Source organism: Mustelus asterias, chromosome 18 (assembly GCF_964213995.1).
Source record: "Mustelus asterias chromosome 18, sMusAst1.hap1.1, whole genome shotgun sequence".
Lineage (NCBI taxonomy): Eukaryota > Metazoa > Chordata > Chondrichthyes > Carcharhiniformes > Triakidae > Mustelus > Mustelus asterias.
Window position 1 is genome coordinate 36,384,994 of NC_135818.1, and position 72,089 is coordinate 36,457,082.

Sequence of the window (72,089 nt, forward strand, 5' to 3'; positions counted from 1 at the left end):
GACTGTCAGGTTTTTAGTTCCTGTGATTATAACGTTGACACGATCTTCCAAAGGGAATTCCTCTCATTCTGTGCAATGTTCAGATTAAAAAATGATGACAAACGGTGCAAGGCTGCTCCAGAGGCAGGGGTGCCTGAATCTCGCCCTGCCTTTCCCCGGGGGAGTGGGGGGGGGATGGAGAAGGGACGTGACGTGTCTGCCCTGGGGGTGGGGGGGGGGGCGGGGTGCTGGGGGGGGGGGGGGGGGGGGGGGGGGGGGGGGGGGGGGGGGGGGGGGGAGGGGGTGGGGGTGCGGGGTGGGGGGGGGGGATCCCTCCTCCGGTGGGGAGGTGGAATCGGCCGCAGGCTGGCAGCGCCCCCCTCACCCCCCCTCACTCCCCCCCCAAGGGAAAGGCAGATACGTCACTCCCCTTCTCCGTACACCCCCCGCCCCCAAGGGAAAGGCAGACACATCACCCCCTTCTACATCCCCCCCCCCTGCCCCCAGGGAAAGGCCAGGAACGTGCAGGAGGCTGTGGACGGACTGCAGATCGGAAGGATGGTGGAGGGAGACCAGCGATCAAGGTAGGTCGGGGGTGTGCCTCCCAGGGGGGTCTGATCCCGGGGCGGGGGGGCGGGGGGGGGGGGGGGGTGGGCAGGGGGCCGGGCCGCCGGTGGGGCCTGCCTCCCAGGGGATTCCGATCAGGGGGGGGGGGGGTGGGGGGGCGGGTGGGGGTTGGGGGCGCTGCCGAGATGGTTCGCGGGGGGGGGTCTGCGAAGGATGGTCGGGGGTGATTGGCTTCAGCGGTTCCCCCGCTGAATACGAGTCCATTTCGGACTTTTATCCAGCAGGTCGCTTAAAGCGCGGATTGGGCTGAACGGTGGTAAAGTGGAAATGTCTGGTAAAGCTGGGCGGGAGGTTCATTAAGTCGATTTAAATACATGCAAATGCATTTAAATTATCGTGCCGGCCGATTCGGGCGCGCGCCGGAGCCGCGCCCAGATCGGCCGTTGGTAAAGGCACAATCTGCTCAGAATCGGGTGCAGATCGCGTTTTAGGCCCGACGCCCAACTTTACTGCGATTTCACGCTCGTTAAGTTTTGGTAAAATCGGGCCCATAGTTGTAATGGAACAGCTTGTCTTGGGTCATGGCCAATTTTGAAACCTCAGTCTTCAGTACTGCAGCTGGGATCTTGTCAGGATCCATAACTTTGTTGTATTCAGTGCCTTCAGCTGTTTCTTTATCTAATGGTGCGAACCAAATTGTCTGAAGATTGGCATCTCTGTATCTAAGGACCTCAGGAGGAGGGCAAGATGATTTACCCACTCCCCACACCTGGCTGAAGATGATTGCAAATGTTTCTCTCTTCACTTTTGTGCTGATGTATTGGGTTCCCCCATTATGAAGGATGGGGGCTATTTGTGAAATTTTCTCCTTCAGTGACCTAATTTCTGAAGCAGCTGGTTCCTGAGTGAGTTGAACGTTCTTCAGTCTCGGAGGGAGGGAGGGAAGAGAAGAATTTTCCACCACTATTTACAACTGAATGTGATGTGGCAGGACAAACATGATCCATTGAATCTGGGATGGTTTAGCCATGTTTACCGCACAGTGTTTCCTGTGTATAGCATACAAGATAGCTTCACCAGACTGACATCTCATTGTTGCATATGCCTGACGCTGCCCTGTATGCTCTCCTACAATCTTCACTGACTAGAATGCTGCTGCTACTGCTGCTCCTCATTCCCCACAACACCTCACAGATAATCTAGCTCTCTGTGTGGCCCTCTGACTCCATCATACCACAGCCACTCCCACTACACACAGCTTTGTCTGCAGAACCGTGCAAACCGTCAAAAAGGAGTTCAGCCTCTGGGGATGGAGGGACACAGATTCAGAGTGGGAAAGAAGATAGAGGGAGAGAGACACAGTCATGTCATAGAGTCATAGGGGGCAATTCTCCCATCCTGCTGTGCTGCTTTTGTAGAGGAGAGGGCTGGGGTACTCTAGCGGAGGCTGTTTCGCGGGGTCTCCGCTGGGCGCCAAGGCCTTTGCACCTCTCAGGCAGCTGGATTTCTGGCACCATCAGCTCTGCGCCAGAAATCGACGTGGAGCTGCATAATTTATTTAGAGTTTTAATATATTTGAATATCAGTAATGGACCCGAGAATGAAGTTTAGTATTGCTCCCCACTTGCGGGGAGCTGGAGACCCGACCCTACTGGATTGAAGGGGAGGCAATCAAGGCCTCCCAGAGGGTCAGCACTGGGGTGGGCACCCCCTGGGCATTGCCACCTTGGCTGTGCCAGCTTGGGCCCCCTAACACTTCCCAAGGGGTAAAGTGTCAATGCCCAGGGGACACATTGGCACTGTCCTTTGGGCATCGTCAAGGGGTGGGGCCTAGTGGGGGCAGGGCCTGATGGGAGGCAGTTTGTGGGGGTGGGGGTGTTCCGCTGCAACTCTACACTTTGGGCTGAGTGACAGAGGGAAGGAGGCCAGCTATTGGGGCTGGCCATCGGGCGGAGGATGGGGGCAACCTGCCTGGGGGTGAAATTGGGGAGGAGGGATCGGGAAATTGGGGCTGCGGTGAATGGTGGGGGGTGGTGGTCCATTTGGGGGGGCCAGCGATTGGGTCGTGACGTGGGGGGGTGTCACACGGTCGGTGATGCGAGGGTTGCAGGGCTGGCCAGCAATCAGGAGGTCAGCAGGCGCAGGTCACTGCACATGCGCTGATCTCGGCACGGAGCATGCGCAATGGGCCACTCAGCGCTATGCTGTAGGCCCTGAGTGGGAATAGGCCCCGGCCCCAGCTTTTTGAACTGATTCATGCTTGTGTACTGCTGAGTGAGGGAGATTCATTTTGAAACTCCTGCTGAAAAAAACAGCGTGATTTACTCCAGTTTTTAAGCAAATTCGACACTTCCAATTTTTTGGGGAGAATCACCCCCCCCCCCCCATACAATTATACAGCACAGAAAGAGGCCTTTCGGCACATCCAGTTTGTGCTGGCCATCAAGCATCTATCTATTCTAATCCCATTTTCCGGCGCCAGTGGCTAGATGGGTGGAGAACTGGCTTGGTCACAGAAGACAGAGGGTGGTAGTGGAAGGGTCTTTTTCCGGCTGGAGGCCTGTGACTAGTGGTGTTCCGCAGGGCTCTGTATTGGGACCTCTGCTGTTTGTGATTTATATAAACGATCTGGAAGAAGGTGTAACTGGGGTGATCAGTAAGTTTGCGGACGACATGAAAATGGCTGGACTTGCAGATAGTGAGGAACATTGTCAGAGGCTACAGAAGGATATAGATAGGCTGGAAATTTGGGCAAAGAAATGGCAGATGGAGTTCAATCCAGATAAATGCGAAGTGATGCATTTTGGTAGAACTAATGTAGGGGGGAGCTATACGATAAATGGCAGAACCATAAAGGGTGTAGATACGCAGAGGGACCTCGGTGTGCAAGTCCACAGATCCTTGAAGGTGACGTCACAGGTGGAGAAAGTAGTGAATAAGGCATATGGCATGCTTGCCTTTATAGGACGGGGCATAGAGTATAAAAGTTGGGGTCTGATGTTGCAGATGTATAGAACATTGGTTCGGCCGCATTTGGAATACCGCGCCCAGTTCTGGTCGCCACACTACCAGAAGGACGTGGAGGCTTTAGAGAGAGTGCAGAGGAGGTTTACCAGGATGTTGCCTGGTATGGAAGGGCTTAGTTATGGGGAGAGATTGGGTAAACTGGGGTTGTTCTCACTGGTAAGGCGGAGGATGAGGGGTGACCTAATAGTGGTGTATAAAATTATGAAAGGCATAGATAGGGTGAACGGTGGGAAGCTTTTTCCCAGGTCGGTGGTGATGTTCACGAGGGGTCATAGAACAAAAGAACAAAGAACAGTACAGCACAGGAAACAGGCCCTTCGGCCCTCCAAGCCTGTGCCGCTCATTGGTCCAACTAGACCAATCGTTTGTATCCCTCCATTCCCAGGCTGCTCATGTGACTATCCAGGTAAGTCTTAAACGATGTCAGCGTGCCTGCCTCCACCACCCTACTTGGCAGCGCATTCCAGGCCCCCACCACCCTCTGTGTAAAAAACGTCCCTCTGATATCTGAGTTATACTTCGCCCCTCTCAGCTTGAGCCCGTGACCCCTCGTGATCGTCACCTCCGACCTGGGAAAAAGCTTCCCACTGTTCACCCTATCTATACCCTTCATAATCTTGTACACCTCTATTAGATCTCCCCTCATTCTCCGTCTTTCCAAGGAGAACAACCCCAGTCTACCCAATCTCTCCTCATAACTAAGACCCTCCATACCAGGCAACATCCTGGTAAACCTTCTCTGCACTCTCTCTAACGCCTCCACGTCCTTCTGGTAGTGCGGCGACCAGAACTGGACGCAGTACTCCAAATGTGGCCTAACCAGCGTTCTATACAGCTGCATCATCAGACTCCAGCTTTTATACTCTATACCCCGTCCTATAAAGGCAAGCATACCATATGCCTTCTTCACCACCTTCTCCACCTGTGTTGCCACCTTCAAGGATTTGTGGACTTGCACACCGAGGTCCCTCTGTGTTTCTATACTCCTGATGACTCTGCCATTTATTGTATAACTCCTCCCGACATTATTTCTTCCAAAGTGCATCACTTCGCATTTATCCGGATTAAACTCCATCTGCCACCTCTCCGCCCAATTTTCCAGCCTATCTATATCCTGCTGTATTGCCCGACAATGCTCTTCGCTATCCGCAATTCCAGTTCAAGGTGAGGGGGGGGAAGGTTTAACACGGATATCAGAAGGACGTATTTTACACAGAGGGTGGTAGGGGCCTGGAATGCGCTGCTGGGCAAGATGGTGGAGGCGGACACACTGGGAACGTTTAAGACTTATCTAGATAGCCACATGAATGGAATGGGAATGGAGGGATACAAAAGAATGGTCTAGTTTGGACCAGGGAGCGACGCGGGCTTGGAGGGCCGAAGGGCCTGTTCCTGTGCTGTATTGTTCTTTGTTCACTTGGCCTGTAGCCTTGTATGCTATGGCATTTCAAGTACTCATCTAAATGCTTCTCAAATGTGAGGGTTCTCACCCCTACCACCCTTTCAGGCAGTGAGTTCCAGATCCCCACCGCCTGTGGGTGAAAAGGCTTTTCCTCAAATCCCCTCTAAATCTCATACCCCTTACCTTAAATCTATGTCCCTGGTCATTGGCTCCTCTACTAAGGGCAAAGTTCCTTCTTAGCTATCCTATCTATGTCCCTCATAATCTTGTACACCTCGATCAGGTCCCCTTCAGCCTTCTCTGCTCCAAGGAAAACAACACCAGTCGAACCAGTCTCTCTTCATAGCTGAAATACTCCAGCCCAGGTAACACCTTGGTGAATTTCCTATGTACCTTCTCTAATGCAATCACATTTTTTAAATAATGTGGCAACCAGAATTGCACACAGTACTCCAGCTGTGGCCCAAGAAGCATTTTATACAGCTCCATTATAGCTTCTCTGCTCTCATACTCTATGGGGGCGATTCTCCCAGCCTGCTACAGAATGTGGGAGATTTATAGAGTCATAGGGCCCGATTTTACTCTCACGTTGCACCCGTTTTCGGGCACAAAAACTTGGTGAAGTCGGGCGTGAGGCGAGTAGTGCGATCTGTGCCCGCTCCCCCTTTACCAAGGCCAGAAAATGGCAGTGATCGGGACTGTGCCCGAAACGGGCACAACGGACATTTAAATGCATTTGTATGCATTTAAATTGACTTAATGGGCTGCACGCCCAACCTTACCGGCACTTCCCCCTTTACCATCACGTTCGCCCATCCTGATTTGACACAAAACAGACATGCTCTAAAAGTCTGATTCAGGCACTCTAGCTAGTGAGGAGGTAAGTGACGAGCGTCCGACGGCTCTCTGTCTGAGATTGATAGGGGAGGGGAAGGTGGGGGAGGGGCCCGCGATCGGTCTGGGTGGCAGAGGGTGTGGTGGATAAGTAATGTTGTGGGGCTGGAGCAATACTTGTGGGGCCAGGGGGAGGCCTGAGAACGGGATCTGAAACACTCCCAGTTTCAAGTCTGCCCAGCACTTCGAATCAAACTGGTAAAATGGGGCCCATAGAGTCATAGAGGTTGGCAGCATGGAAACAGGCCCTTCAGCCCAACTTGTCCGTGCTGCCCAATTTTTACCACTAAGCTAATCCCAATTGCCCCTGTTTGGCCCATATCTCTCTAACCCATCTTACCCATGTAACTATCTAAATATTTTTTAAATGACAAAATTGTACCCGCCTCTACTACTACCTCTGGCAGCTTGTTCCAGACACTCACCACCCTGTGTGTGAAAAAATTGATCTTCTGGACCCTTTTGTATCCCCCCCCCCCCCCCCCCCCCCAACTTAAACCTATGCCCTCTGGTTTTAGACTCCCCTACCTTTGGGAAAAGATGTTGACTATCTCCCTTATCTATGTCCCTCATTATTTTATAGACCTCTATAAGATCATCCCTAAGCCTCCTGTGCCCCAGGACAAAAAGTCCCAATCTATCCAGCCTCTCCTTATAACTTAAATCACCAAGTCCTGGTAGCACCCTAGTAAATCTTTTTTGCACTCTTTCTAGTTTAATAATATCCTTTCTATAATAGGGTGATCAGAACTGTACACAGTATTCCAAGTGTGGCCTTACCAATGTCTTGTACAACTTCAGCAAGTTGTCCGAATTCCTGTATTCATTGTTCTGACCAATGAAACCAAGCATGCCGAATGCCTTCTTCACCACCCTGTCCACGTGTGACTTCATTTTCAAGGAGCAATGAACCTGTACCCTTAGACTCTCCCCAACGCCCTAGCATTTGTTGAATAATTCCTGCTCTGGTTCAATCTACCAAGATGCATCATCTCGCATTTATCTAAATTAAACTCCATCTGTCATTCATCAGCCCACTGGCCCAATTGATCAAGATCCCAATGCAATCCTAAATAACGTTCTTCACTGTCCAGTATGCCACCAATCTTGGTGTCTTTTGCAAATGTACTAACCATGCCTCCTATATTCTCATCCAAATCATTAATATAAATGACAAATAACAGTGGACCCAGCACCGATCCCTGAGGCACACCGCTGGTCACAGGCTTCCCAGATTGAAAAACAACCCTTCCAAAACCATCTTCTGTCATCAAGCCAATTTTATATCCAATTGGCTACCTCACCCTGGATTCTGTGAAATTTAACTTCATGCAATAACCTACCATGGGGTACCTTGTCAAAGGCCTTGCTAAACTCCATGTAGACAATGTCGACTGCACTGCCCTCATCTACCTTCTTGGTTACTCTTTCAAAAAACTCAATCAAATTTGAGAGACATGATTTTCCACTCATAAAGCCATGCTGACTGTCTCTAATCAGTCTTTGCCTCTCTAAATGCCTGTAGATCCTGTCTCTCAAAATACCTTCTAACAACTTACCCACTACAGACGTTAGGCTCACTGGCCTGTAGTTCCCAGGCTTTTCCCTGCAGCCCTTTTTAAACAAAGACACAACATTTGCCACCTTCCAATCTTCAGGCACCTCACCTGTGGCTGTTGATGATTCAAATATCTCTGCTAGGGGACCCGCAATTTCCTCCCTAGCCTTCCACAACATCCTGGGATACACTTCATCAGGTCCTGGGGATTATCTACCTTGATGCACTTTAAGATTTCCAGCATCTCCTTCTCTGTAATATGTACACTCCTCAATACATCACTATTTATTTCCCCAAGTTCCCTAACATCCATGCCTTTCTCAACAATAAATACTGATAAGAAATATTCATTTAGGATCTTACCCATCTCTTGTTGATCAGTATATAGATGGCCTTGTTGATCCTTAAGAGGCCTACTCTCTCCCTAGTTACTCTTTTGCCCTTTATCTTCAATATACTCATTTTGAAGAGCCCAATTTTAAAAAGCAGCAGGATTTACTCCTATTTTTACATAAATTCGGCATTTAGAATTCTTTTTGGAGAATCGTGGCCTATGCCTCTGCTAATAACGACAGATGTTATTAGCAGATATGAGCAGCACGGTGGTACAGTGGTTAGCAATGCTGCCTCACAATACCGAGGACCCGGGTTCGATTCCCAGCTTGGGCCACTGTCTGTGCGGAGTCTGCACGTGCCTGCGTGGCTTTCCTCCGGGTGCTCCGGTTTCCTCCCACAGTCTGAAAAGACATGCTGGTTCGGTGCATTGGCCATGCTAAGTTCTCCCTCAGTGTACCCGAACAGGTGCCAGAGTGTGGTGACTAGGGGACTTTCACAGTAACTTCATTGCAGTGTTGATGTAAGCCTACTTGTGACACTAATAAATAACCTATTGAAAATTAAACTATGTGAAGCCAGAAAGCAAGGGCCACATACCTTCCTAACACCTTATCAATCTGTCCTGCTGCCTTCAGGGATCTTTGGATATGCACTCTTTGTTCCTCTGTGGGAAAGGAGAGCGAGATAGAAACAGAATGGGAAAGGAGAGCGAATGAGGAAATGGGAAAGGAAAGAGAAAGACACAGATGTGAGCGAGAGGGATAGAGAAGAAAAGGAAAGCAAGCAAAAAGTTGAGCTGAGTCTAAAAGTCCAAAGATGTGCAGGTTAGGTGGAATGGCCATACTGAATTGCCCCTTAGTATCCCTAGATGCATCAATTAAGGGGATTAGCAGGGTAAATGTGTGGATTAATGGAATAGGACCCAGGGTGGGCCTGGGTTAAGTGCTCTTTTGGAGAGTCATTGCAGGCTCGGTGGGATGAATGGGATGAATGGCCTCCTGCACTGTACGGATTCTATAGTTCTAAGAATGAGACCATAAGACCATAAGACATAGGAGCAGAATTAGGCCACTCGGCCCAACGAGTCTGCTCCGCCATTCAATCATGGCTGATATTTTTCTCATCCCCATTCTCCTGCCTTTTTCCCGTAACCTCTGACCCCCTTATTAATCAAGAACCTGTCTATCTCTGTCTTAAAGACACTCAATGATTGGGCCTCCACAGCCTTCTGCGGCAAAAGATTAACCACTCTCTGGCTGAAGAAATTCCTCCTCACTTCTGTTTTAAAAGATCGTCCCTTTAGCCTGAGGTTGTGCCCTCTGGTTCTAGTTTTTCCTACTAGTGGAAACATCCTCTCCATGTCCACTCTATCCAGGCCTCGCAGTATCCTGTAAATTTCAATAAGATCCCCCCTCATGCTTCTAAACTCCAACGAATACAGACCCAGAGTCCTCAACCGTTCCTCATACGACAAGCTCTTCATTCCGGGATCATTCTTGTGAACCTCCTCTGGACCCTTTCCAAGGCCAGCACATCCTTCCTTAGATATGGGGCCCAAACTGCTCACAATACTCCAAATGGGGTCCTTATACAGCCTCAGAACTACATCCCTGCTCTTGTATTTTAGCCCTCTCGACATGAATGCTAACATTGCATTTGCCTTCCTAACTGCCGACTGAACCTGCATGTTAACCTTAAGAGAATCTTGAACAATGACTCCCAAGTCCCTTTGTGTTTCTGATTTCCTAAGCATTTTAACATTTAGAAAATAGTCTACGCCTCCATTCCTCCTTCCAAAGTGCATAACCTCACACTTTTCCACATTGTATTCCATCTGCCACTTCTTTGTCCACTCTTCTCGCCTGTCCAAGTACTTCTGCAGACCCCTGCTTCCTCAATACTACCTGTCCCTCTACATATCTTTGTATCATCTGCAAACTTAGCAACAGTGCCTTCAGTTCCTTCCTCCAAATCGTTAATGTATATTTTAAAAAGTTGTGGTCCCAGCACTGACCCCTGAGGCGCACCACTAGTCATTGGCTGCCATCCTGAAAAAGATCTCCTTGTCCCCACTCTCTGCTTTCTGACAATCAGCCATTCCTCTATCCATGCCAGGATCTTAGCTTAACACCATGGGCACTTCACTTATTTAACAGTCTCCTATGCGGCACCTTGTCAAAGGCCTTCTGGAAATCTAAATAAATTTCAGGAGAACTGTAGGTAAGACACAGGCAGAAGGTGTGCTATTCATAGCTGACCAGGTTCTGGTCTCTATTCCACCTTCCTGTCCATGCCCCATAAGCTTTGACATCCTTGTCTATCAAAAAATCCATCTAGCTGAGCCTTGAATAAATTCATTCCCTTCTGGGGAAGAGAATTCCACATACTAATGACCTACTGAGAGAATTTTTTTTATCTCAGTCTTTAAAGGGAGACCTCTTATTCTTAGACTGTGTCCCCTAGTTCTAGTCTCCCACACAAATGGAAACATCCTCCTGGTATCTACCTTACAAGTCCCTTCAGGATCTTTTATGTTTCAATAAAATCACCTCTCATTCTTCTAAATCTAATGTGTGTAGGCCCAATCTGTTCTTTTTTCTTAAGATAAGCCCTTCATCCCAAGAATGAGTTGAGTGAACTTTCTCTAAACTGCTTCCAACACAATTTTATATTTTCAAAAATATGAAGACCAAAACATGGTATTCGAGATGTGGTCTCACCCGAGCCCTGTACAGCTGCAATGTATTCCATTCCCCTTCGTAATCACTTGCTGTAGCTGCATACTTAGCTTTTGTGAATCATTTACCAAGATACGCAGATCCATCTTGCCTCAGTGTTTTGCAACTTCTCCCCATTTAAGTAGCATAGTGCTTTTCTATTCTTCCTGCCAAAGTGGGCAAGTTCACATTTTCCCATGCCTATATCACTTGAAGCAGCCATCAGTACAACTCACACAAGGATTAGTGAATTTGAGAAGGTTAGTCATTGATCAAAAGAAAAGAAGGAAAAGGCTGACATTTTATTACCTCAAGTTGTCCAAAAGTGCTTTACAGCAAATTAAGTGTTCTTTGAAATGTAGCCAACACTGACGATGAACAGTCAATTTGTGCGCATCAAGGCCCTCAGAGGTGACATAGGTTGAGAGCTTCATGCTCAATCAATCATTGTCAGCATGGTTTTATGAAGGGTAAATCATGTTTGACAAACTTGCTTGAGGATTTGACCAGCAAGGTGGATAATGGGGAACCTATGGACGTGATATAAGTGGACTTCCAGAAGTTGTTTGACAAGGTTCCACATAAAAGACTGATCCAGAAGGTGATATCGCAGGGGATTGGAGGTAGAGTACTAGATTGGATTGAGGATTAGCTGACTGACAGAAAGCAGAGGATCAAGATAAATGGGTCCTTTTCTGGCTGGCGAAATGTAACTAGCAGAGTGCCACAGGAATCAGTCTTCTGACTTCAACTGTTCACAATCTGTATAAATTATCTGTAAGCAGGGACAGAGTGTAATGTAGCAAAATTTCCAGATGATTCTAAACAGGTGGGAAAGCAAGCAATGAAGAGGATATAAAGATTTTACAGATGGATATAGATAGGTTAGGAGAATGGGCCAAAATTTGACAGATAGAGTTTCATGTGGACAAGTGTGAGGTTATCCATTTTGGCCAAAAAAATAGAAAGGCAAATTATTTAAATGGAAAGCAGATTCAAAATGCATCTGGCAAAGGGATTTGAGTGACTTTTTTCATGAATCGCAGAGAATCAGTATGCAGGCACAGCATATAATCAGAAAGGCAAATGGAATGTTAGCATTTATTGCAAAACGACTGGAGTCGTTGAGAAGTGTTGTTGCAGTTGTATAGGGTGTTGGTGAGACCACATCTGGAGTATTGTGTCCAGTTTTGGTCTCCTTATTTGAGGAAGGATGTGGTGGCATTGGAGGCAGTTCAGAGGAGGTTCACCAGATTGATTTGATTTATTATTGTCACATGTAATAGTATATAGCGGAAAGTATTGTTTGTTGTGCGCTATACAGACAAAGCATATCATACATACAGAAGGAAAGAAGAGAGTGCAGAATGTAGTATTACAATTATAGCGAGGGTGTAGAGAAAGATCAATTTAAAACGAGATAGGTCCATTCAAAAGTCTGATGGCAGCAAGGAAGAAGCTGTTCTTCAGTCAGTTGATATGTGTCCCCAGACTTTTGTATCTTTTTCCCGATGGAAGAAGGTGGAAGAGAGTATGTCCGGGATGCGTAGGGCCCTTGATTATGTTGGCTGCTTTTCCAAGGCAGCAGGAAGTGTAGACAGAGACCATGGATGGAAGGCTGGTTTGTGTGATGGACTGGGGTTTGTTCATGACCCTTTGTAGTTTATTGTAGTCTTGGACAAAGCAGGAGCCATACCAAGCAGTGATATAACCAGAAAGATTGCATCTGTAAAAGTCGGTGAGAATCGGAGTGGACATGCCAAATTTCCTTAGCCTCCTGAGAAAGTAGAGGTGTTGGTGAGCTTTCATAACTACAGCATCTGCATGGAGGGACCAGGACAGGTTGTGGTGATCTGGCCACCTAAAAACTTGAAGCTCTCAATCATTTCCACTTCATCCCCATTTTGATATAGACAGGGGCATGTCCTCCACTCTGCTTCCTGAAGTCGATGACTCTCTCCTTCGTTTTGTTGACGTTGAGGGGGAGATTATTGTCATCGCACCAGTTCACCAGATTCTCTATCTCATTCCTGTATCCTGTCTCATCATTTGAGATCTGGTCCACTACGGTGGTGCCATCAGCAAACTTGAAAATCGAGTTGGAGGGGAATTTGGCCACACAGTCATTATGTGTATAAGGAGTATTGTATTATACGGCTGAGGACACAGCCTTGTGGGGCACCAGTGTTGAGGATGATCATTGTTGCCTATTCTTACTGATTGTGGTCTCTGGGTTAGGAAGTCTAGGGTCCAGTCGCAGAGGGCGAAGCCGAGCCCCAGATCATGGAGTTTGGAGATAAGTTTTGTAGGAATAGTGAAGTTGAAGGCTGTAGTCAATAAATAATCTGACATATGTGTCTTTGTTGTCTAGGTGTTCCAGGGTTGAGTGTAGGGCCAGTGAGATGGCGTCTGCTGTGGACCTGTTGCGGTGGTAGGCAAACTGTAGTGGATCCAAGCAATCTGGGAGGCTGGAATTGATTTGTGCCATGACTAATCTTTCAAAGCACTTCACAATGATGGATGTCAGAACCACCGGATGAGACACCAGGCACGCTGCCTAGCTTTTCTTTGGTACTGGGATGCTGGTCATCTTCTTGAAGCAGATAGGGACCTCAGACTGGTGTAAAGAGAGGTTAAATGTTGTCTAAAATTTGATTCTGGGGATGAAACAGTTGACATATGAGGAGAGATTAAAAGGTTTGGGATCATACTTGCTGGAGTTTAAAAGGATGAGAGGGGATCTGATCAAGTTATATAAAATACTAAAAAGAACTGATAAAGTAAATGTAGACCAAATGTTTCCTCTTATACGGCAATCTAGAACAAGAGGTCACAGGTATAGGTGGTAGAGGCAGTAGATTTAAAACTGAGATGAGGAGGAAAAACTTCTCACAGAGGGTGGTGAATTTGTGGAACTTGCTACGCCGCAACGCGGTGGAGTCTGAGTCGTTGAATGGTTTCAAGAAGGAGATAGATATATTTCTGATTTTAATAATGGGTTAAAGGAATATGAAAAACAGGTAGGGAGGTGGATTTGAGACCAGGAAGAGATCAACCATGATCTGATTGAATGGCAGAGCTGAAGGGCTGAATTGCCTACTTCTGCTCCTAATTCCTATGTTCCTATATTCATGGGTCACATGCTTATAGATGTGGTGACCTCACAGCTTAAAAGAGAGCGGTTACGGGTGACTATCAGACAGTCAAAAAGGAACAGGCAGGTAGAAAATAAGTTCCTCAGTACACCCCACTTTTCAACTAATATTAAATTCTGAATACTGACAAGAGTGAAGGTTTACCTGGGGAGTACAGTGAGAACCAAGTTCATGGCACCATAGGTGGCTCAGCTGTACCAGGCAGAGGTGGGGGTGAGGGCAACCAGTAAGTCTGGAAGAGCAATCTTAATAGTTTTGCTCGTGCTATTGGGCAATATTTCAACTCACTTGGCAGTGGTGTGGGAGCCAGATTATAACATCAGAGAGGAATACCAAGGTTCACAGTACATTGGGAGAGAGCAGTAGGATAGGGTACATTAATTTAGTAGGTGCGAGTCAGAGTAAGGGGGAAGTAATAAAGTCTAAATCAGGATTACAATGCGTTTATATGATTGTATGAAGTATGATTAATAAGATTGATGAGTTACAGGTGCAGATCACCATGTGCAACTATGATGTTGTGGCTGTTACAGAGACCTGGCTCAAAGAAAGGCAGGAGTGAGTATTAAATATTCCTGGTTACAAGATGTTCAGGAAAGTAAGGAAAGAAGAAAATGTGGAAGGGTGACAGTATTGATTAATGAGAACCATCGAATCCTACAGTGTAGAAGGAGGCCATTCAGCCCATTGACCACAATCCAACCCAGGCCCTATTCTCACAACCCCATGCATTTACCCTAGCTAGTCCCCCTGACACTAAACGGCAATTTAGCATGGCCAATCCACCTAACCCGCACATCTTTGGACTGTGGGGGGAAACCAGAGTACCCAGAGGAAACCCATGCAGACACGGGGAGAATGTGCAAACTCCACACAGACAACAACCCAGGCCAGGAATTGAACCCGGGTCCCTGGTGCTGTGAGGCAGCAATGCTGACCACTGTGCCACTGCGCCACCCCTGTGCCACCGCACCGCCTGAGATACCTGAGAAAGAGAATGTTCCAGAGGGGTCTGTATGTAAAGAGTTAATGTGGGGCTGCCCACGCAGTGATGTAAGAGAACACATGACCTGAACCTTGGGTTCAATGTAGCATTGAACAGAGCTGTGTGTAGAAGCAAGCCAAGAGATGGCTCCCAGCTTAAAACTTTACTGTACCTATATATATATAGTTTCTAGTGGTTAAAGAATATTTACTGTCAAGCCACCTGAGACTATGAATACGTTACTAAGACATACTGATATACACCCAACAGCTTACAACATGGTGGCAGTGAATGGAACAACTCAGAATCTCATAGAGGCTGCAGAAGAAAATTAAAATCATGAAAAACTGAAGGAAAAACCAAAGAAGCATTCTGACCTGAAGAAAAGCTCAAGAAGTGAAGATGCAGAAGAAAAGCACGAGAGAAAAGTTCCAAAGAAAGGTTTGGAAGCTGAAGGCAGAAATTAAATTCAGCACTGCAGCAGAGGACTTCATTGAATCTTGTGGAAGTCCAGTTTCAATACCCAGAGTATGCAGAGGTGGCAGATCTATCAGAGGTGAGCTAAAAATGTAAAATTCCTGGCTAGCAGAAGTCCAAAACAAAAGTGAAATAATGGGAAAAAATCTGAAATTGCCATTTAAATTGCAGTTCAAGAAACCCGCTTCCTAATATAGCACCTGAACATGTGATGGCTAAACTTGCTCTGAAGAGAAAAAAATAATTAAAAATTAATCGCGTGGGGCCATGTGATATAAGTGCAGGAACGACTGTGTCTCTCGGGGATTTGGCACTACTCATTTTTTATTCATTTCATTTATCCTGATGCACAACCCACATGTACCTAATATTGGAGTGTAAACTCCATACTATGTCCTTGAAAGATGTTTGGTTAAATTTTGGGACAGTAGCGTTGAATAAAGTCAGAAAAATCCTTGATTGAAAGAAGCTGTCAGAAGCAGCTGGGGTGGAGCGAATCCCTCAGGATGGCAATTTGGTCAGTGAGCAGTCTCTCGACCCAGCCACGTCAATGGCATTGCAGATGATGACTGCCAATACGATTAAGGTTATAGATGAAAAATTCGACTTTTTAGCACAGAATTTCAGTGCTCATATTGTTGAACTGCAGTGTGCGGATAAGAAACTTGATGAAGCAGAAGAAAGAATCCTTAATATCGAGAATGCAGGTTCCTCAATTGAGATCTGCTTTCAATCCTCGGAAAATCAGCTACATGGTATGTCAGATATCCTGTATCGACCTGGAGAGCCGGGGCCAGAGGAGGAGTGTCCGTGTGATTGGCTTTCCACAAGGAGCTGGGGGCAAGCTCCCAGCTAAAATTTTTGGAAACTGGCTATCATATTTTCTCAAACTCAACACGAAAGCTGGGTGTGGCTTACAAGATTGTTATGTTTTGGCACTGTTTCTTTAACTTAAGATAAAATGAAGGGGGTAATGTAACATGTTCTAAAGCCTGCCTGACAACAGATTGGGGGTGAGGTGGCTGTTAAAGAATAAACCCGGGTTTTTTTGTTGAAAAGATGTAAGCTATTCACACATGGGGCGGGATTTTACAACCTCGCTTGGGTAAGATCATAAAATCCTGCCCGAGGCCAACAGAGATTTTTGTTCTGCGAGCCTCACCTGCCCCGATTCAGGTGGTAGTAAAATTTTGGCCTTGGAGTCAATGGCATCAGCATCTATGTTTACAATTGTTAGATTGTTGGTCCCCCAATGTCCCAAGGTGTTGAGAATGTCAAGTTGCAAACAATTATACTTTGAGCTGTCTTATTTATTTCCAAGGTAGAGTAGAGTTGGTGTCTAAAGAACAGCTAATCAGCATTTCTACCTGCATACAAGGCCCATGTGATTCACCTGCCATGAAGATGGGCTTTGAGAGAGGGGGTGAGTTTTAAGGACACCATTGTGAAATCGGGTTAAAGGTTTTCCTAACAAACATTCCAGAATCTCATAGAGAAGAATCGTTCAGGATCCAGGATAGAGAAAGAAGTTTGAGACCGAAGATCTTTATAGTTCACCATGCAGAAATGTGGGTGAGAGCTCGTGTTTGGATTGAAAAGTCCAAATTTGTCAGGATTTCAAATAAAGTTGGAATATTTGCCTAGCATGCACCAGAGGAAGAATTGCCAGGAAAAACCCTCATCAGGAAAGAGTTCCGGGGTTAAAAGTTACCAGGCCAGGAAAGGAATGCAAGTAAACCCTCAAGAGCTAATAATCACTTTGAACTGGGTCTTGGAAAACAAATGTCTACTTAAGGGACAATATAAAGTGTACCTGTGAAGTAGGTTTCTGGTTTGTGGTAAAAGTAAAAGGGGAAGGTTCTGTCATTTAAAGTATAGATGGGAATTTTCTGCCTCCGTTTTCAGGGGGTGGAAATGGTGGTGGGAGCGGAGAATCGAGCAGGAGACCCAAAATGGCCTTTACAATAGCGAGATTTCCCCCTGCTTGATTGTTCCTGCCCCCTATCAATGATGTAATGGGGATTCCAAATTCCATCTGCATAGTAGATATTTTGCCCAACCCCTTAACATAGAAATCATAGAAACCCTACAGTACAGAAAGAGGCCATTCGGCCCATCAAGTCTGCACCAACCACAAACCCACCCAAGCCCTACCCCCATATCCCTACATATTTACCCACTAATCCCTCTAACCTACACATCTCAGGGCACTAAAGGCAATTTTTAGCATGGCCAATCAACCTAACCCGCACATCTTTGGACTGTGGGAGGAAACCGGAGCACCCGGAGGAAACCCACACAGACACGAGGAGAATGTGCAAACTCCATGCAGAGAGTGACCCAAGCCGGGAATCAAACCCAGCTCCCTGGAGCTGTGAAGCAGCAGTGCTAACCACTGTGCTACCGTGCCGCCAACATCATGTCAGCAATGCTCACATCGTATGAAATAATAATTTCCTAGAATTTTTCTCATAGATATATAAAGAATTAAATAAATTTTACAGTAGGGAAATGGATCATTTGACCTAACGGATCATTTGACCTAACTGATCCAAGCCAATTCTTAAGCCTCCTTTCAGCTTACTTCATAGGAGAATAAGAAAACCTGGCCGGTGATGAGGCAGGGGCGGGAAGGGGTCAGTGCTGTTGGGTCATCGATTTTTAATTGTCACCAAAAGAGTGAAGAGAGTGTCTAGGAGAAATTTATTGGAAGCTGGAATGTTTGACTGCATGTTGCAGTTAAAGCAGAAGATCATTGTGTTCCTTTGCTTCAAATACTTAACCAGTTTTCCACAAAGTAAGATGCAGGATTATGCGGAGAAAACAAGGCAGTGGGATTAGTTTTGGATTACTCTCATAAAGTCTTGTGCCAGATTCAATGGGTTAAATGTCCTCTTCCTGTGTTGTAAACAGTAATGGTTCTGTGGCTTCTTCCCTCTCCAGAATCGGATGTAAAATTGACAGGAAATTCTCAGTTTTCCTGCTTGTGACAAAACTGAATGTGACTTAGCTGCCGTGATGGGCTTGGAGTTACTCTTAATAACTCTTAAAAACTTTAAAACTCTGAAATTCTCCACATGATGGAAACCAACCAGCACAAATGGTTTGTACTGATCACGATAAACAAACACTAAAAATATAACCCACAGTGTGAGCTGGTTTCGAAAATTATTTGATTAATACACAAACGTGATCACTATGAAACAGCTTCTACTGTGAATATATTGGAGGAGTCATTACACCCATTGCTGATTACATTTTCACCACAAATGAATACGTTAAAATATTGGGAAAATGTGTTTATGCAGGGTCCAACTGCAGACTCTTATGTTCAGACAAGAGTTTTGATTTGTCATTTTTGTTTTCTTTAAATCAGAAATAATTGCACTCAATCACAATAATGTCTGCTTCCATTGTAATACATGGTGGCTGCAAATCTCTTTGAAACATCTTGGTGGCAAGTTAAAGGTTAATAAACGTTCACAATGCATGATTCAGGGACCTAGTATGGCCACTTGTGACAATTTTAAACCTCACTTTGGTCCAGCACTGCCAGATCCGAGTTTTAGATTCCATACAATAGGAAAAACAAAAGCTATTAGTACTTACTCTTTTCCATAATTTACTCGAAAGCTGACAGGGCCACATGCTGCTTAATGGCACATCTACTTTCTCATGGTGCCAATATAATCGTTGTTTATACTGCGGCTGCTGGGAGTGCCTAGTAATCATTAGTTTCATCTCTTAGACAGTGGTGTTCATGGTTGTAAAGGTCATTACACCTGCCCCTTTATTTGATAAAGGGCATATTCTCCAAGTGCAATGTGCAAAAACATGGAAAGTCTGCAAAATGGAATCAATATCTTTGGCAATGCATAGTGACATATGCTTTGAATTTATCATTCAGTTCCATGTGGCATATTTGTTCTAATATATTGTAACATCTGGTTAGTTTACTTGTATTGTTAAACAGCATTAATCGCTGTAGTGGTAAAACTGGTTGGTCGGTTATTTAATTCAGTTTGTTTAATTCTAGGCCCTGGTTGTGTCATTACCACTGACCAACAATTGTTTTCGAGGGTTCCCAAATGTTCTACCTAAAAACTGAGATTGCAACTTTGATTAAACACTTGCTTTACTGATCTGATGTATGTATGCACCTTTGGATATTTAACATATACCAATCTCCGGCAGATTGACACTCTTGATGGACATACCAGTGTTGAAATTGCAAAGTCCCTGTCTCGCCCATCCCTCCTTACTCGGGCATGGTGAGACAGGAGCAGAGAGGGCCGTGCAGGACAGGGAGGGGGGTTATCACTGGCATGACTGGTTAAAATGGTGAGTTTGGATTCACAATGCATTCTTTAATTTATCAAAAAATAGACCAGGAAGGGCCTTCTGCTCCAGGCAGCAATAGGCTGACTGTACATTCAAAACTGGCAACCCGATTCTATTAGTGTCCCAGTGCACTTTTAACTCAGAAAAACGGAGAGGCTGCACATAGCCAAACCTAATATGCACCAAGAGAGAGGCCAGAGGAATTCAGGGTAAGTGTATTTATTGACCTGTTCTGAACAATTCTTGTGGGATAGGAAAAGTTGGAGTGTTGAGAGAGTAGTTAAAGCGTATAGCATCTTAGGCTTTATTAATAGGGGCATTGAGTACAAGAGTAAGGAGGTCATGTTGAATTTGTATAATACACTAATAAAGCCTCATCTGCCATAGCACATCCAGTTCTGGGTGTCATATTTGAGGAAGGATGTGAAGGCATTGGAGAGAGTGCAGAGGAGATTCACAAGAATGATTCCAGGGATAAGTAATTGTAGCTGAGAGGATAGATTGCTGAGACTGGAACTGTTGTCATTAGAGAAAAGACTGAGAGGAGACTTTATGAAGGTATCCAAGATCGTGAGGAGTATGAACAGGGTAAATATCTCCACTCACGAGCATATAAAGAATTAGAAGGCACAGATTCAAAATAATCGGCAAAAGAAGTACAAGTGAAGCAAGGAGTGTGGTCAGAGTGTGGAATGAACCTCCTGAGAGAGCTGTGGAGGCAGGTTCAATCAAGTTATTCAAAAGGGAATTGGATTGCTATCTGAAAAGAAAGAATGTGCAAGGTTACGTGTGACTAGGTAGAATGCTCTTTCAGAGAGCCAGTATAGACTTGATGGGCTGAATGGCCTCCTCCTGCACTATAAATATTCTGCAATTCTGTGGCTTGTCTGAGCCCCACAAAGTGTCCTTGAGTCTCCCAAACTCCAGCCTTGCCTTTCCTTCCCAGGAGCAGGCATTCCACCTCAACCTTCATCATCTACCACTCCCAAATCCCCAAACCCCCTTTCTGAGTTTGCACGATCACAAACTGTCTGGTACGGGGCATGAAGCCGCTTTTTAGACCCACACTCTATTTTCTGGGATTGGTGCAATTTGCGTCAGGCATGGCGAGGTTGGAAAATCGTCCCCATGTGTTCAGAACAAATCGTAAAATGAATTGATAAAAGACCATGGAGAGATTTACTATTGTTCCAGAAATCAAAACCTTGACATATTGTTGAAAGCAGCCACTGTTTTTTATCATTAAGAAAACTGCGGTCCTACTATGTCTGACAAAAGGTTTTAAGCGAACATGTTACAGCACATTATGCCTGCTTCCCATGGGTGTAAACTAAATTGATGTACTCAGCTTGCCAAGTTTTTGAAAAAGACAACTCATTTCACACCTAAGAAGCAATACGATCTGCTGTTTCTGAACCTTGTAGCTAATTTCTTCCACTATGAATATATTGCCGTTGTTGTAAAAAGCAATTTAATAAAACAGCCTAAAGCAGTCCTAACAATATGTGGTGAGAAAGATAACGTCTAATTGACAAACATTCCCCAAGCCAAATAGAAATTTCATTTTGAATTAATCATTATAAAATCAGTAGCATTTTGACAAGGAGTGCAGGTAAGTAAAGAAAAAAAACAGAAAATGATTGAATACAATATTTATCCCATGAGTGGGAGAATATAACTTGAGTGACAATTGTTAAGGAGTAGTACAGGACTCCTTCAGGAGTAGTCTACATGTTACATTTAAATAATTTCAACCATGGATTCAATATTCATGATTTCAGCCCATTTCTAATCTCTCATTCCAGTCTAAGGGATCTCCTCCCATTACTGTACCCACTGGAAACCCCTTAGTTTATATCCTTCCAATTTGGTATCCACCCTGCTCATGGCACTAAGACTGCCCTGCCCGAAACAAAGTCACAGGTAACATCCTCTGTGATTGCAATGTGTTGTGCCTGTGATGGTGATGAGTTGGTCCAACTTGAGCTCCCTACAGCTGACCACCATCCTTCTCTGCTACTTCTCATTCATTGTCCAGCTCCATAGATCTTCTTTCAAATACTCCCACATAAACATGTCCCAAAACAATGCTTCATCTCCAAAAATTGCTTCAATTCCCAATTCCATGCCATGATTCTTAGGCTAAGATTCTCTGACCTCATTCACCCCGCCACCACTGCCAGCGAGAACGGAGAATTTGGCACTCAGCCAAAACTCCATTCACTGCGGCAGAACTGGAGAATCCCAGCCGTGGGCGAGGTCAGAGGATTCCGACCTTAGAATCTCTAAGAATCTATCATTGACCTCTCAGTGGCAATTTTCAGACATAGACAAGCTTCCATATATATGTTGATGACATCCAGGTGTGCAATGGCTTGTGGTCTGTACATATAGTGAATGTATAACCATAAAGGTACTGATGAAATTGTTTCACAGCAAAGATGATGGCTAGATCTTCCTTGTCTAGCTGCAAAAATCCCTTCACAGCTATTGTCAGCTTGTGTGATGCAAATGGTGGTAGGGGCTATCCCTGAGGACCATGTGGTTGGGCTGGACGCAATGGAGGGGCAATGTGGGAAGCTGAGCTAATTGGGGGGTACAAGGGCGCGTATCCTGGGAAGGGGAGGAACCTCAGTTGGAGCCAGGGAGGAGGAGAGGGTATAGAATCATAGAATCATAGAATCCCTACAGTGCAGAAAGAGGCCATTCGGCCCATCGAGTCTGCATCTACAACAATCCCACCCAGGCCCTATCCCTGTAACCCCACATATTTACCCCGCTAATCCCGCTAGCCTACGCATCCCAGGACACTAAGAGACAATCTAGCATAGCCAATCAACCTAACCCGCACATCTTTGGACTGTGGGAGGAAACCGGAGCACCCGGAGGAAACCCACGCAGACACGAGGAGAATGTGCAAACTCCACACAGACATAGACCCGAGCCGGGAATCGAACCCAGGTCCCTGGAGCTGTGAGGCAGCAGTGCTAACCACTGTGCTACCGTGCCGCCCTAAACGGGTAGACGTGTATTGTCGTTCTGCCAGACCCTGGTTTTTACATACACACACATCAATGGTAATAAACCCTTTATAACTTGGATCCACAACCATTTACCTTCAAAGTTATTACACAAAATCAATGGATTTCTCTGACCCGTCCTCCATCAAACAAGAGAGCACTGTCCCTACATCATAGGGCAAGGCAGCGCATGACAGAATGAGTTCTCTGTGCTGGTCAAAGTGAATAAGCAGATTAACTGATTGTAGCAGCGTGTTAAAGTCCTTGAAAGCTTTGTTTTGTGCCCCCACTTCTATTGGGTTTCTTTGTGGAGCAGTTGATACATTGGCACCAACATTGTTGAAAGTTCTGGCAGAAACTTCCATGGTAGTAATTTACCATGTCTGGAACTGACCTGAGTTCGGACACGCTCTTGGAGTTTGGAGCTCCCTTGATAGCTCTGACTTTGTCTTCCACTGGGGGCAGACCCTGTACTATGATTCTGTGAGCCAAATATTCCACACTGTTTGCCTGGAAGATGCACTTGCTACACTTCAGGAACAGTCCTGCCTCTGAAAATCTCTTTAACACTTGATCTAGAGTACTGAGGTGTTCCTCCTCAGTTTTCCCTGTAATCAGAATGTCATCTGTAAATTTCAGGGCAATCCTCCATACGTTAAAGGACTCAGAAGAAATGTTGACAGTTTAAAAGTGACCAACTCTGGCTGCTGCCTGATGGAAAGCTTCCCAGAAGGCTCGGCAGGACAAGCATAGCCGGCCTCGGACTGGGATAAGGAAAGGTGTGAGCCAGCCTTGAATATGCAAGCGGCCAGTGGAAGTAGAAAGGCAGACACACCTGTGATCTAATCATTGGAACAAAGGCAGGTGGAGACCAGCAGACGAATAAGTAAACAAATCAGTGGGGGGGCAATGGCCATGGAAATCGTGATGTGGAGATGCCGGCGTTGGACTGGGGTAAACACAGTAAGAAGTTTAACAACACCAGGTTAAAGTCCAACAGGTTTATTTGGTAGCAAAAGCCACACAAGCTTTTGGAGCTCCAAGCCCCTTCTTCAGGTGACTCACCTCAAGAAGGGGCTTGGAGCTCCGAAAGGTTGTGTGGCTTTTGCTACCAAATAAACCTGTTGGACTTTAACCTGGTGTTGTTAAACTTCTTACATGGAAATCGGCCCATCCCCAGAAGACCAGAAGACCCATCCCACTAATGGGATACCATTCAGGAAGCTCCGGAGGGACATCAAAAGGACATTAAAATATCAATCAAGGCAGTTTCAGCCTTTTGTGTTTGGACTTGACTCAATTTAAACCAAGACTGCGGGTGATCGAAAGCCCATTGTCTTTGAAAGCATCTATGGGGGCGGAGTCGATTGGGCCCTTTTGAAAAGTCAAGACTTATAAGATACAGGTTCAAGGCAGAAGGTGGGCTTCAGTGCTTCAGTGCTTCAGGTCTCACAGGTACTGCAGAGTTGTTTTCAGAGTTGTGCTGCTTGAAAGCTGTTTTGGAAAAGTTAGCTGGAGAGTGTGGCTGTTCGAATGGGCAGAAGTCAAGATTAAGAAAGCAGACAAGCAAGGCCAAGCTCCTCTTCCAGAATCGCAAACTCCCGCACTATGACGTTCGAGCTCACCACAAAGGGACCCCTTTTTGGATTGTGAGTATCCCAGCCAACGGTGTGAAGTTCCCAAAGATAGGATAGAGGTTGAGGGAAAGGGGAGGAGTGGCGTATTGTAATTTTAAAGTTCAGTAATCTTGTTTGAACTGTGTAAAGTAAGATTTTACTTGTGTCTGTTAGCATTTCTCCCATAGTGATAGCATAAAGCATAAGTTTTATTCATGTGTGGTGTGGCATTGGAGAGGTTGATTCTATTGTTAAATAAATCACTAAGTTTGAAACTTGTTTTGGAGTTCGTCCTGCCTCTTGTTCTCTCATCGACGCACTCTGGCGAGGTCACAGTTTCAATATCCCTTACCATAAATCCGGAGTCCAGAACCGAGGGTGATCTGAGCGATTCGAACCCGCTCACTCCAGGGAGACTGCTGGTCAGGAGATAAAGGATCAGAGTCTCTCTGTTTCTCTCTCTTGGGAACCCACTCGAGTGGTGTGGGTACAGGGTGGCTATTGTCCCACCGACAAGGGAGAGAATCACTTGGGCCTTGGTGGTGGTTCTGGTATAGCTGTGTGATATAAGTATCAGGCTACCGGTCAGGTATAAACGGTGAGCCTGGTTCAGCGCTCCCTCATGCGGGGCTGCCCCAGTGCGGCATTCCCTGACCATTTGGAAGTTGTAGGAGAGAGACACTCACAGCTATCGGCAGACCCCCAAATACCGGCCCGCAAGTGGAGTAAAAAGAAAGATCCCGCTACACATCCAAGTAAACTGCTACATCGGGAATCCACCATAACAGATTGTCCATTGTCCTCTGAAAAATTGCTGACTGGAGGACACCCTGAAAACCAACCAGTTGTATTTGAACAAACCTTTGTGAATGTTGATTGTGATGCACTGTTCTGAGTCCTCCTCTAACAAGAACTGCTAATAGGCACGGCTCAACGGATAAGCATCCAACTTGTAATCCCTGCATTTGCTCTCTGTACTATCATTTTTAAGAAGAGGGACAATCGGAATTGCCCAACATGAGAACTGAATGGGCTCAATGACTCCTCTCCTCTGCAGACACTTCAACTCCTCCACTTTGCCTTTCATGGTGTAGGGCACTATTCTGGGTTTGAAAAAGGAGTAACCTGAGGATCTATGAACAACTTAACTGTGCTGCCATGCAACGTACCCAGCTCATCTTTGTAAACCTTTGGAAAATCATGTCTCATGAATTTGATTGAGTTTTTGAAGGGGTAACCAAGAAGGTAGGTGAGAGCAGTGCAGTCAACGTTGTCTACATACACTTTAGCAAGGCCTTTGACAAGGTACCGCACGGTAGGTTGTTGCATAAGGTTAAATCTCACTGGATCCAGGGTGAGGTAGCCAATTGGATACAAAATTGGCTTGATGACAGAAGACAGAGTGTGGTTGTAGAGGGTTGTTTTTCAAACTGGAGGCCTGTGACCAGCGGTGTGCCTCAGGGATCAGTGATGGGTCCACTGTTATTTGTCATTGAGATTAATGATTTGTATGAGAATTTAGGAGGCATGGTTAGTAAGTTTGTAGAGGACACCAAGATTGGTGGCATAATGGGCAGTGAAACATAGAAACCCTACAGTACAGAAAGAGGCCATTCGGCCCATCGAGTCTGCACTGACCACAATCCCACCCAGGCCCTACCCCCATATCCCTACAGATTTCTCCACTAATCCCTCTAACCTACGCATCTCAGGACACTAAGGGCAATTTTTTTTTTAGCATGGCCAATCAACCGAACCCGCACATCTTTGGACATGGGAAGAAGGTTATCTCAGATTGCAAGGGGATCTTGATCAATTGGGCTAGTGGGCTGATGAATGGCAAATGGACTTTAATTTAGATAAATAATTTTGCTAGATTGAATCAGGACAGAACTCACTCGGTTAATGGTAGGGTGCTGGGGAGAGTTATAGAACAAAGAGATCTAGGGGTACAAGTTCATAGCTCCTTGAAAGTGTAGTCACAGGTGGACAGGGTGATGAAGAAGGCATTCGGCATGCTTGGTTTCATTGGGCAGAACATTTAATACAGGAGTTGGGACGTCTTGTTGAAGTTGTACAAGACATTGGTAAGGCCACACTTGGAATACTGTGTACAGTTCTGGTCACCCTATTATAGAAAGGATATTATCAAACTAGAAAGAGTGCAGAAAAGATTTACTAGTATGTTACCGGGACTTGATGGTTTGAGTTATAAGGAGAGGCTGGATAGACTGGTTTTTTTACCCTAGGGCATAGAAGGCTGAGGGGTGACCTTATAGAAGTCTATAAAATAATGAGGGGCATAGACAAGGTGGATAGTCAATATCTTTTCCCAAAGGTACGAGAGTCTAAAACTAGACGGCATAGGTTTAAGTTGAGAGGGGAGAGATACAAGAGGGTCCAGAGGGGCAATTTTTTCACACAGAGGGTGGTGAGTGTCTGGAATGAGCTGCCAGAGGTAGTAGTAAAGATGGGTACGATTTTGTCTTTTAAAAAGCATTTGGACAGTTACATGGGTCAGATGAGTAGCGGGGATATGGGCCAAACATGGGCAATTGGGAATAGCTTAGTGGTAAAAACTGGGCGGCCTGGACAAGTTGGGCCGAAGGGCTTGTTTCCATGCTGTCAACCTCCATGCCTCTATGACTCACAATATTTCTGAATGACATCCTCCGCCACTTGTGTGTGCTTAATCTCACCCCAGCTCAATGAAATTTTACTGAGCCAGTCATGCCCTAGTAAACTAGGCCCTTTCCCTTTTACCACCAGGGGCCATGCTCTTGCTTCTTGGCTGTTTTATGTAACGTCCACCTCTAAAGCCCCAGGCAATGGTGTGGCCTCTCCAGTGTACACCTGTAGTTGGATCCCTGCCTGAGTGAGGACGGGCACCTGCTTAGAGCCCCAAGACTTCCTGGAGGTCTCCTCATTGATTACAGATACAGAGGCTCCCTTGTACACCTCCATTGTCAATTATTTTCCATCGACTTCCACTGCAGCATGGAATGGCTCCACAGGCATCTCACTCACACTGAACATGTTGTAGGTGCATTCCTCTTCCTGTTCTGTGCTTTCCAGGTGGTGCACAGCTGATTGAGCCTTCTTTGAACTTGAATTTCCCTGCCCAGCCTTTGACTTGCTCTTAGCATCCCTACACTTTTTAGCCAAATTCCCCTTTGTTTTGCAATTGTGACAGTATCCATGAATCTGCAATTAATTGCAGAGTGCGTTCCTCCACACCTGAAACCTTCCACTGCTTTTGCCTTTTTGCTTGCTGCCTCTTTTCTCACTTGATGCACTGCACTCACCTGTGCCCTTTGAATGTCTTTTGCATTGTTGGCAGCCATTGCCATTCCTTGAGAAATTTCCAGTGCTTTCTTGAAAGTCAATGTAGCTTTTCCCAGCAAGTGGCACTAAATGCTGTTCTCATTAATGCCACAGGCTAATCTGTCCCAGAGCATGTCCTCCAATACTGCCCAAATCTCACAATATTCAGAGGGTTGACATAATTCAGCAACAAATTAGCTAAAGACTTTCCCGCCTTACCTAAATGACTATGGAATTTAAACCACTGGACGATCACTGAGGGCTTAGGCTTATGGTAATTCTGAATGAGTGCAACTAAATTTGAAAATGAATATCCCCAGTTTCCCCGGTAATCCTACATTCCTCATTAACTTGTCAGCCTTCGCCCCACACACACTCAGGAGAACTAAGCACTTTTTAGCTTCATGTGTAATTCCATTTGCCAAGAAAAAGTGTTCCAACCTTTCCACATATTCAGTCCAGTCCCCATTCTCTTCCAGAATCTCATTGATAGTTGTGGTGAACCATAGATGGTTACCACTATGGGTACTTGTACATATGTTACTCTTGTTACTGTTGGGGTTAGGGTTGGGGTGTTCCACCTGTTAGCATTGTTCTGTGGTACACTCCGTTCGGCTCCGCCTTCTTACAGGAGTATAAAGGTCACTGCTACTTCCTAGTAGCCCTTAGTCTGGGATAGTATTGTTAAGTAGTATGCTCTATTCTTGTTGTGAATAAAAGCCTTTATTCCCGGGTACGTCCGAGCCTCCCGTGTGAATCAATCGTGCATCAATAGTCCTGAACATAGCCATGGTGCTGCTAACTTACCTTTGGCCGCGGATTCTTGTAGCCGCCAATCGGAGCCTTTGACCCTTCGCTGATAACCACTGCGCACATGGCAAACTAACATACTGTTGCATAAAGGCAAAATATTGTGGATGCTGGAATCTGAAACAAAAACAGAAAATACTGGAAAATCTCAGCAGATCTGACAGCATCTGTGGTGGAAGAGAAGCGGCAGTGAATTAAACACTAAGATAAAGCCAAAATACTGTGGTATTCTGATGAAGGGTTATTCTGATTCGTAACATTAGCTCTATTTTCTCTCCACTTATGCTGTCAGTCCTGCTGAGATTTTTCAGCATTTTCTCTTGTTGTACTCACTGTTCCAAATAGTTAGGCGGCAAAACTTTGTGTTGCCATGCTGAAGCTCAAATGTTACTTCATCGCCAAGAAGATGCGGTAACGTCACAAGGAGGATGGATATGTTTAAATGTTTAATCGTCTTTACTTGCAGAAATATAAAATAAAATAGTGCAGCATGGATATGTAAGCTGACAACAGTGATGAGAAGATCTCTCGTGGCAACAACAACACACTGTGATACTGATGACATCACCCATGCTGCTCGCATGTACTGCATATTCAATAGGAAATTGCTTAGTGTAAACTTTATAACAGTCTATCATAGAACATTAGAAGCCTTTTCTGAAGGTGTCCTTGCATTTTGTACCAGCCACCTCGATGTTATTTGCCTTGAGACAGGCCGTCATATAGACACCCCGCTAGCGGCCAGCACAAATCCCACAATGGCTGTTAAATCCCGCGAGAGGCTGAAAACAGGATTGGCACCAATGAGAGTTTCTAATGTGATCTTCCCAGCCCTCCTCTGATGATGCAATCAGATTCACAGCCAGGAAGGACATGAGCCTGATTGGCATTTTTATAATAGATTTAAATATCATGATAGAGATAAGTACTGCTACTTCTACCCTCAACGTAACATCCCATCCAGCTGGCAGGATATAACGCTAGCATTAATCACTACTGTTTTGCAAAAATGATCATGCTAGGGGCTCAAAGGTAAGTATAGCCCTTGGATGGTGAGGAACATGCCCAGGCAGTGCCCACACTACCCCCTTGGTACTGACCCCGGCACTGCCAGGTTGGGCCCTTATGTGTGTTGGGGGTGGGGTGGAGGGGGGGGGGGTTGCCCTAATGCCAGGGGTCACCCTGATGCTTGTGGAGGTGTCCTCCATGCCCATGGGGGGAGTTTATTTTCAGTGCAGATTGGGCCAGCCTTTAAAGATGGTGTGCCAATCTCTGTGGAGCCAGCCTTGTTGGCTGTATCAGGCCCTGCCCCACCAGAGCAAACCACGTCCCCAGATTCTCTGTGCACTGAGTGTCAGAAAACCTGGTCTGAAAACTTGACTGTGCATCTGGAGAGACGCACGCCTGTTTTCAGTCTTTATGGGATATGTGGACCATTCCTTGTTCTAATTCTACTCTGGCCTTCTCCCACAACTCCTTTATCAGTACACAGCTTCATGTTCTTGTCTGGATCTGGAAAAATGCATCAAGTTCACTTCTAATTCCACTTCTCTATCACCTTCACATGGTCCAACTCCGACACTTTCCTTCCCTTCCCTTCCTTGATCTCCGTTTCTCCATTTCTGGTGATAGACTGTCCCCTAGTATCGATTATAAGCCCACTGACTCCCACAGCTCCCTTGACTACATCTCTTCATATGCTACATTCTGTAAGGACTCTATCTCATTCTCTCAATTCCTTCGCCTCCATCGCATCTGTTCCGTTGATGCCACTTTCCAAAATGTGCTACTGACATGTCTTCCTTAATCCTTAATTGTGGTTGACAGGGCTCTTAACCTTGTCCAAACCATCTCCACACCTCTATCTCACCCCTTCCCCTCCTTCCCTGAACCACAATAGAATTCCTTTGTCCTCACTGTTTTACCCCACTAGCCTCCGCATTCAAAGGATCATCCTCTGACAATTCCACCAACTCCAGTGGTGGACTGCCTTCTTGAATCGCTGCAGTCCATATTCTGTGGGTTGACCTGCAATGCCGTTAGGGAGGGAATTTCAGGACTTTGACCTAGCGATTTCAAAGGAACATACCTGGGCAATTTTCCACATTATTGGGTAGATGCCAGTGTTGTAACTGTACTGGAAGAGCTTGGCTAGGGGAGCGGCAAGTTCTGGAGAACAACACTTCAGTACTATTGCCAGAATGTTATCAGGGCCCATTGCCTTTGCAGTATCCAGTGCCTCCAATCTTTTCTTGATATCACGTGGAGTGAATCGAATTGGCTGGAGACTGACATCTGAGATGCTGGGGACCACTGGAGGAGGCCGAGATGGATCATCCACTCGGCACTTCTGGCTGAAGATTGCTGCGAATGCTTCAGCCTTATCTTTTGCACTGAAGTGCTGGGCTCCTTCATCATTGAGGATGGGGATATTTGTGAAGCCTCCTCCGCCAGTGAGTTGTTTAATTGTCCACCACCATTCACGACTGAATGTGGAAGGACTGCAGAGCTTAGATCTGATCCATTGGTTGTGGGATTGCTTAGTTCTATCTATCACTTGCTGTTTATGTTGTTTGGCATGCACGCAGTACTGTTTGGTAGCTTCACCAGGTTGACTCCTCATTTTTAGGTATGCCTGGTGCTGCTCCTGGCATGCCCTCCTGAACTCTTCATTGAACCAGGGTTGATCCCCTGGTTTGATGGTAATGGTTGAGTGGGGATATGCCGGACCATGCGGTTGCAGATTGTGCTGGAGTACAATTCCGCTGCTGTTGATGGCCCACAGCACCTCATGGATACCCAGTCTTGAGTTGCTAGATCGGTTCGAAGTCCGTCCCATTTAGCACGGTGATAGTGCCACACAACACGATGGACGTTATTTTCAATGTGAAGGCGGGACTTCATCTCCAGAAGGACTGTGCATGGTCACTCTTACTGATACAGTCATGGACAGATGCATCTGCAGCCGGCAGATTGGTTAGGATGGGGCCAAGTATGTTATTTCTCTTGTTGGTTCCTTCACCATCTGCTGCAGACCCAGTCTAGCAGTTATATCCTTTAGGACCTGACCAGCTCAATCAGTAGTGCTGCTGCCGAGCCACTCTTGGTGATGGACATTGAAATCTCCCCCCAGAGTACGTTTTGCGCTCTTGTCCCCTCAGTGCTTCCTCCAAGTGTTGTTCAACATGGAGGAATGCTGATTCATCAGCCGAAGGAGGACGGTACGTTTTTTTGTATTCATTCATGGGACATGGGCATCACTGGCTGGCCAGCATTTATTGCCCATCCCTAGTTGCCCTTGAGAAGGTGGTGGTGAGCTGCCTTCTGAATTGCTGCAGTCCATGTTCTGTGGGTTGTCCCGTAATGCCGTTAGGGAGGGAATTTCAAGATTTTGACCCAGCGATTGCAAAGGAACGGCAATATATTTCCAAGTCAGGATGGTGAATGGCTTAGAGCGGAACTTGCAAGTGGTGGTGTTCCCATTTATCTGCTGTGCTTGTCCTTCTGGATGGAAGTAGTCGTGGGTTTGGAAGGTGCTGTGTAAGTATCTTTGGTGAATTACAGCAGTGCATCTTGAAGATAGTACACATTGCTGCTACTGAGCGTCTGTGATAGAGGGATTGAATGTTTGTAGATGTGGTGCCAATCAAGCGGGCTGCTTTGACCTGGATGGTGTCAAGCTTCTAGAGTGTTGTTGGAGCTGCACCTATTCAGGCAAGTGGGGAGTATTCCATCACACCCCTGACTTGTGCCTTGTAGATGGTGGATAGGCTTTGGGGAGTCAGGAGGTGAGTTACTCGCCATGGTATTCCTAGCCTCTAACCTGCTCTTGTAGCCACTGTGTTTATGTGGTGAGTCCAGTTGAGTTTCTGGTCAATGGTAACCCCAAGGAGGTTGACAGTGGGGGATTCAGTGACACCATTGAATGTCAAGGGGCGGTGGTTAGATTGGTGATGATCATTGCCTGGCAATGTTACTTGTCACTTGTCAGCCCAAGCCTGGATATTGTCCAGATCTTGTTGCATTTGAACACATGGACTGCTTCAGTATCTGAGGAATCGCGAATGGTGCTGAACATTGTGCAATCATCGGTGAACATCCTCACTTCTGACCTTATTACGGAGGGAAGGTCATTGATGAAGCAGCTGAAGATTGTTGGGCCTAGGACACTATCCTGAGGGACTCCTGCAGAGATGTCCTGGAGCTGAGATGACTGACCCTCCACAACCATCTTCCTATGTACCAGGTATGACTCCAACCAGAGGAGAGTTTGCCCCAGATACCCATTGATTCCTGTTTCGCTAGGGCTCCTTGATACCACACTCGTTCGAATGCAGCCTTGATGTCAAGGGCTGTCACTCTCACTACACGTGGTAACCAGTAAGATGTTTCCTTGCCCATGTTTAACCTGAAGCCATGAGACTTCATGGGGTCCGGAGTCAATGTTAAGGACTGCCAGGGCAACTCCCTCCCGACTGCATAACACTGTGCCGCCTCCTCTGCTGGGTCTGTCCTGCCGGTGGGACAGGACATATCCAGGGATGGTAATGGTGGTGTCTGGGGTATTATCTGTAAGGTATTTACCCTGCTAATCCCTCTAACCTACGCATCTTGGGACACTAAGGGGCAATTTAGAATGGCCAATCAACCTAACCCACACATCTTTGAAGTGTGGGAAGGAAACCAGAGCACCCGGAAGAAACTCATGCAGACACGGGGAAAATGTGCAAACTCCACACAGACAGTGCTGTGAGGCAGTAGTGCTAACGCTGTGATGCACGACAATCGAGCACGAGACATAAGGCTTCGGTAATTGAAGGCTTTTATTGTCTAACAATGGAACTATTTAAACACGAGTACACCATTCCAGACTGGAGGGGTCCCGCCCGAGCAGAGGGTCTTATACCTCTCCCAGGAGGCGGGGCCCGACTGGGATGTGCCACAACAGCAACCACCACAGGTATATTAATCCCACAGTGTAAACACCCTAACCCAACAACAACATTATAACAACCCCACAGTGTGAACACCCTAGCCCAACAACAACATTAGAATAACCCCACAGTGGGAACCAACGATGGTTCACCACATTCACCCCTCCTTTGAGAACAAAGGCCGGCAGGGTGCGAAAACAGACTATATATATACAAAAAAAAATCTACAAGTCCAGACGGTCTGGAGGACCGCACCGTCGTTGTGACCTCCTCAATACCGGCTGTGACACCGGAGCAGGTGCTTGCGGTGGTGTTCTCTCCAAAACAGCGTCTGGCTGTCCCCTCGAGGACTCACGGGCCGGTTGACCCTGATGAAGCGGTAGTGCAGGGGATCCCGGTACCTTCTGCGATGGCGCCGATCTCCGAGTCTCAGGCAAGCTGTACAGTGGGGTATAACTGTTATGCACTGGTCCCGGTGCTGACCGCGCCACGTCCGGGGGAGAAATAAGAGATAGGGGATTTGTGACTGGGGGTATGGGAGCGACAGGAGTTGCTACGTCCCCTGCGGGCGCCAGGTCTCGGATCGAGACTGTGTCCTCTCGCCCGTCAGGATATGCCACATAGGCATACTGAGGGTTGGCGTGGAGGAGGTGGACCGGTTCGACCAAGGGGTCGGACTTGCGGGCCCTTACATGTCGCCGCAGAAGGACGGGTCCTGGGTACGTCAACCAGGCTGGTAAAGATATCCCCGAGGACGACTTCCAAGGGAATGAGAACATCCTCTCGTGGGGAGTAGCATTGGTTGCCGTACACAGGAGGGAGCGAATGGAGTGAAGCGCATTTGGGAGGACCTCCTGCCAATGGGAGACTGTAAGGCCTTTGGACTTCAGCGCCAATAGGACAGCCTTCCAGACTGTAGCATTCTCTCTCTCCACCTGTCCGTTGCCCCTAGGGTTGTAACTCGTGGTTCTACTAGAGGCAATCCCGTATGAGAGCAGGAATTGCCTCAAGTCGTTACTCATGAACGACGAGCCCCTGTCGCTATGTATATAGCAGGGGTACCCGAACAGGGTAAAAAGATCACGGAATGCCTTGATCACCGTGGCAGTCGACGTGTCCGCACAGGGGACAACAAACGGGAACCGGGAGTACTCGTCTATGATGTTAAGAAAGTACAAGTTCCGGTCTGTTGAGGGAAGGGGGCCCTTAAAATCCACACTCAGCCTCTCGAAGGGGCGAGTGGCCTTGACCAAATGTGCCCGGTCAGGTCGGTAAAAGTGCGGTTTGCATTCCGCGCAAATCCGACAGCTCCTTGTCACTGACCTGACATCCTCCACCGAGTAGGGCAGGTTGCGGGCTTTGATGAAGTGGTAGAGCCGAGTGACCCCAGGATGGCACAGGTCATTATGGAGGGCGTTCAAGCGGTCCTCCTGCATAGTAGCGCATGTTCCGCGCGAGAGGGCATCCGAGGGCTCATTGAGTTTCCCTGGACGATACATAATATCGTAATTATAGGTGGAGAGCTCAATTCTCCACCGCAAGATCTTGTCATTCTTGATCTTGCCCCTCTGCGTATTATTGAACATAAACGCCACGGACCGCTGGTCCGTGATCAGGGTGAACTGCTTCCCCGCCAGGTAATGGCGCCAGTGTCTGACGGCCTCCACAATAGCCTGGGCCTCCTTTTCCACCGCTGAATGCCGAATTTCGGGACCTTGAAGGGTGCGGGAAAAAAACGTGACGGGCCTGCCTGCCTGGTTTAGTGTGGCGGCCAGGGCAAAATCAGATGCATCACTTTCCACCTGAAAAGGGATGGATTCATCCACCGCGTGCATCGTGGCTTTCGCAAAGTCGCTTTTCAATGCCTTGAAGGCCAATTGGGCCTCTGGCGTGAGTGGAAAAGTCGTGGACTTAATAAGCGGACGGGCTTTGTCCGCGTAGTTGGGGACCCACTGCGCATAATAGGAGAAGAAGCCTAGGCATCTCCTCAGTGCTTTTGCGCTAGCGGGCAAAGGAAGTTCAGCAAGGGGGCGCATACGGTCGGGATCGGGGCCAATGACCCCGTTTTCCACTACGTATCCCAGGATGGCTAACCGGCGTGTACGGAATACACACTTCTCCCTGTTGTAGGTCAGATTCAGGCGAGATGCAGTGCGCAAAAAGTTCTGGAGATTTGTGTCATGGTCCTGCTGATCATGGCCGCAGATGGTGACATTATCCAGGTACGGGAAGGTAGCCCGCAGCCCGTTCTGGTCCACCATTCGGTCCATAGCACGCTGGAAGACCGAGACCCCATTGGTGACACCAAATGGAACCCTAAGAAACTGATACAGACGACCATCCGCCTCAAAAGCCGTGTAATGTCGGTCCTCTGGGCGGATGGGGAGTTGGTGGTAGGCGGACTTAAGGTCTATGGTGGAGAACACCCGGTACTGCGCAATCTGATTGACCATATCAGATATGCGCGGCAGAGGATACGCATCCAGCTGCGTATATCGATTAATGGTCTGACTGTAATCAATGACCATCCGGGGTTTGTTCCCGCTCTTAACCACCACGACCTGTGTTCTCCACGGACTAACGCTGGACTGTATGATCCCTTCTTTGAGGAGCCGCTGAACCTCAGATCTGATGAAGATCCGATCTTCAGCACTGTAACGCCTACTTTTAGTAGCGATGGGCTTGCAGCCTGGTACCAGATTCTTAAATAAAGAGGGTGTGGTGATCTTTAGTGTGGAAAGATTGCATGCGGGGCGCTTTGGACAATTTGGAGGCTGCGGCTGATCCCCTACTGTCAGCGAAGGGAGTGGCCCACCGTACTGTAGGATCACACTCTTCATGTGGACCATAAAGTTTAGTCCGAGGAGAATTGGCGCGCAAAGATGCGGAACACAAGGAGCCTGTATCGCTCGTAAATTGTGCCCTGCACTTCCAGAGTTACCACACAACGTCCTTGGATCGGTACAGACCGGGACCGTGATGCCATAGAAATTGTCTGTTTGGCAGGTAGAACCCGGAGTCCACACCTCTTTACAGTGTCAGGGTGAATAAAGCTCTCAGTGCTCCCGCTGTCAAACAGACAATAAACAGTACGACCATTTACCTTAATGTTCATCATTGAACAGTCAAGCCTGTGGTGCTTAGCCTGGTCCAGGGTGATGGACGTCACTGCAGGCAGCCGAGGTTGATGCTGAGGACCCCTGCTGGTCGCTCCTGGTCGTCGTCGACCAAGATGGCCGCCCCCATGAATCGCACATGGTTGAGGGCGCCAAGCGTAGCGACTCCTGGTGGTCATCCTCCTCCGACTCCGCCAACCACAATGGCGTCGTCCTGGGCTCGCACGTGGATGGACCTCGTGGGTACTGCGACGTCGATGGAGATGATATCCGTTCTGGAGGGTCACAGGCTGCACTGCCGTTCTTGGGCTTCGATCTGCAGACTTTCGCATAGTGCCCCTTTTTACCGCATTGATTACAGACCACCGCTTTAGCAGGACACTTTTGCCGTGGATGCTTGGCTCCTCCACAGAAATAGCTCCGCGGGCCGCCTGGGGCTGCCGCCGTCGTCGGGTCGATATGGGAGCGCGAGCCCGTGGGGCGAGGAGAGATTTGTGACTGCTCCTGCCACGTTGTCTCCACGTGGTCCTCCGGATACAGGGCCAAGCTCTTCGACGCCGCCTCCAGCATTTCAGCCATCTCCATAGCTTGGGTCAGGTTGAGATTCCCCTTCTCCAATAGCTTGAGCCGGATGTACGAAGACCCTACCCCTGCCACAAACGCATCTCGGGCGAGGTCGTACATGTACTGCTCAGCCGACACAGCTTTGCAGTCGCAGCCCCTGGCAAGCTGCAAGAGCTCATTGGCGTAATCCTCCATGGTTTCGCCCGACTGCCGACGTCGTGTAGTGAGGAGGTAACGAGCGTGGATCTCGTTGGGAGGTCTCGTGTATCGCTTTTTCAAAAGCTCGAGGGCCCTCGGGTAAGTGGTGGCCGCACGAATCGCGAGGTAGACAGTGTCGCTTACCCCCGCATGGAGGACCTGGAGTCTGTCGTTATCCGTGGTGACTGCTGCAGAGGCCGCCAGGTAGTCCTCGAAACACTTCAGCCAGTGGTCGAAGGTGTTAGAGGCGCCGACCGCACGTGGATCCAGCGTCAGACGCTCTGGCTTTAGCATTTGTTCCATACTCTCCTTTCTGTCGAGAGTTTCGTGTTAGACAATAAAATTGATGCACGACAATCGAGCACGAGACACAAGGCTTCAGTAATTGAAGGCTTTTATTGTCTAACAATGGAACTATTTGAACACGAGTACACCATTCCAGACTGGAGGGGTCCCGCCTGAGCAGAGGGTCTTATACCTCTCCCAGGAGGCGGGGCCCGACAGGGATGTGCCACAACAGCAACCACCACAGGTATATTAATCCCACAGTGTAAACACCCTAGCCCAACAACAACATTAGAATAACCCCACAGTGGTAACCAACGATGGTTCACCACACGCTGTGCCACCTTGCCACCCATATAATATATTACAACAAACTTATACACATTAAGTTGCATCTAATTGTCTTCCCATTCCACTAGCCGATCAAATCTTCCCAAAGTCCTCAATGTTCTCCTTGCTGATTGCCAAATCTTCTATTTTGTGTCATCAGCAGATTTCAATATTGTGTTCATTACACCTAAGTCCAAATCATTTACATATCACAGTGAACAAAGGTGCATCCAACATTAACCCTTTGAGTAATTACTGCTAGCACTCCTTCAGTTCAGGTAACTTTCATTCACTCTAATTTTGGGGTAGCAATTATGAGGGATGTATTCCCTAGCACCCCGACCAAAAGGTCAGTGGTCAGTCCGCTTACCCAAAACTGTCTGCCAAACAACACTAATACATTGAGGTCAGTCTTAATTGGGTTAGAGTGCGACTTCTGCCCCCATCTGGGAGGAAGTCCTGCCCTAGAGAGTTGTCGGACAAGCTGATTGGCTCTGTAGTCCCAACAGCGCCAGGATCGAGTAATGCACACAGTTAGGACTACAAGAAGTCCCTGAAGAAGAGGTGACCTGGATCCTGGACTTTAGGCAAGTCTGGGGATTTTGGACAGGCCTGCCTGGCAGACCCAGCAAAGGGGGATACCACGATTTCGAGCCTGAGGTAGAAAATTGACACGGTGCTCTTCTTACCACTTCCCATGAGGATCCTCACATCAAGATTCTGCTCCTCACCCTGGGGCTCCTCTGGCTCCTCCTCAGAATATTGAAGTGATCCCCCTGAGTGGTGCAGGCAGTGAAACCTCATCTTGAGTAGTCCTATAGTCTTCTCAATTGCTGCCCTTGTGGAGGCCTGACTGCGGTTGCAACTCTCCTCAGCTACAGTCTTTGGAAATCTCAGCTGCATCATCAGCCAGCTTTTCAGCAGATAGTCTTTATCCCCAGGGGACAACCATCCAAGTGAGCCAGAGCAACAAAGAGAATGGGCATCTGGGAGTGACAGGATGTAGGCATCATGACAGCTTCCTGGATAGCTGGCACAAACCTGCAATATCTAACTTGTGGTCACATGCAATCTGGGCATTGAGGGAACGGAAGCCCTTTCTATTGACAAAAGCACCTGGCTCCCCCATTGGCACCTTTATGGACACATGCATGCAGACAATGGCATCTGGGTGCGGGGGAATCTAGCTGTGGCAGCAAATCCTCTGGCAATAAACCTGTTGGACTTTAACCTGGTGTTGTGAGACTTCTTACTGTCACTCTACCTGGCCAGCCTCATCAGTCCTGAAGCGATTAAGGATACTGACCTTTCAGAACAATGAGTCAGTGACCAGCTTGATGCAACAGTGGGCAGCCGATTGGGAGACACTACATAGATCTCCCACTGACCCCTGTAAAGAACCCAAGGCATAAAAGTTCAGGACAACTGTAACCTTAAGAGCCACTGGCACAGGATGGCCACCTGCACAGTTAGAGGTGATTGCAGGACTGATCATTTCACATATGAAGTTGACAGTCTCCTTGGAGAGGCAGACACTTTTGTGACACTGAACCTTATGTCCAGGTAGCATGAGCGTTGCCTATAAACTCTGCCTTTTGGGTAATAGCACCTTCTCTGGATCCTTCTGCTTTGCACTTTCTGCTGACCCTGCACTCTTTTTATTTGCACCTCACATAACATGGCCGCTTCTCTATTCCAGCCATCTCCTCCTCTTCTAAGGAGCCATGATATGGGAGTTGCCGGTGTTGGACTGGGGTAGGCACAGTAAGTGGTCTCACAACACCAGCTTAAAGTCCAACAGGTTTATTTGGTAGCACGAGCTTTCAGAGGGCTGATGCTTCATCAGGTGAGTGCCCTTACCTGATGAAGGAGCAGCTCGTGCTACCAAATAAACCTGTTGGACTTTAACCTGGTGTTGTGAGACTACTGACTGTCTTCTAAGAAGGTTCCTCCAGCAGACTGTGCAATCCCCATTTTTTAAAGATGATTGCACAGGATTGTGTACTGAAGGGTCTCTCGCAGAGAGCCTCTGAAAATGCTGAAAATTCAAAGAACTCACCAGAACGCCAATAAAATACCAGAAAATATTTGTACAGCAACACACATGAAAACTCCTACCTACTCACCTTGCTGGGATCCTGTGCATCTTTTATCCTACTCTGGATATCGAAATCATGTAAGAAGTCTCACAACACCAGGTTAAAGTCCAACAAGTTTATTTGGCAGCACTAGCTTTCGGAGTCTCAAGCTCCTTCATCAGGTGAGTGAGGACTTGTGTCACAAGTTACAAGAACACAGGTCCTCACTCACCTGATGAAGGAGCTTGAGACTCCGAAAGCTAGTGCTGCCAAATAAACTTGTTGGACTTTAACCTGGTGTTGTGAGACTTCTTACTGTGCTTACCCTAGTCCAACGCCGGCATCTCCACATTATCAAAGTCATGACAGACGTGAAGGCTGACTGGCCAAGTGGCCCATGCACTAAAGGTAAATCAGACACAATTGCTCTTTAAATGACCTTAACAATCAGTGGGTGCAGTTCCACCTTGCCCATAAATATTATGAGGCAGTATGATTCCATCAGGACATCCTGCCAATAGCATCGTATCCATTTCACGTTCCAACATGTGAACTATGCACACAGCCAGCGAGCACAAAATTCTGGCCTCAGAATTTGTCAAGCACTGACATTAAACTATTGAGCCCATAACAACTCAATTTGTTCCTCTTTACCTGCATGAACAAAGTTGTCGCAGTGACTACTCCCCAGTCCTCCTGCACAATTTGCATATTGGAATATTCTGGTCACAAGCTCTACTGTTGCCTCCATGAATTCTTTCAACAATTTGGAATGCATGACATCAAAACCTGGTGACTTATCCACCTTGCATTCTCCTCATTTTACTTTGGAATAAGTTCCTTTTCTACATTTAGTTTTTTCAATTGTTTCAGTTATTCAAGAATAACTATGTTCTCAGTCTCACCATCATTCCTGAAAATCAAAGCAACATCTTTTATTGATTATCTTTGTTTTGCCTTGATCTTCCATTATTCAACACCCTTCTGTATCAATGAACAATTTGACCTTCTCTAACTATATTATTTTATACCCGAGCAGAAATCTATAACTTGCAAAATATTTTGCAAGCATCGTGTCATTTTTCTTTTTTGGTTCCTTTAATATCAATTTTCAACTCCATTCTACACCTTCTAGCTTTTTTCATGATTAAATGATAGAACGGTTCCAGCACAAAAAGAAGCCATTTGGCCCTCAGGTCTGTGCTTGCTTGCTTACAAGAGCCACTCACCTAGCCCACCTCATCCACCTTTCTCCCGTAGCCTATTTTTTTTTCTCTTCAGATAATTATTCCATTCTCTTTTGCAGTTTTAATTGAATCTGCTTCTGCCACTGTCTCAGGCAATGCATTCCAGATCCAAACCACTCACTGTGTAAAAATGCTCCTCCCCTTTTTGCTGTTGTCTCTTTCGCTCATCACCCTAAAGCAGTGCCCTGTGGTTTCCCAATCCTATCACCAGTAGGAAGAATATCTATTCTGTTGAGATGCCCCATGATTTTACACACCACTGTGGTGAACCATAGATGGTTACCACTATGGGTACTGAACCATAGATGGTTATCACTATGGGTACTTGTACATATGTTACTCTTGTTACTGTTGGGGTTAGGGTTGGGGTGTTCCACCTGTTGGTATTGTTCTGTGGTACACTCCGGTTGGCTCCGCCTACCTATAGGAGTATAAAGGTCACTGCACTGCCTGGTGAGCCTTTAGTCTGGGATTGTATTGTTAAGCAGTATGCTCCATTCTTGTTGCTAATAAAAGCCTTTATTTCCCAGGTACGATCCAGCCTCCCGAGTGAATTAATCGCGCATCAATTTTATTAGCAACAATCTTGGTTGAAAAAAAAACCATGGAGCAAATGTTAAAACCCGATCGGCTTACATTAGATCCGCGTGCCGCTGGAGCGTCGAACACTTTCGACCATTGATTGAAGTGTTTCCAGGATTATATCGACGCCTCAACAGCAATCCAAAACGACGCCGATAGATTGCGGGTCCTCCAAGCAAGGGTAAGCGACACTGTGTATGCCACAATCCGTGATGCCCAAGACTACAAAGGGGCCATCGAACTACTTAAGAAGCTGTACAACAAACCGCCAAACGAGATTCATGCTCGGCACCTACTAGCCACGCGACGGCGGCAGCCCGGCGAAACGACGGCACAGTACCTGCGCGAACTTCAGCAGCTAGCCAGAGCCTGCAATTGCAAGCCAGTGTTGGCTCCTCAATATACAAACGATCTGATCTGAGATGCATTCGTGGCGGGAATCGGCTCATCCTATATTCGCCTGCGGCTGCTAGAGCAAGGTAACTTGGACCTAGCTAAGACGGTGGAATTGGCTGATGCGATGGAAACGGCCTCCAGAAGTCTTGAAACTTACCCCACCGACCACGTGGGAACATCATGGCAAGTACAGCCACCGACTCAACTCTACCCAGCGGCTCCTAGGAACTGCGCGATCGTGCTTTCAACCTCGGACCTGACGGCGGCGGCAGCTCCAGGTGGCCCGCGGTGCTATTTCTGTGGATTGGCGAAGCACCCTCGTCAGCGATGTCCGGCCAGAACGGTATTTTGCTCCGCGTGTGGGAAGAAAGGGCATTATGCTAAAGTGTGCCGAGCGAAACCACCTTCGAAGCCAAGCAGTGCGGCGTGTGACTCTCCAGGATCTGTCTCCTCGTCTCTGGCTTCGTCGAGGTCTTCAACCACGTGCGATTCACGAGCGCCGCCATTCCTGAGGACGACGACGCAAGACACGTGCGACCTGCGAGTGCCGCCACTTTCAACGCCATCGACCACATGTGATCCATGGGCGCAGCCATTTTGGTCGACACCGACCGCAGATGACCAGCAGGGGTCATCATCATCAACCATCTCAGCTGCCTGCAGTTGCACTCAAGATTCAACGGTGGTGTCAATCATCCTGGACCAGGCCAAGCCTCACAGACTCGACAAGTCCATGATGGACATAGAGGTAAACGGATGCCTGATACATTGTCTGTTTGACAGCAGGAGCACAGAGAGTTTCATTCATCCAGACACTGTGAAACGGTGCGGTCTCCGAGTACAGACTGTCAGACAGACAATTTCTATGGCATCAAGGTCCCGGTCTGTTACTGTTCTTGGGAGCTGCGTGGTAAATCTAACGGTGCGGGGCACAGTTTATGAGAACTTCAGGCTCCTCGTGTTACCGCACCTTTGCGCTCCGATACTCCTGGGACTAGACTTTATGGTCCACCTGAGGAGTGTGACCCTGCAGTACGATGGGCCACTCCCTCCACTTTCAGTGGGAGAACAGCAGCCTCCAAATTGCCCAGCGCGCTCCACGTGCAGTCTCCCGACACTCAGAATCACCCCGCCGTCTTTATTTGAAAATCTCGTGCCAGGCTGCAAACCCATCGCAACTAAGAGCAGGCGTTACAGCGCTGAGGATCGGATCTTTATTCGATCTGAGGTTCAGCAGCTCCTCAGGGAAAGGATCATTCAACTTAGCACTAGCCCATGGAGAGCACAAGTCGTGGTGGTTAAGACTGGAGACAAGCCCCGGATGATCATAGACTATAGTCAGACCATTAATAGGTACACGCAGCTGGACGCGTACCCTCTCCCGCGCATATCTGACATGGTCAAACAGATTGCGCAGTACCGGGTGTTCTCCACCATCGACTTGAAGTCAGCCTATCACCAGCTCCCCATTTGCCCAGAGGACCGAACATATACGGCCTTTGAGGCGGATGGTCGTCTCTACCACGTCTTAAGGGTCCCCTTTGGCGTCACTAATGGGGTCTCGGTCTTCCAGCGTGCTATGGACCGAATGGTGGACCAAAACGGGCTGCGGGCTACCTTCCCGTACCTGGACAACGTCACTATCTGCGGCCATGACCAGCAGGACCACGATGCCAACCTCCTAAAGTTTTTACGCACTGCGTCTCGCCTGAATCTGACCTATAACAGGGAGAAGTGTGTATTCAGCAAGCGCCGCCTAGCAATTCTCGGATACGTGGTGGAAAATGGGGTCCTCGGCCCTGATCCAGACCGTATGCGTCCCCTCCTTGAACTTCCCCTACCCACTAGCGTCAAAGCACTGAGAAGATGCTTAGGCTTCTTTTCGTATTACGCACAGTGGGTTCCCAATTATGCGGACAAAGCCCGTCCGCTCATAAAGTCTACCTCTTTTCCCCTGGCAGCAAAGGCCTTTGAAGGGATAAAAGCTGACATCGCGAAAGCCACGATGCACGCTGTCAATGAGTCCATCCCCTTCCAGGTGGAGAGTGATGCATCTGATTTCGCCCTGGCCGCCACACTTAACCAGGCGGGCAGGCCCGTCGCCTTTTTCTCTCGCACCCTCCAAGGCCCTGAAATTCAGCACTCCTCTGTGGAAAAAGAGGCTCAGGCCATTGTGGAGGCCGTCCGGCATTGGCGCCATTACTTGGCTGGAAAACGATTCACTCTGCTCACGGACCAGCGGTCCGTGGCCTTCACGTTCAACAACACGTTAAGGGGTAAAATCAAAAATGATAAAATCTTGGGGTGGAGAATCGAACTCTCCACCTACAACTATGATATCATGTACCGTCCAGGGAAGCTCAATGAGCCCTCAGAGGCCCTGTCGCGTGGAACATGTGCCAGTGTGCAGGACGACCGGCTACAGGCCCTCCACAATGATCTCTGCCATCCGGGGATCACTCGGCTCTTCCATTTTGTAAAGGCCCGGAATCTACCCTACTCCGTAGAGGATGTCAGGTCGATAACTCAAAGCTGCCAGGTATGTGCTGAATGCAAGCCGCACTTCTACCGACCTGACAGGGCACACCTCATTAAGGCCACTCGCCCTTTTGAACGACTGAGTGTTGATTTCAAGGGCCCCCTTCCTTCGACAGACCGGAATGTGTACTTCCTCAACATGGTTGACGAGTACTCCCAATTCCCTTTTGCCATTCCCTGTTCAGACATGACCGCTGCCACGGTTATCAAAGCCTTGCGGGATCTTTTCACCCTGTTTGGTTACCCAAGTTATATCCACAGCGATAGGGGTTCGTCGTTTATGAGCGACGACTTGAGGCAATACCTGCTCTCTAAAGGGATTGCCTCAAGTAGGACTACGAGTTACAACTCCAGGGGTAACGGGCAGGCCGAAAGAGAAAACATTACAGTCTGGAAGGCTGTCTTACTGGCGTTGAGGTCTAAGGGTCTTCCAGTCTCCTGTTGGCAAGAGGTACTTTCTGATGCGCTCCATTCAATCCGGTCCCTCCTGTGTACGGCAACCAACGCTACCCCACATGAGCGGATGTTTACCTTCCCTAGGAAGTCTTCCTCTGGGACCTCACTACCGTCTTGGTTGACATACTCAGGACCTGTCCTCCTGCGGCGGCATGTTAGGGCCCGCAAGTCCGACCCTTTGGTTGAACAGGTCCATCTCCTCCACACCAACCCTCAATATGCCTATGTAGCATATCCTGACGGGCGAGAGGACACGGTCTCTATTCGAGATCTGGCACCTGCAGGGGACCTGGAAACCCCCGTCGCTCCCGCACCCCTGGTTAGGGACCCCTTGCCCTTTATCTCCCCTCCTGACACGGCGCGGGCAGTATCGGGACCACCACTTAATCCTCTTACTCCCGTGTACAGCTTGCCTGAGTCCAGGAGATTGTCGCCACCTCAGGGCTTGCCTGAGTCCAGGAGATTGTCGCCACCTCGTGGTCCACCCGTCCATGAGGAACTGGAGGAGTCACTGGACACCGCCTTGGAGAGAGGGTCATCACGGTCACCAGAACCGGCACTACCGCCAGTGTTGAGGAGGTCGCAGAGAAGGTGCGGCCCTCCGATACGACTGAACTTGTGAATATATGGACAGTTCGTACTGTTTTTTTGCCCCACCAGCCTTTGTTTTTAAAGGAGGGGTGAATGTGGTGAACCATAGATGGTTACCACTATGGGTACTGAACCATAGATGGTTACCACTATGGGTACTTGTACATATGTTACTCTTGTTACTGTTGGGGTTAGGGTTGGGGTGTTCCACCTGTTGGTATTGTTCTGTGGTACACTCCGGTTGGCTCCGCCTACCTATAGGAGTATAAAGGTCACTGCACTGCCTAGTGACCCTTTAGTCTGGGATTGTATTGTTAAGCAGTATGCTCTATTCTTGTTGCTAATAAAAGCCTTTATTTCCCGGGTACGATGCAGCCTCCCGAGTGATTTAATCACGCATCAACCACCATTAAATCTCCTCTTAATCCTCTCTTCTCCAAGGAGAACAGTTCCAGCCTCTCCAATCTACTCACGTAACTGAAGTTCCTTATTCCTGAAAGCATTCTGATGAATCTTTTCTGCACCTGTTACTACCTTCACATCCTTCCTAAAGCATGCTGCCCAGAAATGGACAATTCTTCAGTTGCGGCTGATTATGTCCTTGCTCTTGTACCCTATCTTCTATTTATAAAGCCCGGGATTGTTCCTGTTGTTCTAACTACCCTCTCAACCTGCCCTTCAACCTTCAAAGATTTGTTCACCTCTGGGTTCCTCAATTCCTGTACTTACTTTAGAATTGTACCCTATATTTTATTTTGCCTCTTCTCATTCAAGGTTCATCACTTCACACTTTTCTTCACCAAATTTCACTTGCAACTTTCTACCAATCTATGTCCCCTCGAAGTTTATCACTATCCTCCACACAAATCTCAATACTACCAAGTTTTATGTCATCTATAATTTCTGAAATTGTGCTTGTGTGGCATAGGTCATTAATATAGTTCAAACAAACAATGCTCCTAACACCAACGCCTAGGAAACCCCATACATACCTTCTTCCAATATGAAAAACAATGCTACCACCAAGGTAATTTGAGTTTGATCCCCTTTTCTCTCACTAAACTGAGCGTCTTTCCAGTCCAGCATCTTTATTATAATTTCCTTTTCTGCTTTTACACTGAATTTAAATATGTTGTGACCAAGAGTTCCCAGTTCTGCCAATATTCTTTTATTGATTTTTGCCTCACTTCATTTCCCAGAACTAAATCAAGCTGTGTTTCTTTGTTAGATTAGAAACATGTTGATTGAGGAAGAATCCTTGCTGTTTTCTAAAACATTTGCCACTTTGACCAGATGTGTCACTTATTCCAGTTTACCCTGGAGTATTATTGTCATTTATAGTTCACTGCACTTGTCAGCACATTTATATCTCTATCTCACCTCCACTATTTGATGGCCTGTAACGCACAGTGAAAATGTTCCTATTTCCTTTCCTATTTCTTAACTTTTCATTGTCATATAGTCATAGACTCTATGTCTTCATTGTTCCTGCAGTCATATGTCCTGATTTTCCGGCCTTTGTGGCTGACATGAGACCGGTGAGAATCAATACTGGTCTCCATTAGGGGACACCAGGCATGATGGCCTCATTGGGGGTTCAGAAACCATTGAAGTCCCTGGGTGGCTGGGAACATGGCCCACCTGGTACACTGGCAGTGCCCACTTGGCACTCTGGCAGCACCCGCCAGGCACCCTGGCAGTGCCAGTTTGGTGCTATCAGTGTGCCGGGGCAGTGCCAAGGGGGTGGGGCTTGAGTGAGGGCCATGATGGGGGGGCTATAAGGGGGGGATGTGCGGGGGTGGGGTTGGGCGGGGGGGGGGGGTCGGGAAGTCAGAGAATGAAGGGGGGACCCATTAAGAGAGCCCCACTGCCCCGATACCGGTGGCCCGTTGGGGGGAGGGTGGGAAAACATGCCCCTGGCGAGAGAGGGTCTCCCAGTGTGCTGAGACTCCCCTCTCCCGAGTACCAACATGCAACTCACCACTCTCCCAAAAAGATTGGTCCGGTGTTCTCGCCTTATGATCCTTAATTATTTTTGGGCTCTCCTCTCTAAAATCTACATATTAAAACCATGCCTCTGATCTTCTACCTCCACCTTCAGGAACATTCTCATCTTTTTCAACAAGCTTTTGGTTATTTCTCATAAATCTTGCAGCGTGTTTCTTGTTCCTTTTATCTACATATTTCCTTTGTTCTCAGTAAGGTGCCCTGGAGATTTTCCATATTAAAGATGCTGTATAACAGTAAGCTGCTTGAGTATTTCAGAAGTCTGGTTTTGGTACTGCATGATGCCATACTACAAAACAGGGTGTTATCAATTAGTTTACTGAACCTTTAGCCGTGATCATCATCAATATAAATTTGATATCAACCATTGACAGACAGTAATTGATTTAGTGGTGCGCTGGGTATTCATTAGTATCAGGAGGTGCTGAAGAGGAATTTTTACTCAATCTATTTAGATATTCTTCGGGTTGTTTTAGAATTTTAGTTATTAGATACAGTACTTAGCTTAGTTTGATCAGCTAGTTGGCTCGAGGGTGTTTGAGTTTATTTTGTGACAGTTCTGTTTTAGTGCGAATATTAACTATTTGTGATACTGACGATATTGGAAGCACAGCAACAGATAAAAGGCTCGCGTTGCTATGGTAACATCTCACATTCTGCGATCCAGTGAGCGACTACTTGATTGTTTTACGTATCTGGATTCTGAAGGCAATATCCACTGCTTTAGGAGAGGGTAAATTGTGTCAAATTGTTCTCACTGGTTGCCACAACAATAACATGAGGGCACAAATTTAAGATAACCATGTCATTAGATTTGGAGCATGTCAGAAAGAATTGTTATATTATTCCAAAATGATTTAGGAACTACATTGTCATATGTATGTGTACATGTACATGTATATCCATGAGTGCCACCTCACTCACTATAATCAGTCCGCAAAAACAACAATGTGTGATTCTGCACCACATGGGGAACATGCAAGGGATATACTTCATGTCAGCTTAATATTTGTGTCTGTATGTGTGATTATTTCAAACAAGATATAACACAGCGACAGCAGGTAAAACTCAGCATTTCAAATGGATTTAATGCTGATTTATATTGAGAAAAATCAATTTGAGAGAGTGCTGGAGAGAGAAAAAAAATGAGCAAATTGTGCAAAACAAAATGGCTGCTGTCACAGCAATGAACACAAAGCTCCAGCTTAGAATGAATTGGGAGGTCGAGGATGTGGTTGAGCCTATTTCAGAAGTTCAACCAAAAGTGCAGATTGGCATTCAGCAGTTTTCTGAAAGGTATCAGCACAGAGGATAGAGTCAGCTAGACCCATGTGTGGGCAGGAGAGAAAGGTTTAGATCATGAAGGGATTTGAAATGATAAAATTAAGAAATAGGACAGGGAATTGTAACTTTTTTGGTGTGCATTACAGGCCATCAAACGGTAGAGATGTGATAGAGATATAAATGAACAGACAAGAACAGTGAACAATAAACCGCAATAAATGTTCCAAGGTAGACCGAGAGAGCACAACAGGAAAAGCACAGACCATTTTTTGAGAAATTCAGTGTATACCTCCAAACAGAGTCAAACCATTGGATCCACCGAGTTGAATTTCAGAGTTTGTGGCAGGAATCAAGTGAGCCTGTTGACAATTTCTCAACACATTTCAGAACAGTAGCAGCAAATGTGAATTCAGATAAGCAGGTGAAAGACTGGCAGAATAGCTCCCATGGGTCTCTGCACACTCTGATGTCCAAAAACCTCTGTTTGGAAAAGACAAGCTCACAATGTCACAGGCTGTTAACACTGCCAGGGCACATGAAAGCATGAGTAGACAGATGGAGACACTGACTGCTATGGGATTTTGGATTAGTAGGTCAACAGCAAGACTGTCATACTATAGAAAAGATTTGTTAAACATAAAGTAAACCAGGCAGTAATTATCACAGTTTAACAGGTTACACTTTGCGTTCTAACGATGGGCAGTGGAGTGTGCAAAAATCTGCATTGGATTTATCTCGTAGACGTCTCAAATTCTGACTGTTTTAAACTCGTGCAATCCCTTTAGATTTTTGTACCTCGTTCAGGCCTCTTGTACTTCTCAGATTCTGTGCAGAGGTCATCCTTCCTTTTTTGATCTGTTTCCTCTCCACCACAACAAGCATGATTTCAATCTTTACTCCTTTTACACTAAACAGTCTATTCGTCGCCTCATTTACAAACCATTTGAGCCAATTGACCTGTTACCAGGACACGTAACTGATTTTTGACTGGTTGGCATTAGTTTCAAATCTATAACTTCATAGACTTCATAGAAACCCTACAGTACAGAAAGAGGCCATTCGGCCCATCAAGTCTGCACCAACCACAATCCCACCCAGGCCCTACCCCCATATCCTACCCGCTAATCCACGCATCCCAGGACACTAAGGGGCAATTTTTAGCATGGCCAATCAACCTAACCCGCACATCTTTGGACTGTGGGAGGAAACCGGAGTACCCGGAGGAAACCCACGCAGACACGAGGAGAATGTGCAAACTCCACACAGACAGTGACCCGAGCCGGGAATCGAACCCAGGTCCCTGGAGCTGTGAAGCAGCAGTGCTAACCACTGTGCTACCGTGCCGCCCCAATCCTAAAGAAGAAAGTTTTCACACATCCAGATACTTTATCAATTCAAACTAGTTTTGACTATTCAAATATATGCAGTTAAAGCAAGTATCCAAGCCAAGGTTACAAAGATTCATTAGAGTCTAAATGATATTGTTTGAACTTGTATAGGTAAATGTTAAAGCTACAGAATTTGAATATGAGGTTTAATTATTTTACAAAGCATAATTCTAAGGTAGGACTATCTCACACCAGCCAATCGGCTAGCCTTCAGTTATATCAGGTGTCCCCAAACTGGATTCCACTGTAAGTCCAGCTGGGGCGAGGGAGACCTGAGAGGAGCCGGGGCCAGGGAGACTCGAGATGAGCGTAAGTGAGGGTGGGTGGGGGAGGGACGGCAGGGGTGAGGGTGAGAGTGGGTGAGGGTGAAGGTGATCCCACAGCAGGAGACCCGAAGTAAGCGGGGCCATTCTAATCTTGGCCCTCCAGAGGATGGCTGACAAAGTAATCAGCAGGCTGCCTCCAGCTCGGCTGTGGATGTCAGGGATGAACCAAGACAGAGAGATAAGGTTAGGAATAGTTAGAATTACTAGGAGTACAACAGTGGGCTGAGTGTTAACCACATGGCTACTTTGTGCTGTTGTAAGTGGAATACCACCCATTTCACAATTCCTATATCTGCCTCCTCTTTATGATCATCTGTGCTGTTGTCCATCGGTTTTGATACAATGGTCCCTAGTGGCACTTATTGCAGATGTCAACACTAGGTGCCTCAAGTCAACGTTGTCAACATCCACATCACCACTGTGTGTGCAGTCATATCATTCCCAACATCATTGATGCCTCATCCTTCTTGTGTATGAAACCTCGTTCACATGATCTGCTGCTTCATTCTTGGCCATTTAACATTGAGACTATCTCATTACTGTAAGATGAAAGTCTTCTTTTCATTGAGACATGTGTAATCACATGGAGAAGGATCATAGATCCACATCTCCATTTACTTACAATCATGGGGAGGTATACATGGGGAGGTAGTAAATTGGATTAGACACTGGCTCAATGGAAGAAGCCAGAGAGTGGCTGTGGAGGATTGCTTCTCTGAGTGGAGGCCTGTGCCTAGTGGTGTGCCGCAGGGATCGATGTTGGGTCCATTGTTGTTTGTCATCTATATCAATGATCTGGATGATAATGTGGTAAATTCGATCAGCAAATTTGCTGATGATACAAAGATTGGAGGTGTAGTGGACAGTGAGGAAGGTTTTCAAAGCTTGCAGAGGGATTTGGACCAACTAGAAAAATGGGCTGAAAAATGGCAAATGGAATTTAACGCAGACATGTGTGCGATATTGCACTTTGGAAGGACAAACCAAAGTAGAACATACAGGGTAAATGGTAGGACTCTGAAGAGTGCAGTTGAACAGTGGGATCTGGGAATACAGGTACAAAATTCCCTAAAAGTGACGTCACAGGTGGATAGGATCGTAAAGAGTGCCTTTGGTTCATTGGCCTTTATAAATCGGAGTATCGAGTATAAAAGTTGGAGTGTTATGGTAAGGTTGTATAAGGCATTGGTGAGGCCGAATTTGGAGTATTGTGCACAGTTTTGGTCACCTAGTTACAGGAAGGATGTAAATAAGGTTTAAAGAGTGCAGAGAAGGTTCACAAGGATGTTGCCGGGACTTGAGAAGCTGAGTTACAGAGAGAGATTGAATAGGTTGGGACTTTATTCCCTGGAGCGTAAAAGAATGAGGGGAGATTTGATAGAGGTGTATACGATTTTGATGGGTATAGATAGAGTGAATGCAAGCAGGCTTTTTCCACTGAGGCTAGGGGAGAAAAAAACCAGAGGGCATGGGTTAAGGGTGAAAGGAGAAAAGTTTAAAGGGAATATTAGGGGGGGCTTCTTCACGCAGAGAGTGGTGGGAGTGTGGAATGAGTTGCCGGATAAAGTGGTAACATTTAACATTTAAGAAAAACTTGGACAGGTTCATGGATGAGAGGGGTGTGGAGGGATATGGTCCAAGTGCAGGTCAGTGGGACTAGGCAAAAAATGGTTCGGCACAGACAAGAAGGGCCAAAAGGCCTGTTTCTGAGCGGTAATTTTCGATGGTTCTATGGTTCTATCTGGCAAGGATATCCTGTCAATGAGACCTTATTCAGATTATGTACAGTCCTGTTCACCTCGCATGTATCAGATTCACGTAGTGAACAATTGCTAAGCTCAGTGAGAAGTATGAACACCTTTCCACACTTAAATACCAGAGTTCTGACTGACATGGCTCCCCGGGAAGGAGCCACTTGTGTAGATGTTCAGTATGATGTTGACTTTCAGAGCCAATGGCAATGGATGGCCTCCCAATACCCGTATAGCCGGTTCCTGGAGAATGTGGCAAATGTAAGCCACCAGATCCCTGGCCATCCAGAAGCACCAGTGACATTGTTTCTCTCTCTCATCTGCAGATAAGGCATGCAAGATCTGTCAAGAGCTGCCTGGGTACCACATTTCTATCAACCTCATCTTCTGTGTCTGAAGAGGCCTTGCTGCCGCTTGTTCTTGAAAATTCAGCTACCCACTCTGGCAAACCTGTTGCATACTCACAATCACAATTACTACAACAATTCCAGCAGCCAGTTTCCTAAAGTTTCCTTCTCTTCGGCATCAATGAAAAAAAAAATTCAGCATGAGATGTCGAGGCTCCAATTTCTGTATATTTCTAGTTTGTGACTGTGGGTTTAAGGGTGTGGATTGAGTGATGGCACCAATTCAACACTGAAACCTTGGCCAGTGCAGGGAACATTTTCTGGTACACCTTTACACCTTCCCCACCCCCATGACATGATCGGCTGCTACACGATTGGTTTGGTCAGGCCCTGACCTCATTCACTGCACTGTCATACTCTGTGATCCTCATGAGCTCTAACATTCATTGAGGAACTGTGATTATTGGAAGTGGCTCAGAGACTCCCCTTGATGCCTGTCAGCACCAAGACTGTGATCTCCTGCTTTAAAGATGCACCTGGAGCTTGCCCAGTTGTCTAATTGGTTTAGACTTCGTTATCACGGTGGGTAATTGGCATGCTAAAGACAAGGGGTTAAAGCAAAGAGTTCTATTAATCTTACAGGAATGTATTTCATTGCTTCATTCTCCTGAGTCACTGTGGGTGTGGGAGTTTAGCATTCAGTTAGAGGATCAGTCATGAAAATATTGAGTAGGCTCAAAGGGCGGAATGGCCTACTCCTGCTCCTATTTTCCATGCTCACGTGTTGTATTATCATCGAAAGGCTCTGAACATGTCTCAGGTGTACATCTATCCTCATTATGCAATACACAATTCAGTTGGGTGACACTTTAATCCCCCCACCCCCACCAGTACAAATGTCCCTCACAGCCTTTATCATCTGAACTATTCCTCAGATTAGTTTTGTGCTGCATCATCCCTTCAGGTTGCAAGATGGCGGTGCTAAGGCCTCACAACCAGATTAGCTTGGACCCTGCCTTGTGTGAGTGCTGTGATCCCTACCACCGTCCTGGGGGTACATTATATTCAGGTTTCCCTCTCTCCAAGGATTCGCAAACCTTCCCCTCCATTGAGGCTGATGTGCTTATGCCCCATTGGCAGATTAGCCCACCCCTTCTTGAGCCCTATTGCAAAGTGAGCTTTTGAGCCCACCTCCACCCCCATGAAGCCTCAAATGTCCTTATAATTCCTCTGCTGCCTGACCTGACTGTGACTGCCACCCGTGCCCCATTATTGAGCTAAAACATGCTGGACCAAGGTGTCCTTTACAACTTGCTGGGCACTAAAACAATTAGGAGAGCAAAGAGGAGATATGAGAAAGCTCTGACTGGTAGATGTAGGGAAAATCCCAAGATATTTCATAAGTATATCATTGGGAATAGGACCCATTAGCAATCTGTAGGTGAAGCCAGAGGACATTGGTAGAGTGTTGAACGAATACTTCACATCCGTCTTCACCAAAAGAATGAGGATGAAGGTATAGAACTCAGGGAGAGAGACTGTGATGTTCTTGAACAAATTGACATAGGGAAGGACAAGGTACTGGAGGTGTTGGCAGGCTTAAAAGTCGACAAATCTCCAGGTCCTGATAAATTGTGTCCCAGGATGCTGTGGGAGGTAAGGAAAGAGATTACAGGGATTCTGACCTAAATATTTAATTTCTCTCTGGCCACGGGGGAGGTGCCAAAGGACTGGAGCTAATGTGGTTCTGCTATTTAAGAAGGGTTGTAGAAATAAAACAGGGAACTACGAACAAGTGAATCTCACATCAGTGGTAGTAAAACTATTTGAGAAAATTCTGAAGGAGAGCATTTATCTCCACTTGGAGAAGGAAGACTTTATCAGGGAGAGTCCGCACGGCTTTGTCAGAGGGAGGTCATGTCCAACAAATTGAATTGAATCTTTTGAGAACGTGACCAGTTGTATAGACAAGGGTAGTGCAGTCAATGTAGTTTATATGAATTTTGTCAACTCTGATGAAGGGTCATTCAGACTCAAAATGTTGGCTCTATTCTCTCTCCACAGATGCTGTCAGGCCTGCTGAGATTTTGGATAAGCTTCAGTTGTTTAGTTGTTTTTGTTGGAGCAGAGAAGACTGAGGAGCGACCTGATTGAGGTGTACAAGATTCTGAGGAGCATGGACAGAATGGATAAGTTACAGCTGTTCCCCTTAATCAAAGGGTCAGTCACAAAGGGACATAGGTTCAAGGTAAAGGGCAGGAGGTTCAGGGGGAATGTGAGGAAAATCTTTTTTTTACCCAGAGGGTGGTGGTCATCTGGAATGCATTGCCTGGTGAGTTGCTTCACATCCTTTAAAAAGTTGCTGGATGAGAACAAGACCAAGTGCTGGTAAATGGCATTAGATGAGAGGTCAGAGGATTTCTCAAGTGTTGTTCCAGACTCGATGGGCCAAAGGGCCTCTTCTGCACTGTATAATTCTATATCTTAGTCGGTCATGTCTTAGTAGTGGGAGCATGGTGACACAGTGGTTAGCACTGCTGCCCCACAGCGCAGGGACCGGGTTCAATTCCAGTCTCAGGTGACTGTGTGGAGTTTACATGTTCTCTCCATGTCTGTGTGGGTTTCCTCCGGTTTTCTCCCACAGTCCAAAGATGTGCACGTTTGGTGGATTGGCCATGCTAAATTGCCCCTTAGTGTCCCAGGATGTGTAGGTTAGAGGGATTAGCAGGGTAAATGTGTGGAGTTGTGGGGTTAGGGATGGGATTGTTATCAGTGCAGACTTGATGGGCCGAATGGCCTCCTTCTGCACTGTAGGGTTTCTATGATCTATATGCAGATGTGCCAGAAGTATAGCAATACACAGTTAGAAAGAGGAGACGATAATCATCAAAGCACCACACTGACCAGGGTGTACTGTGGGAGCTGATTAATTCACACACAGTGGAGAATGGAATCTCCTCGCTGCAATTATTATTCAAGGTTCCCTTTTATCAGAAATTGAAAGGTTTGAGAGCTACCACACTCAGCCCAGCCTTACGAATTCCGTTCACTGAACAAAGGATCCTGAAAAAGTAATATTTGATAATGAAAGCCAATTCACCTCCAGAGAAGTTAAGGAATTTGCTGAAAAGTGTGGGTACAACAATGTCTCCACATTACTCAAGTAGACATGGGTTTATAGAAAGACACCACTGCACAGTCAAGAGAACCCTCACAAAATGCCGAGGGACAAAGAAAGACACAAACCTTGCTTTATTGTCGCTCTCATCTACACACCACTCAAGCCTGACATATAATCACTTGCATAGCTGCTCAATGGCAGAAAGTACAAGGCAACACTGTCAAGCAAGATAATCCCTCCAAATGACCAGGAGGAAGTAAGACACCAATTCACTGAGACACAGGGAGAAAGAGGACAACACGTTAACGAGCACGTTAAAGCCATTTCTTTGAAAGGACTGACTGGACATGTATTGAATCCAAACAGTAAATGTGGCACCCAGCCCATTGGTTCTCCAAGGTCATATATCATTGAGACTGGAACTAGTAATCAAATAAGAAGGAACAGAGTCCGTATTCAACATAAACCAGAGATGGAAAAGCAGACAAGATCAGCAACAACACCAGCAACATCACTAACCAGCGAGACAACAACAACATCACTGACCAGCGAGACAACAACAACATCACTGACCAGTGAGACAACAACAACATCACTAACCAGCAAGACAACAACCGCAACATCACTAACCAGTGAGACAAAAACAACATCACTAACCAGTGAGACAACAACAACAGCACTAACCAGTGAAACAACAACAACATCACTAACCAGCAAGACAACAACCGCAACATCACTAACCAGTGAGACAACAACAACATCACTAACCAGTGAGACAACAACAGCAACATCACTAACCAGAGAGACAACAACCGCAACATCACTAACCAGTGAGACAACAACAGCAACATCACGAACCAGCGAGACAACAGCAACATCACTAACCAGCGAGACAACAGCAACATCACTAACCAGCGAGACAACAACAACAACATCACTAACCAGCGAGACAACAACAGCAACATCACTAACCAGCGAGACAACAACCGCAACATCACTAACCAGTGAGACAACAACAGCAACATCACGAACCAGCGAGACAACAGCAACATCACTAACCAGCGAGACAACAACAGCAACATCACTAACCAGCGAGACAACAACAACAACATCACTAACCAGCGAGACAACAACAGCAACATCACTAACCAGCGAGACAACAACAACATCACTAACCAGGGAGACAACAACATTGCTAACAAGTGAGATAACAACATCGGCATCACTAACCAGTGAGAGAACAACAACAACATCACTAACCAGCGAGACAACAACAACAACATCACTAACCAGCGAGACAACAGCAACATCACTAACCAGGGAGACAACAACATTGCGAACCAGTGAGATAACAACATCGGCATCACTAACCAGTGAGACAACAACAACAACATCACTAACCAGCGAGACAACAAAAGCAACATCACTAACCAGTGAGACAACAAGAAAAGCATCATTAACCAGCAAGACAACAACAGCAACATCACCAACCAGCACATCAACAACAGCATCACTAACCAGTGAGTCAACAGCAACATTACTAACCAGTGAGTCAACAGCAACATCACTAACCAGTGAGTCAACAACATCACTAACCAGTGAGACAACAATAGCAACATCACTAACCAGTGAGACAACCACAGCAACATCACTAACCAGTGAGACAACAACAGCAACATCACTAACCAGTGAGATAACCACAGCAACATCAGTAATCAGAGAGACACCAACAGCAACAACACTAACCAGTGAGACAACAACAGCAACATCACTAACCAGTGAAACAACAACAACATCACGAACCAGCGAGACAACAACCACAACAGCACTAACTAGTGAGACAACAGCAACATCACTAACCAGTGAGACAACAACAACAGCTTCACTAATCAGTGAGACAACAGCAACATCACTAACCAGTGAAACAACAACAACATCACGAACCAGCGAGACAACCACATCACTAACCAGTGAGACAAAAACAGCAACATCACCATCCTGTTCGACAACAACAGCAACATCACGAACCAGGGAGACAACAACATTGCTAACCAGTGAGATAACAACATCGGCATCACTAACCAGTGAGACAACAACAACAACATCACTAACCAGCGAGACAACAACATCACTAACCAGTGAGACAACAACAACAACATCACTAACCAGCGAGACAACAAAAGCAACATCACTAACCAGCGAGACAACAAGAAAAACATCATTAACCAGCAAGACAACAACAACGACATCACCAACCAGCACATCAACAACAGCATCACTAACCAGTAAGTCAACAGCAACATCACTAACCAGTGAGTCAACAGCAACATCACTAACCAGCAAGACAACAACAGCAACATCACTAACCAGTGAAACAACCACAGCAACATCACTAACCAGTGAGACAACAACAACAACATCATTAACCAGTGAGACAACAACAACATCATCACGACCAGTGAGACAACAACAGCAACATCACGAACCAGTGAGAGACCAACAACAACATCACTAATCAGTGAGACAACAACAGCAACATCACTAACCAGTGAGGCAACAACATCACTAACCAGTGAGACAACAACAGCAACAACTCTAACCACTGAGACAACAACAGCAGCATCACTAACCAGTGAGACAACAACAACATCACGAACCAGTGAGACAACAACAGCAACTTCGCTAACCAGCGAGACAACAACAGCAGCATCACTAACTAGCAAGGCAACAATAATGTCACGAACCAGCGAGGCAACAATAACAGCAATGTCACTAACCAGTGAGACAACAACAACATCACTAACCAGCAGGACAACAACAGCAACCTCACTAACCAGTGAGACAACAACAACAACGTCACTAACCAGCGAGAAAACAACAGCAAGTGCTGAATTGGGGGAAGGCTAACTACAGCCGGATTTGGCAGGATTTGATGGCTGTTGCTTGCGAGAGGCTGTTCGAGGGTAAATCCACATCTGGCATGTGGGAGTCTTTTAAGGAGCAGTTGATAGGCATGTGCCTGTAAAGAGGAAGGATAGGAAAGGTAGGAATCAGGAGCCGTGGATAACCAATGAAATTCTGGGTCTAATCAAAAAGAAAAAAGAGGCATTCATGAGGTCCAGGCAGTTAAAAACAGATGGAGTACTGGAGGAATACAGAGAAAGTAGAAAAGAACTCAAACAGAGAGTTAGAAGGGCAAAAAGGGGTCACGAAATGTCCTTGGCAGACAGGATTAAGGAGAATCCTAAGGCATTTTATACATATGTGAGGAACAAGAGGGTTGTTAGGGAAAGAATCGGACCTCTCAGGGACAAAGGAGGGGAATTAGGCTTAGAACCAAAGGAAGTAGGAGAGATCCTAAATGAATACTTTGCATCAGTATTCAGAAAGGAGAGGGACATGTTGACTGGTAGTGTCTCAGAGAGATGTGTTGATCCGTTATTAAAAATCTCAATTACAAGGGAGGAAGTGTTAGGTTTTTTAGGAAACATTAAGACAGACAAATCCCCAGGGCCGGATGGCATGTATCCTAGACTCCTCAGGGAGGCAAGAGATGGAATTGCTGGGCCTCTAACAGAAATCTTTGTCTCTTCACTGGACACAGGTGAGGTCCCAGAGGATTGGAGGATAGCAAATGTGGTCCCGTTATTTAAGAAGGGTAGCAAGGATAACCCGGGTAATTATAGGCCAGTGAGCTTGACGTCCTTGGTAGGGAAATTGTTGGAGAAGATTCTTAGAGATAGGATATATGCGCATTTAGAACTGAATAATCTCATTAGCGATAGACAGCATGGTTTTGTACGAGGGAGGTCATGCCTCACAAATTTGGTTGAGTTTTTTGAGGAGGTGACAAAAACGATTGACGAGGGAAGGGCCGTGGATGCCGTCTATATGGATTGTAGTAAAGCGTTTGACAAGGTGTCTCATGGCAGGCTGGTGCAAAAGGTTAAATCTCACGGGATAAAAGGTGAGCTAGCTAGATGGGTGGGGAACTGGCTTAGCCATAGAAGACAGAGGGTAACAGTGGAGGGGTCTTTTTCCGGTTGGAGGTCTGTGACTAGTGGTGTTCCGCAGGGCTCTGTACTGGGATCTCTGCTGTTTGTGATATATATAAATGATTTGGAGGAAGATGTAGCTGGTGTGATCAGTAAGTTTGCGGACGACACAAAGATTGCTGGAGTTGCGGATGGTGATGAACATTGTCAGAGAATACAGCAGGATATAGATAGGCTGGAACATTGGGCAGAGAAATGGCAGATGGAATTTAATCCAGATAAATGCGAAGTGATGCATTTCGGTCGATCTAATGTAAGGGGGAGCTATACAATAAATGGCAGAACCATCAGGAGTAGAGACACACAGAGAGACCTGGGTGTACAAGTCCACAGATCCTTAAAGGTGGCAGCACAGGTGGAGAGGGTGGTCAAGAAGGCATATGGCATGCTTGCCTTTATTGGACGGGGCATAGAATATAAAAGTTGGCATATGATGTTGCAGCTGTATAGAACGTTGGTTAGGCCACATTTGGAATACTGCATCCAGTTCTGATCGCCACACTACCAGAAGGACGTGGAGGCTTTGGAGAGAGTACAGAGAAGGTTTACCAGGATGTTGCCTGGTATGGAGGGTCTTAGCTATGAGGAGAGATTGGGTAAACTGGGGTTGTACTCCCTGGAAAGACAGAGGATGAGGGGGCGACTTAATAGAGGTGTAAAAAATTATGAAGGACATAGATAGGGTGAACAGCGGGAAGCTTTTTCCCAGGTCAGAGGTGACGAACACAAGGGGTCACGGGCTCAAGGTGAGGGGGCAAGGTTCAACACAGATGGCATGGGGACGTATTTTACACAGAGGGTGGTGGGGGCCTGGAATGCACTCCCAAGCAAGGTGATTGAGGCGGACACGCTAGGATCGGTGAAGACTTACCGAGGTAGCCACATGAACAGATTGGGAATAGAGGGATACAAACGAATGGTCTAGTTGGGCACATGAGCGGCGCAGGCTTGGAGGGCCGAAGGGCCTGTTCCTGTGCTGTATTGTTCAAAAAACAACATCATTATATAGCGAGACAACAACAGGAACACCATAGAAGTCATAGAAATCATAGAAACCCTACAGTACAGAAAGAGGCCATTCGGCCCATCGAGTCTGCACTGACCACAATCCCACCCAGGCCCTACCCCCATATCCCTGCATATTTTACCCACTAATCCCTCTAATCTACACATCCCAGGACACTAAGGGGCAATTTTAGCATGGCCAATCAACCTAACCCGCACATCTTTGGACTGTGGGAGGAAACCGGAGCACCCGGAGGAAACCCACGCAGACACGAGGAGAATGTGCAAACTCCACACAGACAGTGACGCAAGCCGGGAATCGAACCCAGGTCACTGGAGCTGTGAAGCAGCAGTGCTAACCACTGTGCTACCGTGCCGTTCTCACTGTTGTTGTCTCACGAACCAGTGAGACAACAACATCACTAACTAGCGAGACAACAACAACATCATTAACCAGTGAGTCAACAACAGCAACAACACTAACCAGCCTGACAACAACATGACTAACCAGTAGAACTACAACAACATTACTAACCAGTGAGACAACAAGTGCAACAACACTAACCAGCCAGACAACAACAGCAACATCACTAACCAGAGAGACAACAGCAACATCACTATCCTGCGAGACAACAACAACATCACTAACCAGCGAGACAACAACAGCAACACCACTAACCAGAGAGACAACAGCAACATCACTAACCAGCTAGACAACAACAACAATATCACTAACCAGCGAGACAACAGCAACATCACTAACCAGTGAGACCACAACAGCAACATCACTAACCAGTGAGACAACAACAACAATATAACTAACCAGTGTGACAACAACAACAACATCACTAACCAGCGAGACAACAGCAACGTGACTGACCAGTGAGACCACAACAGCAACATCACTAACCAGTGAGACAACAACAGCAACATCACAAACCAGCGAGACAACAACAGCAACATCACTAACCAGTGAGACAATAACAGCAACAACACCAACCAGCGAGACAACAACATCACTAACTAGCGAGACAACAACAACATCACTAACCAGTGACACAATAACAGCAACATCACTAACCAGTGAGACAACAACAGCAACATCACTAACCAGTGAGACAACAACAACAATATAACTAACCAGTGTGACAACAACAACAACATCACTAACCAGCGAGACAACAGCAACGTCACTAACCAGTGAGACCACAACAGCAACATCACTAACCAGTGAGACAACAACAGCAACATCACAAACCAGCGAGACAACAACAGCAATATCACTAACCAGTGAGACAATAACAGCAACAACACCAACCAGCGAGACAACAACATCACTAACTAGCGAGACAACAACAACATCACTAACCAGTGACACAACAACAGCAACATCACTAACCAGTGAGACAACAACAACAACATCACGAACCAGAGAGACAACAACAGCAACATCACAAACCAGCTAGACAACAACAACAACATCACTAACCAGTGAGACAACAACAACATCACTAACCAGTGAGACAACAACAGCAACATCACTAACCAGTGAGACAACAAACAACAATATCACGAACCAGCGAGACAATAACGGCAACATCACTAACCAGCGAGACAATAACAACATCACTAACCAGTGACACAACAACAGCAACATCACTAACCAGTGAGACAACAACAACATCACTAACCAGTGAGACAACAACAGCAACATCACTATCCATCGAGACAACAACAACAACACCACTAACCAGTGAGACAACAGCAACATCACAAACCAGCGAGACAACAACAACGTCACTAACCAGCGAGACATCAGCAACGTCACTAACCAGTGAGACAACAACAGCAACATCACTAACCAGAGAGACAACAACAGCAACATCACTAACCAGCGAGACAACAACAACATCACTAACCAGTGAGACAACAACAACATCACTAACCAGCGAGACGGCAACATCACTAACCAGTGAGACAACAACAACATCATCACTAACCAGCGAGACAACAACAACATTAACCAGCGGGACAACAACATCACTAACGAGTGAAACAACAGCAGCAACATCACTAACCAGTGAGACAACAACAGCAACATCACAAACCAGCGAGACAACAACAGCAACATCACTAACCAGCGAGACAACAACAACAACATTGCTATCCAGCTCGACAACAACAACTGCAACATCACTAACCAGAGTGACAATAACAACAACATCACTAACCAGCGAGACAGCAACAACAACATCACTAACCAGCGAGACAACAACAAAAGCAACAACACTAACCATTGAGACAAAAACAACATCATTAACCAGTGAGACAACAACAACAACATCACTAACCAGTGAGACAACAACAACAGCGTCACTAACCAGTGAGACAACAACAGCAACATCACTAACCAGATTGAAAACAACAACAGCATCAGTAACCAGCGCGATAACAACAGCAACATCACTAACCAGTGAGACAACAACAGCAATATCACTAACCAGTGAGACGACAACAGCAACATCACTAACCAGTGAGACAACAACAACATCACTAACCAGTGAGACAACAACAGCAACATCACTAACCAGCGAGACAACAACAGCAACATTACTAACCAGCAAGACAACAGCAATATCACCAACCAGCGAGACCCAACAGCAACATCACTAACCAGAGAGACAACAACAGCAACATCACTAACCAGCGAGACAACAACAACAACATCACTAACCAGTGAGACAACAACAACATCACTAACCAGCGAGACAGCAACATCACTAACCAGTGAGACAACAACAACATCATCACTAACCAGCGAGACAACAACAACATTAACCAGCGGGACAACAACATCACTAACGAGTGAAACAACAGCAGCAACATCACTAACCAGTGAGACAACAACAGCAACATCACAAACCAGCGAGACAACAACAGCAACATCACTAACCAGCGAGACAACAACAACAACATTGCTATCCAGCTCGACAACAACAACTGCAACATCACTAACCAGAGTGACAATAACAACAACATCACTAACCAGAGAGACAACAACAGCAACATCACTAACCAGCGAGACAGCAACAACAACATCAATAACCAGCGAGACAACAACAAAAGCAACAACACTAACCAGTGAGACAAAAACAACATCACTAACCAGTCAGACAACAACAACAACATCACTAACCAGTGAGACAACAACAACAGCGTCACTAACCAGTGAGACAACAACAGCAACATCACTAACCAGATTGAAAACAACAACAGCATCAGTAACCAGCGCGATAACAACAGCAACATCACTAACCAGTGAGACAACAACAGCAATATCACTAACCAGTGAGACGACAACAGCAACATCACTAACCAGTGAGACAACAACAACATCACTAACCAGTGAGACAACAACAACAACATCACTAACCAGCGAGACAACAACAGCAACATTACTAACCAGCAAGACAACAGCAATATCACCAACCAATGAGACCCAACAGCAACATCACTAACCAGAGAGACAACAACAGCAACATCACTAACCAGCGAGACAACAACAACATCGCTAACCAGTGAGACAACAACAACATCACTAACCAGCGAGACAGCAACATCACTAACCAGTGAGACAACAACAACATCATCACTAACCAGCGAGACAACAACAACATTAACCAGCGGGACAACAACATCACTAACAAGTGAAACAACAGCAGCAACATCACTAACCAGCGAGACAACAACAACAACATCACTAACCAGTGAGACAACAACAACATCACTAACCAGCGAGACAGCAACATCACTAACCAGTGAGACAACAACAGCAACATCACTAACCAGCGAGACAACAACAGCAACATCACTAACCAGCGAGACAACAACAACAACATTGCTATCCAGCTCGACAACAACAACTGCAACATCACTAACCAGAGTGACAATAACAACAACATCACTAACCAGCGAGACAACAACAGCAACATCACTAACCAGCGAGACAGCAACAGCAACATCACTAACCAGTGAGACAACAACAGCAACATCACGAACCGGCGAGACAACAACAGCAACATCACTAACCGGTGAGACAATAACAGCAACAACACTAACCAGCGAGACAACAACATCACTAACGAGCGAGACAACAACAACATCACTAACCAGTGACACAACAACAGCAACATCACTAACCAGTGAGACAACAACAACAATATCACGAACCAGAGAGACAACAACAGCAACATCACAAACCAGCGAGACAACAACAACAACATCACTAACCAGTGAGACAACAACAACATCACTAACCAGCAAGACTACAATAGCAACATCACTAACCAGTGAGAAAACAACAGCAACATCACTAACCAGCGAGACAACAACAGCAACGTCACTAACCAGTGAGACAACAACAGCAACATCACTAACCAGCGAGAAAACAACAACATCACTACTCAGTGAGACAATAACAGCAACATCACTAACCAGCAAGACAACAGCAACATCACTAACCAGTGAGACAACAACAGCAACATCGCCAACCAGCGAGACACCAACAACAACATCACTAACCAGAGAGACAACAACAGCAACATCACTAACCAGCAAGACAACAACAACATCACTAACCAGTGAGACAACAACAGCAACATCACTAACCAGTGAAACCACAACAATATCACTAACCAGTGAGACAACAACGGCAACATCACTAACCAGTGAGACAACAACAGCAACATCACTATCCAGTGAACAACAACAGCAACATCACTAACCAGTTAGACAACAACAATATCACTAACCAGTGAGACAACAACAACAACATCACTAACCAGCGAGACAACAGCAACGTCACTAACCAGTGGGACCACAACAGCAACATCACTAACCAGTGAGACAACAACAGCAACATCACAAACCAGCGAGACAACAACAGCAACATCACTAACCAGTGAGACAATAACAGCAACAACACTAACCAGCGAGACAACAACATCACTAACTAGCGAGACAACAACAACATCACGAACCAGAGAGACAACAACAGCAACATCACAAACCAGCTAGACAACAACAACAACATCACTAAGCAGTGAGACAACAACAACATCACTAACCAGTGAGACAACAACAGCAACATCACTAACCAGCGAGACAACAACAACATCACTAACCTGTGAGACTACAACAGCAACATCACTATCCATCGAGACAACAACAACACCACTAACCAGTGAGGCAACAACAACATCACGAACAACTGAGACAACAAAAGCAGCATCACTAACCAGTGAGACAACAACAGCAACATCACTAACCAGCGAGACAACAACAGCAATATCACTAACCAGTGAGACAACAACAGCAACATCACTAACCAGCGAGACAACAGCAACGTCACTAACCAGCGAGACAACAACAACATCACTAACCAGTGAGACAACAACAGCAACATCTCTACCCAGCGAGACAACAACAACATCACTAACCAGTGAGACAACAACAACATCACTAACCAGTGAGACAACAACAGCAATATCACTAACCAGTGAGACAACAATAACATCACTAACCAGTGAGACAACAACAACATCACTAACCAGCGAGACAACAGCAACATCACGAACCAGCGAGACAACAATAGCAACATCATTAACCAGTGAGACAATAACAGCAACAACACTAACCAGCGAGACAACAACATCACTAACTAGCGAGACAACAACAACATCACTAACCATTGACACAACAACTGCAACATCACTAACCAGTGAGACAACAACAACAACATCACGAACCAGAGAGACAACAACAGCAATATCACAAACCAGCTAGACAACAACAACAACATCACTAACCAGTGAGACAACAACAACATCACAAACCAGTGAGACAACAACAGTAACATCACAAACCAGTGAGACAACAACAACATCACTAACCAGTGAGACAACAAAAGCAGCGTCACTAACCAGCGAGACAACAACAGCAACATCACTAACCAGTGAGACAACAACAACATCACTAACCAGTGAGACAACAAGAGCAACATCACAAACCAGTGAGACAACAACAACATCACTAACCAGTGAGACAACAACAACATCACTAACCAGTCAGACAACAACAGCAACATCACTAACCAGTGAGACAACAACAACAATATCACTCACCAGCGAGACAATAACGGCAACATCACTAACCAGCGAGACAATAACAACATCCCTAACCAGTGACACAACAACAGCAACATCACTAACCAGTGAGACAACAACAGCAACATCACTAACCAGTGAGACAACAACAACATCACTAACCAGTGAGACAACAACAGCAACATCACTATCCATCGAGACAACAACAACAACACCACTAACCCGTGAGACAACAACAACATCACGAACCAGTGAGAAAACAACAGCAACATCACAAACCAGTGAGACAACAAGAAAATCATCACTAACCAGTGAGACAACAACAGCAGCGTCACTAACCAGTGAGACAACAACAGCAACATCACTAACCAGCGAGACAACAACAGCAATATCACTAACCAGTGAGACAACAACAGCAACATCACTAACCAGCGAGACAACAGCAACGTCACTAACTAGCGAGACAACAACAACATCACTAACCAGTGAGACAACAAAAGCAACATCTCTACCCACCGAGGCAACAACAACATCACTAACCAGTGAGACAACAACAGCAACATCACTAACCAGTGAGACAACAATAACATCACTAACCAGTGAGACAACAACAACATCACTAACCAGCGAGACAACAACAGCAACATCACTAACCAGTTAGACTACAACAGCTACATCACTAACCAGTTAGACAACAACAACATCACTAACCAGTGAGACAACAACAGCAACATCACTAACCAGCAAGACAACAACAACATCACTAACCAGTGAGACAACAACAGCAACATCACTAACCAGTGAAACCACAACAATATCACTAACCAGTGAGACAACAACGGCAACATCACTAACCAGTGAGACAACAACAGCAACATCACTATCCAGTGAACAACAACAGCAACATCACTAACCAGTTAGACAACAACAATATCACTAACCAGTGAGACAACAACAACAACATCACTAACCAGCGAGACAACAGCAACGTCACTAACCAGTGGGACCACAACAGCAACATCACTAACCAGTGAGACAACAACAGCAACATCACAAACCAGCGAGACAACAACAGCAACATCACTAACCAGTGAGACAATAACAGCAACAACACTAACCAGCGAGACAACAACATCACTAACTAGCGAGACAACAACAACATCACGAACCAGAGAGACAACAACAGCAACATCACAAACCAGTGAGACAACAACAACAACATCACTAAGCAGTGAGACAACAACAACATCACTAACCAGTGAGACAACAACAGCAACATCACTAACCAGCGAGACAACAACAACATCACTAACCTGTGAGACTACAACAGCAACATCACTATCCATCGAGACAACAACAACACCACTAACCAGTGAGACAACAACAACATCACGAACCACTGAGACAACAAAAGCAGCATCACTAACCAGTGAGACAACAACAGCAACATCACTAACCAGCGAGACAACAACAGCAACGTCACTAACCAGTGAGACAACAACAGCAACATCACTAACCAGCAAGACAACAACAACATCACTAACCAGTGAGACAACAACAGCAACATCACTAACCAGTGAAACCACAACAATATCACTAACCAGTGAGACAACAACGGCAACATCACTAACCAGTGAGACAACAACAGCAACATCACTATCCAGTGATCAACAACAGCAACATCACTAACCAGTTAGACAACAACAATATCACTAACCAGTGAGACAACAACAACAACATCACTAACCAGCGAGACAACAGCAACGTCACTAACCAGTGGGACCACAACAGCAACATCACTAACCAGTGAGACAACAACAGCAACATCACAAACCAGCGAGACAACAACAGCAACATCACTAACCAGTGAGACAATAACAGCAACAACACTAACCAGCGAGACAACAACATCACTAACTAGCGAGACAACAACAACATCACGAACCAGAGAGACAACAACAGCAACATCACAAACCAGCTAGACAACAACAACAACATCACTAACCAGTGAGACAACAAAAGCAACATCTCTACCCAGCGAGACAACAACAACATCACTAACCAGTGAGACAACAACAGCAACATCACTAACCAGCGAGACAACAACATCACTAACGAGCGAGACAACAACAACATCACTAACCAGTGACACAACAACAGCAACATCACTAACCAGTGAGACAACAACAACAATATCACGAACCAGAGAGACAACAACAGCAACATCACAAACCAGCGAGACAACAACAACAACATCACTAACCAGTGAGACAACAACAACATCACTAACCAGCAAGACTACAATAGCAACATCACTAACCAGTGAGAAAACAACAGCAACATCACTAACCAGCGAGACAACAACAGCAACGTCACTAACCAGTGAGACAACAACAGCAACATCACTAACCAGCGAGAAAACAACAACATCACTACCCAGTGAGACAATAACAGCAACATCACTAACCAGCAAGACAACAGCATCATCACTAACCAGTGAGACAACAACAGCAACATCGCCAACCAGCGAGACACCAACAACAACATCACTAACCAGAGAGACAACAACAGCAACATCACTAACCAGCAAGACAACAACAACATCACTAACCAGTGAGACAACAACAGCAACATCACTAACCAGTGAAACCACAACAATATCACTAACCAGTGAGACAACAACGGCAACATCACTAACCAGTGAGACAACAACAGCAACATCACTATCCAGTGAACAACAACAGCAACATCACTAACCAGTTAGACAACAACAATATCACTAACCAGTGAGACAACAACAACAACATCACTAACCAGCGAGACAACAGCAACGTCACTAACCAGTGAGACCACAACAGCAACATCACAAACCAGCGAGACAACAACAGCAACATCACTAACCAGTGAGACAATAACAGCAACAACACTAACCAGCGAGACAACAACATCACTAACTAGCGAGACAACAACAACATCACGAACCAGAGAGACAACAACAGCAACATCACAAACCAGCTAGACAACAACAACAACATCACTAAGCAGTGAGACAACAACAACATCACTAACCAGTGAGACAACAACAGCAACATCACTAACCAGCGAGACAACAACAACATCACTAACCTGTGAGACTACAACAGCAACATCACTATCCATCGAGACAACAACAACACCACTAACCAGTGAGGCAACAACAACATCACGAACCACTGAGACAACAAAAGCAGCATCACTAACCAGTGAGACAACAACAGCAACATCACTAACCAGCGAGACAACAACAGCAATATCACTAACCAGTGAGACAACAACAGCAACATCACTAACCAGCGAGACAACAGCAACGTCACTAACCAGCGAGACAACAACAACATCACTAACCAGTGAGACAACAACAGCAACATCACTAACCAGTGAGACAACAATAACATCACTAACCAGTGAGACAACAACAACATCACTAACCAGCGAGACAACAGCAACATCACGAACCAGCGAGACAACAATAGCAACATCATTAACCAGTGAGACAATAACAGCAACAACACTAACCAGCGAGACAACAACATCACTAACTAGCGAGACAACAACAACATCACTAACCATTGACACAACAACTGCAACATCACTAACCAGTGAGACAACAACAACAACATCACGAACCAGAGAGACAACAACAGCAATATCACAAACCAGCTAGACAACAACAACAACATCACTAACCAGTGAGACAACAACAGTAACATCACAAACCAGTGAGACAACAACAACATCACTAACCAGTGAGACAACAACAGCAACATCACTAACCAGTGAGACAACAACAACATCACTAACCAGTGAGACAACAACAGTAACATCACAAACCAGTGAGACAACAACAACATCACTAACCAGTGAGACAACAAAAGCAACGTCACTAACCAGTGAGACCACAACAGCAACATCACTAACCAGTGAGACAACAACAGCAACATCACAAACCAGCGAGACAACAACAGCAACATCACTAACCAGTGAGACAATAACAGCAACAACACTAACCAGCGAGACAACAACATCACTAACTAGCGAGACAACAACAACATCACGAACCAGAGAGACAACAACAGCAACATCACAAACCAGCTAGACAACAACAACAACATCACTAAGCAGTGAGACAACAACAACATCACTAACCAGTGAGACAACAAAAGCAACATCTCTACCCAGCGAGACAACAACAACATCACTAACCAGTGAGACAACAACAGCAACATCACTAACCAGCGAGACAACAACATCACTAACGAGCGAGACAACAACAACATCACTAACCAGTGACACAACAACAGCAACATCACTAACCAGTGAGACAACAACAACAATATCACGAACCAGAGAGACAACAACAGCAACATCACAAACCAGCGAGACAACAACAACAACATCACTAACCAGTGAGACAACAACAACATCACTAACCAGCAAGACTACAATAGCAACATCACTAACCAGTGAGAAAACAACAGCAACATCACTAACCAGCGAGACAACAACAGCAACGTCACTAACCAGTGAGACAACAACAGCAACATCACTAACCAGCGAGAAAACAACAACATCACTACCCAGTGAGACAATAACAGCAACATCACTAACCAGCAAGACAACAGCATCATCACTAACCAGTGAGACAACAACAGCAACATCGCCAACCAGCGAGACACCAACAACAACATCACTAACCAGAGAGACAACAACAGCAACATCACTAACCAGCAAGACAACAACAACATCACTAACCAGTGAGACAACAACAGCAACATCACTAACCAGTGAAACCACAACAATATCACTAACCAGTGAGACAACAACGGCAACATCACTAACCAGTGAGACAACAACAGCAACATCACTATCCAGTGAACAACAACAGCAACATCACTAACCAGTTAGACAACAACAATATCACTAACCAGTGAGACAACAACAACAACATCACTAACCAGCGAGACAACAGCAACGTCACTAACCAGTGAGACCACAACAGCAACATCACAAACCAGCGAGACAACAACAGCAACATCACTAACCAGTGAGACAATAACAGCAACAACACTAACCAGCGAG